General features: G+C 39.4%; 4 protein-coding genes across 4 annotated transcripts in view; 2 read left to right on the top strand and 2 right to left on the bottom strand.

Moving 5' to 3' along the window:
* Positions 1–1,840: 1,840 nt before the first annotated feature.
* On the top strand, positions 1,841–20,009 carry LOC137904235 (corticotropin-releasing factor receptor 2). Its single transcript, XM_068748386.1, has 12 exons — positions 1,841–1,967; positions 2,081–2,200; positions 12,751–12,836; positions 13,333–13,439; positions 14,349–14,466; positions 14,556–14,709; positions 16,920–16,980; positions 17,065–17,137; positions 17,551–17,636; positions 19,023–19,158; positions 19,508–19,549; positions 19,869–20,009. The coding sequence occupies exons 1-12, from the start codon at positions 1,847–1,849 to the stop codon at positions 20,007–20,009; spliced, it is 1,245 nt and encodes a 414-aa protein (XP_068604487.1). The 5' UTR covers positions 1,841–1,846.
* Positions 20,010–23,752: 3,743 nt separating this feature from the next.
* Positions 23,753–26,608, bottom strand: myl13 (myosin, light chain 13). Its single transcript, XM_068749244.1, has 5 exons — positions 26,501–26,608; positions 25,366–25,393; positions 24,666–24,815; positions 24,390–24,563; positions 23,753–24,292 (listed from the first exon to the last, which is right to left on the bottom strand). Exons 1-5 carry the CDS (start codon positions 26,606–26,608, stop codon positions 24,186–24,188), a joined length of 567 nt encoding a protein of 188 aa, XP_068605345.1. The 3' UTR covers positions 23,753–24,185.
* A 17,608-nt stretch (positions 26,609–44,216) lies between these two features.
* Positions 44,217–55,894, top strand: pth1r (parathyroid hormone 1 receptor). Its single transcript, XM_068748877.1, has 13 exons — positions 44,217–44,243; positions 44,337–44,439; positions 49,925–50,035; positions 50,239–50,360; positions 50,590–50,684; positions 51,281–51,467; positions 53,089–53,242; positions 53,621–53,681; positions 54,343–54,409; positions 54,556–54,650; positions 55,059–55,200; positions 55,385–55,426; positions 55,511–55,894. Exons 1-13 carry the CDS (start codon positions 44,217–44,219, stop codon positions 55,871–55,873), a joined length of 1,569 nt encoding a protein of 522 aa, XP_068604978.1. The 3' UTR covers positions 55,874–55,894.
* A 2,243-nt stretch (positions 55,895–58,137) lies between these two features.
* Positions 58,138–60,948, bottom strand: part of LOC137905034 (transmembrane inner ear expressed protein-like) — a 5,417-nt gene continuing 2,606 nt past the window's right edge. Inside the window, exon 4 of the mRNA XM_068749254.1 lies at positions 58,138–58,439. Coding sequence (XP_068605355.1) covers positions 58,186–58,439 — 254 coding nt within the window. The 3' untranslated portion in view covers positions 58,138–58,185. The remainder of the gene's footprint in view (positions 58,440–60,948) is intronic.

The raw sequence follows: 60,948 nt of genomic DNA, 5'->3' as shown, positions 1-60,948 counted from the left end.
AAGCCCTCTGAGGCCAATCTCCATGCAATGGGACAACAACAAGTGTTTCAAATTGATCAAGAGAGACCAAAAGACCTGCACAAACAACTGGCAAGGAAATCAGACTAGATGACAAGGATGAGCATTTGCATCCTACAGATCATATTCTTGCTTCTTATGGTGTTTAAAAAGTATATATTCTTTGTGCTATCCATCCAATGAGGTCTTTCCCTTTTGATGCACATTCACCTTCATACTGATCAGTTCCGTAGTTGTTATCTCGGCAGAATCAGCCTAACTTGGCCTTTTTCTACAGCTCTTCTGTTGATATAAACTCAGCATCTACGTTTCTTTGCCAGCAGTGGGGTGTCTGTGCGAAATGACAATACACATTGCACACCAGGACTAAAATGACGTCGTGAATGGATCTGTTGCACCCCGCTTTAGAGATGGTAAGAGTGATAATGTTATATATAAGATGTAATTGTTGGTGATAGTTGATTTGTAGCTGCCACAGCAACACTCTCTCACCCTCCTCACCCACACAACTGCACACCTCTCATGTGGACAATAGTCTTTCATTTCAATGCAGTGTGTCATTCATGTAAATACTGCCAGACATGATCCTTATCATTTTGTGTATTGTTTAAAAGGTTTATCTCTTTGAACAAAACAAACCCAATGTCTCCAATGTCCACCACAGTTGTCTCATCCGTGATTCTAACACCAGCATGGACATAAAACAAGTGGAGATGCGTTTGTGGGAACGTGATGTTAAAACAGCCATTATATCACTGTATATTTAATTTCCTATTGCTAATGCTATTCAAATAAGCAGCTAATCTTGTTGGAGATAAATTTAAATGATACTAAAAAAACATTTTAGTATTAAGCAGGATTTTTATGGTTTGTTGTGTTTTAGTTGCCATATTTGAAGTACCGTTGATGTGTTCTGTGACTATGCATGTGGGCACAGCGTTGTGCTGATGCTAAATCTAAACATTGTGCAGCTCTAAAGTTAATCCTCTCAGATTGGGGTTGATGCTTGATGTAATTGCCAATTCAAGGGAAAAAAGAATCGGTGCCGAGCATGCAGATGGAGGGAAAACACACACAAAACAGGCAGAGTGAAAAAATGACCTGTGTAATTTACCACCACTCTAGAACTGACCGTTTACAATTTAAAGCTATTGCTCTGTCAACTTTCATCGCAATAATGATACCACCCCCCCCCCCACCCCCCACCCCACCCCGGAATCTTCTCCTTCTCTCTAGTGACAAGCTGTGCAAACTATTGTTCATTTATGATAAATCCCCCTTTACTGGGAGCTAAGTGGGGGTATTGATTCTGTTTCTTTATTCCCTGCTGTGACACTTCAAAATATCTCCTGTGCAGCCAGGCAATAGACCCACATGCTACTTTGGAGCACAAGATTTTTTTTTAATCAAAATATATAAGGATATCTTAAAGTATACTTTTCTGTTGTTCTTTCGCCCTTGAGATGTCGCATCAGGATAGTGTTGTTGCCTGTCTATATATAGACATATAGACAGGCATCAACAGGTATGGACTGTGAACATCCTCTGTTTAGTTGCTTTACATGTTGCAGAGTATTTCACCTCCCGGTGGGGAATATTGGAGCGACGGTGACGCGCTTGACGTCTTTTACCAGGGTGCTGAAGCACGTGAATGGATGCTCTGGTGCGCGGCTCTGATTGGCCAGACACGCGACTCCCCCACCAGGAGTGCAGTTTTGTTCTCCCACTCGTTATTCCACCGATTCACAATCCCATGAAGACCGCTGTGCTCAGTGGGCTCAGTGCGCTCCAGGAGTTGGGATTAATCTCCTTATTAAACTCTCGCAGCATGGAAGCCACCATTTACCAGATCCTCTTTGAGGAGCTCGGAGACTTAAACTGCAGTTTGATAGATGTGTTCCAAGACACTTTATTGGAAAACGCTTCATTGTCATTGATGAGCATTGATGGTGAGATGAAATTGCCCCCCTTTTTATGCTTGATTCTGAGAAGTGTTGCCTAGTGGATGTCGGTTATTATAAAGCGCATGTATTTTCATTCTAATACTTTCTTTTTCTTATAGGTTTATATTGCAATGCCACAACCGATGAGATTGGAACTTGCTGGCCGCGGACCGGCACCGGGAGGATTGTAGAGAGACCCTGCCCCGACTACATCAACGGGGTGAAGTACAACACAACAAGTAAGTTCTTTATCAGGCATCTATTTGGGATGAATGGTTTATTATCACTTATGAAAAGATCAGCTTGCAGCTTCAAAGATAGACTAACCTAACCCTAACCCTGATTTTATAGTAAAAATATAGGGCTCGTATTCGACCAACAAATCAAACTAACTTTGTGTCACATTGCTGTGTACAGTTCTATGATTATTGATTTCTAATTGTTTATTGTTTGAGGCCCGTTGAAGGTCCTTAGTCTGCACTGACGTAAAACGGCAACGACTGTAAATCTCAGCCGTCTTTCGCGCGCCTTGCAACTGGAACAGCTGCGTCAAAATGATCGCGTTCCGTTCGCGGACCGTTTAAAGGACCAGTCTACTCAAATTACTTGAATATCATTCATGTGCTTGTCATTCTTGGTCGGTTCTATTGCTTAATTTTTTTTATTGCTCACTTTATCAAAGAAAAGGTAAGTCTAAATAAAAAATGGATAAACAATGAGAAATGGATTTTGCTGTATTTATCAAAGATCTCTACATTTGTCATATTAAAAAGAAAGAATAAAAGCTTCAGTCTCCTATTCAGTATAGCATAGAGGACTCTAACGCTAAATGTATGCCCCCCGGCATCACCTTCCAATATGTGACCTGAAATGGTAATGGCCCAGTCTTTACTCCCAATAGGAGCTGCTCAGCTAGATTCCAATTTCAATTTGAAATAAACTGAGGGAAAGAGTGAATCATCCATTATCTTCATCTTCCAAACCGCTTTGTTCGTTACCGGTTCGCGGGTCATGCTGGAGCCTATCCCAGCAGTCTAAGGGGCAAGAGGCAGGGTACACCCTGGACAAGCCGCCAGTTCATCACAGACAATCATTCACACCTCACACCTATACGGGCAATTTAGTGTAACCAATTCACCTAAATTGAATATTTTTGGTGTTGTGTGGAAGCCGGAGAACCCGTAGAAAACCCACACATGCAGGGAGAATATGCAAACTCCTCACAGAAAGGATTTGAACCTGCAACCTTCTTGCTCTGAAGCTAGAGCGCTACCCACTGCACCACCGTGCTACCAGAGTGAATCGTATAAACCCAAATTTAGAGCTGACAGCAATATATCACAGCTCTCTACCACAACACCTCCATCACGTTATGTAACGTCTCTGTTAATCATGAGACAGACAAAGTTGTTGTTGGCTCACTGGTAATTGCAGAATTCATTTAGCTAACGAAAGCGTAGAAAATAGCTCCTGGGATGCATAAGGGGGTTCAGGGTTACACTGAGAAGGTGTCAGTCTGGATATTTCATTTAGCACATCAGTAGCTTTCCTCTGTTATAGGCTCAGGTACAATGTCAAATACTACTAAACCCCCTAATAACCGTGCACCGTATTTAAACATCCTGTTCTCATCAGCCACCTCTTGCTGCATTCCTTTGCTCTTTGCTCTGCTGGTGTCCCAGTCTTAGTGTGACACGTTTGGTGATTTGATCTACTCAGTAAAAAGAGTAGCCACCCTCCCTGAAAGTGCATCTTCATTTAGTGACACCCTTGTGGATCGATATAATATTTGTGACAGGGTAAGGGATGTGATAATGCAGGGAGATTTCAGTGAGTTAATATCTCTGCAATATTGATCTCCCAATCAAACTCGAGCCCTTTCAAATGCACGGGGTGCATAGGCGTTAAGAGCTTCTCAAGGTGATTGTGCAGCTATTGCCTGCTGTTTTAACCAATTGAACAAATTGCATCCAAGATAATGAGTGTGACGAGAATAAAAAAGGAAAACGAACTCCTTCATGACAGTTAAGTGACGTCAGTTCGATAGAGGTCGGTTCTGAGCTGGAAGCTGACAAATTCTTTCTTTCCCTCAAAATCCTTCTCAAGTGTCAGTTTACTTCTATCACAGACTTGACTGTTATAATTAGCGTCACATAACCGACATCTATTTTTGACCCTGCATGAGCACAAACCCTTTTAGAGGATTTAGCTCGTTTTTTTTTTTTTTTTTACATAATGCAGTTTCAGGTTGGGGGCAAAATAAGACAGATTTACCATTTGTTCACTTCACAGTCGTTTGTTTAATAAACAACATTTTATAGCTTGCTTCACACGCTGACTACAGAGTCTTGAGACCTTCAGCTGTTTCCTATTGCAGGTCCCCCATTAGTGGAATATAATAGACTTTTGAATCATTGCCTTATGGATTGGACTCACAGGATCAGATTTGGTTTAGCTCTGTGTCATCAGTTGACATGTATGGAAAAAAAAAACATACCGGCAGTTGGAATTTTAATGAGAATTTGTTGAGCACGATGCTTCCACTTAGGCAAAGCATCAGCCTGTCAGGAATCAAAAAGAGGTTTGATGAAATAAAAATATGCAGGCTGTCGGTGCATCTCTCCATACAGACACTAGGTGCTGTTTCACTTCGCATTCTTCTCCACTCTACATTCAGAAAGGACATTTTTCTTCTTAGCATTTGTTTGTTATGGACAAAACATAAGTGAATGGATTTCGAGGGCATAAAATTACTCTAGAAAGGTGGATGTTTGAGTTCTAGTATGGCTGTTTATTAAACATGATCAGTTAAATATGACTTAATAAAAAGTCTTATCGAATGCACTATGGTTTCACAGCATTTGTGATGGGGGTCCTGAGACCGAGGAGAAAATATGAGCTTCATAGTGCCTTGCTGTGCAGCCTGAAGTGATGGAGAATTAGAGCATTATTTTGACGTGAAGCTACAACACACAGATACAAACCAAAGCCTAACCATATAGCCAGCTTCTCCCTCTCAGTCTGAACCTTTCCCATCTCATCTGACCTATGGAACTAACAATAAATGTCCTCTGTCTGACGTCCTGTAAAGTGGCAGAGCGAAATATTTAATGCTAAGCTGAATATTAGAAGAGCGTGACCTAGAAGGGGGTAGGGTTTTACTTTAAGAACGTGGCCCTGTTTTTCCAATCACTGGAGGATACCGGATGAGGTGTTTTTTGTGTAACCTTGCAAGTTATTTTGAAGTTCTTTAACAATGAATGAGTAAGTTTAATGATAGCAAAAATGTTGCACTTTTGTTAAAAAAAAAGGTTAAAATGTCCATTCAGGTAAGGGGCTAGACATTCTTTTTTATTTCTTTAAGAATGTATAAATATTAATGTCTCTGCAGAGTGGTTGAGGAGGTTTATGCATTTTTAATCTTTCTGTCCTGTTTTTCTTTTTGTAGGTTTATGCACATCATCACAGTTGGGACAGTTATTGCACATGATTTGAAGTCTTTTAATGTCACTGGCTTTTGATAGGCTTTCTGTTAAGCTTCAGGCATGAAAAGCTGATTACAGTAGCAGAAATAAATTATAAAAACAGAGCATGCCAATTAAGAGGATTCTTTTAAGGAAGCCCAGGTGGAGTGGACAGTGGTTATCTGGATCAGAGAGAAAGGGGAACTAGATATGTATATGTCATGCCTCCAAAATTAAAAATGGTTGACTAGTTTGTGCTGCAGAGGAAATCATTTAAATGCTGCATGAATTTTTATTTTAAACAAGAAAGCACCAAACACCAGAGTTAGACGGCTTTCTGTTTCCCTGAGGAGAAATGGAAGTTACCGTCATTTTGATGCTTCATTCTCCGGATCAGTCTTGTATATAAACTGTTCAAGATTCACCAATGGCATCGGAGGACAGAGCTATAATTTAGCATCACTAATGTATCACCAGTGTTTATTGGTGAAGTTTGATGACAGTCTAAACGAGCCCAATGGTAGTTTAATCTTCCGTTATGCTTCCATAATTCCCAGTGTGGAGGAGTGATATGAAACCCATATTTCTGAATCTGAAATGCACTCGGAGAGTTCCACATTGAAATGTATTCATGTGAAATATCCAGGCAACGGCTTATTCCAGACACCCCGACCAACTAATTGTGTGGTGATTTTGGGATGGCGAGATGACTGGATCAGCGAATCTCTGAGACTGTAGCTTTTGTTGAGTGTTCCTGATCTACAGTGGTCAATACCTACCAAAAGTTGTCCGAGGAAGGGAAAATGGTGATTTGGTAATGGGCGGCCAAGCAAAAGCACCCACCCTGGTCTTGTGAGTATCAGAAATGGACCATGGAGCAATGTGTCAGTTCCCTGAGGATCACATGACACCAGGGTGCATTAAGGGAAGAAGGCAATCCGCCAGAGGACGTTTGATGAAGGGATGTTCTGCTGGGAAACCTTGGGTCCTGCCATCCATATGGATGCTACTTTGACACGTACCACCTACCTCGGCATTGCTGCAGACCATGTACACCCTTTTATGGAAATGGTATTCCCTGATGGAGGTGTCCACTTCCAGCCGGATAAGGTACCACCACGCAAACATAGTTCAGGAACAGTTTGAGTAATGCAACATCAATTTTGAGGTGTTGACTTAATTGGCCTCCAAATTCCCCAGTGCTCAGTCCAATTGAGCTTCTGTGGGATGTGCTGAACAAACGAGTCCAATCCTTGGAGGCCCCACCTCGCAATTAAGGGATCTGTTGCTTTTTTTTTTGGTGCCAGATACCACAGGACACCTTCAGAGGTCTCGTCAAGTCCATGCCTCAATGGGTCAGGGCTGTTTCGGCAGCATAAGCGAGACCTGATATGATGCAGGTGGTCCTGATGTTATGGCTGATCGGTGTACACTAGTAATATCTGCTTATGTCTACTTTCCTTTGTTGACTTTGGTACCGTAACACTGGCTCTTTATTTGTACCTTGGATATGGTACTACTCGTTTAGTGATACTGCTGTTATGGCTCTAAAAGCAGGCAGGAAGAGGTTACGCGAAACAGAACAGAACACTGATTGAACAGCTATTTTTCTTTTTTTGTGATTACTGTATGAGGAGGAGGTGCAGACGATGTTCCTCATCCTGTCTTTGATGGCTGATGAGAATATCATGAGAGGTGAGGGAGAGGTGGAACATGTATTCTTCTTGAAACAGTTGAAGATGAAGGTGATGATATATTTGAACAAAACACTAAATATGCAAATCTTTGCATGCAAAATCGTATTTTTCAGTCAAAGCAGTATCACAAATATATTTTGTTATTTAAATAGCAGCACCTAGATCAGATGTCTCATTCTCCCACCCTCGCAAAAAAAATGAGAACACACTTGACTACACTTCATAATCAGTCACTGATTATTAGGTTGTTCTTTAAAACATGTACCTATAATTTTACACATTCTGTTCTACATGCATATTTTCTAATTCCTCATCAATCTTGGAAATGTGATGGTCTGTCTCATTTTGAAAGTGTCTCTAAATGACAGAATGGCTTTTAAAAGTTACTTTCTTTGCATCAGTGTCTTGGGAGTTGTTCTCAAATAACTTACCAAACTGGCCTTTTCCATCATAAAATCTCTGAAGATGGACCAGTTGTTTGTTAAATACCCCTAAATTCTCCTCCACCATCAGCAGAGGAAGCAGTGGTGTCACTGGAATTAAAAAAAATCCCAACACATCATCTTACCAATCTTATCACCTTCTGACTCTAAGTCTGTTGTGAAACAAACAATGTTTTCCTGCAAAAAAACACGTTAGCTGGCTGTGAATCCACGCAATGAGGAATTTCAATGGAAAGCTTAAGAAACACAGCTGTGAGTTATAGATTACTCAGATACTGTTCCTCAGGGTCTTCTAGCTTTTCTGCTTCAGTGCTCATCACTCAAGCACGGTGCCTTAAAGTCAGACCCAAACTCCAATTCTTTGTTTGTGACGTTCATATAAGATGTGCAGCGAAGCTGCTGTCATACTTTACGGAGACGGGATGGAACTTCAATTATGAAGACACTGGATGAAATCAATGGATTAATCAACAGAAAACAATCAACCAACAATGATGTGTAGAATCATTGGCATGGGTTGGATCTATTGGTTGTCATTTTTTATACATATATTGTTGTCTAGAGACTCTAATATCAAATAGTGGTGCCCAGAGTTGATGATCTTGGAGCTTTGGTAGTTGCACCACCATGAAATGATTTATATTGTTTATTTATAAATCTCTCTCTCGCTCTCTAAAAAAAAGAGGAAAACTGTTTTAGCACCCTTTTTTCCTTTGGGACACTGTCTCCATAGAAACCATGCCTGTGTCATTTTGTTACAGAGGGAGGAGGCAAGGAATCCGGTGTATTTTGTACATGAATGCATTTTATTTATAAGCTTTTAAACCTTTCAGGGGTTCTATTTATTATTTATTTTTACAGGCACAGATTTTCTAATTTCTAAGTCAAAGGGTTCTCATCTTGTGCGGAGCAAATTTTGTACATGCTAGCTTAATCAAACTTTATACATATATTAACCATTTTATTTGTTACATACATTTTTTTTAGTGGGTATTCATGTTTTTTTATTTGTGTGCAGAGCCTCATAATGGTGGGTGATATTTTTTCAAAATTTCCGTATTGATAATTCAATGTTTCTGCATGCATGCACCAAGGACTAGACATTTATGCTTGGGTTTATGTAGAGATTAATTTAAATGTTTTCAGAGGACACCAAGAGCAGAATTATTGAAATTCAAAATCTGCCTCTTTTGAATAGAAGACTTTATGAGTTAAGAGGCATCTCTTCTTGGCATGTTTAAGCTGTAGTGCTTATTATTGGACAGACGTCAACAGTTTAATGCATATATGTATCGGAAAATATGCACCACCGTTATCGGGAACCGGCGCAGGTGCTTAACGGAACAGGCTTCGTTTCTTCTGATTCTGTTTTGTTTGGGCAGGTGTGAACGCTGCTGCGGATTAAACAAGTGGACTCTGGGCCACCTGAAAACGTGGGTCTCGGTTCGCTTGCAAGTGAACCCTGGTTTGGTTCGTATGCAGTGTGAAAGCTCACTGGACCAAACACAGGATCAAATGTACATAGTAACGCTATACGCAGCGCATCGCGGGTAGAGTAAGGTAGAGAAGCGAACACTCCAAACCAAAACAAACATGGGAGAGGGAGGGATTTCCCCTCCTACTTTGTACAATCGACGAGCGCCCCTTTCAAACCGCGTGATGTTGCTCAGAAAGCTTGATGCGCTTCACGAATCACAGTGTGAAAGCAGAAGCGAAAGAAATGATAAATACAATGTTGTGATTTTCAGCTCCCCAATCGAACAGAGTCCAGAGACTTGGTCAGGTGTGAAAACGATTTTAGACACAATCTATCAGCAACATACAATGCAGTATTGACCTCTGACCAAAATCCACAACAATCTGCCACACCTTGATGCAGCTCAACAAACAGCTCACCTGAGGGTGGGGGGACAACGACTCGTCACCTTATGGACGCTAAAGAAAGACTCCTGAAGATTCATTAGTCAGGTGTTAATGACTCCCGGGGATCATTATCATTCATAAGGAGAATGCTAATACTCCTGCAGTCTTATTGCCTTGGTGGTTTTGGTCCTTTCTTTGGCTTCTCCTCCAAAGGAAGTACAGTATCTGGAGTGGACCCTCGACCAATCTTTTAGAACTGAAGAAGCCTCTTGGATGAGAGGCGAAACGTCATCAGTCAAAGGTGAACAAGTCCAGTTGATGCTTTGTTTTTTTGCTCTCCGTGATTTACCATGACCTGCATGATTGAGAACCTACACAGACATTGGACATTAAAGCATGGCTAAATATGACAGCAGTAGCAGACAGTATTCACATGTATTTTTTTCTGATTTCCTGATCCAGTTTTCCTGATATTTTGGACGTCATCCTGCCTTCAAGTCCTTACCTGCTCTTTTTGCTGCTCTATACTTCATGCTGAACCCTAAAATTGTAATTGGCTGAAATGTTCCATGCTGTAACGGTATGCCACAGTTCACGCTGTTCACAGTTAGCGAAATTACATTTCAAATGGCTTGAAGGACAAGCTGCCACAGCGGGTTCAGGTGTGCTTTCATCTCTGTCTGTTTTTCATCTTTACTGTGATTTTAAATGCATCCAAAGGGAAACCACAGCCTCACTGACCATTTTACAGCAGCACAAACAATTGTGCAGTTAGGGCTTCTTCCAGTTTTGTTAACACTTAATATAAAATGTGAAGAACATTTCTGTCCCGTGTAACACACAGATGGATCCTCAGAAATGTGTTCTCGCTGCACCAGTGTCTTGAATTAGTCCTGCCTCAGCACTGCAGCTTGCTCTGATAGAATTCACAACCTGCTCCTATTCCTCTTTCTGCACCATCACAGCTTGTTTCTGAGATTCAATGTGATGTTTGCCTGATGATGCCAGAGACTGTAGCTGAAGCACTTTGTGCAGCAGTAATAGGGATGCTATAAAAAGTGAGTTTGATTGGGTTTGTTTGTAGATTTGGCTCAGGATATTTGTTTAGGAGGAAAAAAAGTTTTTTTTTGAAGAGATCGCTGACAAAAATAAGGCATTAGACTGGCTGCAGTGAAACTTTGGTTGCTGCACACTTAATAGACCAGAGGGACCTTATCTGACAATGACTTGACAGGATTTCATGACCTTTTTCCACGTTAATGCAGTTCCCAAACACTTCTATGAAATATCCGCGCCAGTCTTTGGTCAAAATAGTAAACAGATGCTGCAGGACAGCGTCCGTCATTTCTGTCTCAAACCGCTCTGCCAGAAACGCTCTAAACCCGGAAGCAAAAGTACGTTCATGGTGAGCACGCGCGCATGCACGCTACCATGGTAACCCGTGAGGGACGTTTTTGGCACACACAAAAACATTGTTGACAATTTTTGCTGGAAGATGACCACAAAAAATTAACTTTATCCATTCTGCTCTTCTACTTCAACTCATGCAGGAGACAGAGGGAGAGCTAGACGTGCGGAGCACGCACGCACGCACACACACACACACACACACGGCGCGATGACAGCAATAATCTCAGGGCATAATAAAAAATATTTAGAATCATGATGGCTTTATTTTACACTTCTCCCTCATCTACTTGTCACACCAAACATCTTACGGATCTGAACTAATAGTGTGTGTGGTTTCAGCTCGATCTGCCGAGCTGGCAATAAACCCACCCGCGAATAAACTCAGGACGGAATAAAAATGCTTTGAATCATCCATCCATCTTCAAACTGCTTATCCATCCGTTTATCCGTTTATGTCCACCCAGGAGACGAAGGCTATCAGATCACGGTTGCTAGTGTTATATTGTATTTCAAGTGACAGTTTCAGCACATTTCAGGGGATTCTCCTTCTAGTCATTAAAATGGCTTCAATATTTAACCAACTTTGATTCAAGTAGCTCTTGTTCAAATATCTGAGAAGGGTGATTTCCCTCCAGCAACAACACAAAGCATTGTCTTGTCCTAATACAGTGACCAGACTGAATTACATTACAAAAAGGCAGCTCTCTGCTAAGGTACCCCAACCTTTCTTTTACGTTGTTGTTTCCATTTGCCACAAGCTGTTTCCCCCTCTGTTCTCAAAATGCTAAATGTCACATTACATAACATAAAGTCCAACACGAGGGGCTTTGTCTGTATCACAAGTTGCTACAGGGACTTCCTAGGTGGGTGGTTTTCTCACTTTATGCCATATTTTTAGGTCACTGAATGAATATGAACATTTACAGTCTAGAAGTGTGGCATTTGTTTGAATTGTGACTGTGAGAGGGGACTGATGTCATGCTGAGTCATAAGTGAACTGAATAACAGAATAGATAGCTTTTGTTTTGGGGGGGGGGGGGTAGCTTTTCTTTGCTTTTTTTCACATTTTACAATATATGGCTGTAAGTTTAGCTTTTGTACTTGTGTTTTTTGTGACGAGTGGGTTAATTAATGTTTAAATCATGTCGCTCACCTGCGCAGCAACTACAGATGGAAGTTAGCAAGTATATGTGGCGCAGGGCAGCTTTTATCTAAAGTCCATTTATGCCTGGAGGTGTGGAGCAGTGGGTTGTTAGAGGAAGGGGTCAGGGATGTCTGTTTGTGCAGCAGCAGAGTTTATAACCTGACCTGAGCTCATGCACAGAATTCAAGGAAAGAAAGGTTCTAACCTGCTGCCCAACATCTGCACATTTGATCCCAGAGAGACAGAGAGGAAAGAAGTGAAGTAAAGAAAAGAAAATCTTTGTACAGCTCTGTTCCTCTCCTATTCCCAGGCGTTGACCTGTGGTTAAAGATAAAAGAGCCCTTGAATTTGTGGTGAGGCGCTGGAAAATGAAAAATCCACCTCAAATTGGGTTTTAATGCAGATGTATGCAAAAAAAATTGTCAGTCAGAGGCTTTGCATTCCTCTGCAATGAATAAAAAATGTGTGTTGCTGAATCGGTATTCTGCATGAGATTAAGATAGCAATGTGCACGTTTCACCTCCAAAGGAATTGCATAGGATTTGACTCGACTTCCTCGAAACACCAGACTGTAACCTTGCCATAGCAAAGTGTCAGCCTGCACAGCACCGCCTGGCAACTTCAGCGATGGACGGCGAATGGAGATGAGAGGCTGGAGCAGATGAACAGATTGAGCCCAGCAAATATTTACAAATGTGACAGCTGTTTGCAGCAATATGCTACAATTTCATCGTTTTCTCAACTGAGCCCCCGACTCGTGTCTTGCAGGGAGTGCTTACAGGGAATGCATGGATAATGGGACATGGGCGTTGAAGAGCAATTACTCAAATTGCGAACCCATTTTGGAGGAGAAGGTCAGTGTGGCATTGGAGGAGCAATCTTGCTTGTCTTTCATTCTGCAAGCACACCTATTTTACATAAATGCTCATCACAGCTTCTCATCATGAGACTAATGGCACAGGGCGAAAATCAAATGATAATAGGAAAGGGAATGTGTCATTCAGCAGCTTATTGAACCCCCCCCCCACCTTTCTAATTTCTATATAATGGAGTTAAACAATTGTTTCCGGTCGATATAACATGTAAAAACCAGTACGCTTTTATCAGTGACATAAAGCCCCGTATAAACTGATTGTTGTCGTGCTGTAAGAGGTTTTGGCTTCATTACTCTGATCTTCATTTTTCCAGATACATTTAAGCATGCTATCTGAAGTGTTTTGAAGGCTTTTTCTTTCTCTTACTGAAGTGAAACATCAAAACAGCCAACATGGAAAAATAAATGGACACACCCTGGTTCTGTACATGCATTTTTGTATCCTTCACCTCTTCACTTTGTTTTTCCTTTTGCAGAGAAAATATCTGATGCATTACAAAGTAGCGCTGATCATCAACTACCTCGGCCACTGCATCTCTGTGGGAGCGCTGGTCGTGGCCTTCATCCTCTTCTTGTGCTTAAGGCAAGTGCAGGAATATTTCCCAACTGATTATGTCTTGCATAAGACCTCACAGAGCATGATCAGAGCAATCCATGCATTGTCTTCAGAGAGATTATCATTAACTCGCTTATGTCAAATGGATAGAAACTCGGCTTAGATGTAACAATCAGGCTAAGCAAGACATGAGCTCATGCACACACATGCACACACACACACACATTTTTTCTATGACAAAACAGGGAACGTACTAAACACCCTCAGCTGGGTTGTTCTATAGTTTGATCGATGTGGCCTTCCGTGTGTTAAAAGGCTGCCAGATCAAATTGTTTATCACCACGAAGCTCAAAGATGACCTGGTGACCTTTTCTACAGCAGTCTTGAAAATACTCTTTATGAAAAGAATTTCACTTTTGACTCTCAGAATCTTAACGACATCAGATTTGATACAGGTAGAATTAAATTTAAGCCTAGTGAGGGCTCTATGATTTATGTTGAAATTCCCTCTATTCTTCATGTTCTTAAAAGCACAGTGTTCTTTTCTTTCATGAAAGACACAATTAATAATGTTTTTGGGAAGATCTGACACAAATCAGGAGAGTTTTCAATACATTTTCATTCCACTGTACGTAAATACAATTTCCCTTTGTATTGCATGTAAAGTGATATCATGACGCAGATGCAGTGCAAACAGGAACTTCTGGTTGCTTATTTAATTTAAAACTCCTTTAAAATAAATACGTTGAAATGGAAAAAAAAATGTTACCTTTTCTTCACTAACATGACTGGACAGACACACAGGATTTTAAAAGGTCAACAAGGTCTTACCCTGCCATGAATGGCTGTACTCATCTGTAAGCTGAGAATATCACTTTAAACCCATTTCTTCTGTCAGACAATAAAAATGTGTCTTTCTTTCATGTTGTGGCTCAGGAGCATACGCTGTCTTCGGAACATCATCCACTGGAATCTGATCACCACCTTCATACTGAGGAATGTTATGTGGTTTTTGCTTCAGTTGATTGACCACAATATCCACGAGAGCAATGAGGTGACAGCCTACAGAATGCTCAATCGTGCTACTATTTATATTATCATTTATAATTCACCTAACTGTGAGGGTTTTTCTTACTTTTTCAGCCTTGGTGTCGATTTATTACAACAATATACAACTACTTTGTGGTAACAAACTTCTTCTGGATGTTTGTTGAAGGATGTTACCTTCACACGGCCATTGTAATGACGTACTCAACTGATAAGCTCCGAAAGTGGGTCTTCCTGTTCATTGGCTGGTGTGAGTATGTTCATGCTGATGGTGCAATAGTGAATACTTCATTAAATTGCTTTACTCACAAATGTTTCCCTTCCTAGACAAAAGACTCACGTGAATGTTAAACTTTATAAGTTAAAATGCTGAAAGGTCTACAAGACAGGAGTGAGACCAGCCATTATGTATGGCTGAGGAAAAGACAGGAGGCGGAGCTAGAAGTGATGGAGATGAAGATGCTGAGGTTCTCCTTGGGAGTGACCAGGTTGGACAGGATTAGAAATGAGACAATAAGAGGGACAGTGAAGGTTAGACATTTTGGAGATAAAGTCAGAGAGACCAGACTTTGATGGTTTGGACATGTTCAGAGGAGAGACGGGGGCTATATCAGTAGAAGGATGCTGAGAATAGAACTGCCAGGGAACAGGGCTAAAGGACGACCCAGGACAAGATACAGTAGTACAAATTAAAATGCAATGCAAAATGCAAGTTGAAGAAAAAAAAATTACAAGAAAAGAATTGTGGATCTACCTATTTATTTGGATCTTTTCCAATAAATAAAAAGCGTAATATGAAAAAGCAGAACCACATAATTGACATTTCTCCCAAATAAATAGTAAATAGACCAAACTGAAAAACTGCACTGAAGTCTGGCAGCAAGGGAAATGAGGGGGAACCTTTAGTACTCCTGGCTCAAGGCTACATACATTCATGTGATAAGTAAAGCACTGCAGTGAAGTGTGAAAATGTTCTCTTTCTTGCGCTTGAATTCCAGTGATGAAATGGGTTTTGAACATGTAGCAGATGCCCCGCAATGACCTCATGAATTAACTATGTTCACCTTAGCTTACTTGTAGAGAAAGCAAGGAAATGCATGGTGTCAAAATGTTCCCTCTTGAGCCAGAAAACTGCTCTTGATTATTCGCTCGCACAGCAAGCTGCTTTGAGTCAGTCACTTCATTTCGTCTCATTATGTTTTTCTGTTCTTGTATGAAGAAAACTGTGCCTACCTTACTGCACCTATTAAACATCAAAGCTTTAACCAAAGAATGAAAAATAATAAATGCAATTTGCAGAATAACGGATTACTTATGACTTGTTGTGACATGGATGACATAGAAGTGAAGGCTTTTAAAATAGAACTGAAGTCAGACGTCAGTGGAGTTTTAATGATCTGATGTGATTCGTTTGCTGATTAGTGAGGTAATTCCTCTGATTATTACTTCAAATTCATCAAATGCTCCTGCAGGCGTAGATTCAATTTAGCTTCAATTCATTTAATCTGTGCAAGACAAACTCCATTGGGTGTATTTTCATTCATTATAATATCTTGAAAATGTACATTTTTATATATATATATTTTAGGCCAGTCATTTCTGATGATTCTGAATCATTTGCATATTTTACAGCAGTAATCTTACTTAAATGGAGTGGTAGCTGGAGTCGACGGAATGGATTGGCATCCAGTTTAAATTGTATAATTCCCCAAACTGGTTTCATTCTTTCTCTGGTGAATTGTGGAAACTGCGAATCAATTTGGAGTTAAGAGAGCTTGAATTGTGGCACTGATATAAATATTGAGAGATTGATAATTAGAAGATGGAGGAGGAGTGAGAAATGATAACTGTATTCCATGAGAGGAAGATATCTTTTCTTTCAGCTCCATTATGCATTGTGGGTAATTTGATGATTGCCTAAATGAATGTGATTGTCTGGCTGATATCTTGACCTTATCTTTACCAGCACATATTATTTCATCCCCCTCTAGAGTCTTTTTTTTTTAGCAAGGTTATGAACTAAGCTGCCTTAGACCTTCCTTGAACTGAAGTATTAACTGATTTGGGATAACGGTCCAAGGGATTATATCTTTTAATTCCATCTTGAAAAAATCATCAAAATGGTCCTGATCCAACAAAGGCTTAAAGCGATGTATAATAAGCAGAAGATTCATTAACATGAAAACAAGTCAAGGATTTTGAGTTAAAATGAGAAAAAGGATGTTTTGGGTGAAAGGGTGCCAGATTTATTCTTGTTATATGATCATTTTTAAATCACAAATGATTCATTCTCTATGAGCAACAAATTAACAATATTTTTATGTGGCACCTTCCCTGTCCTGCACATCTGAGTCATGCATGGATACGTGCGATACGTAACTTACTTTATTGAAAAAACTGAGATGATAGTTATTGCACTGAATTGTCCTGCTGTAAATGTGTTATCTTTGTTTATTCCAGGTATTCCATGCCCTATAATAGTGGCCTGGGCCATTGGAAAGCTGTACTATGAAAATGAACAGTAAGAGTCCCAAAGAAATTGCTGGTCATGTTTCTTATGTTTCCGTTAATTAAACAATAATAATTTATTTGCTTGTGACAACAGATGCTGGTTTGGTAAAGAACCTGGGAAATATATGGACTATATTTACCAGGGACCAGTTATTCTTGTACTCCTGGTGAGCAGCAATACAGAAACCCATTCCATTTTTACATTGCTTATCCAATCATTCTACACTGAGATGAGACCATATTGGTGTAAAGTGATGAGAAACACTTCCCCTGTAATGAAATTGTTTTATAACGACCCATTCTCACCCTGTATCTAACTTGTTGGTGAAATTATTCTTCCTAATGGTTCAAGGTGTTTCCATTCAAATGAATACTAAAAATATAAAACAATAATTTCACATGTGCAGCCAATCAGTAGGGTCGAGGTGACCTTTCTTAATTGTCTTGGTGAGGAAAAAAAAGATTGCTTTGAATTGTCTAATTAGCTATTTAACCTGTAATGAGCATGTTATCTCCAGTATTTCAGACATTGGCACAAGGTTTAAAACTAAATAATATATTGTGTTTTTTCTTTTCCTAGATAAACTTTGTTTTCCTTTTCAACATAGTCAGGATCCTCATGACAAAACTACGAGCGTCAACCACTTCTGAAACAATACAGTACAGGTGAGTTGATGCTGTGAATGATTACCGTGTGAAGGCTGTGAAGGAAGAGCTGCTGAGCTAGAAAGTGAATTGAATCCAACCTTCATAATTACTGTCTACTTCCAAGTTCTGACTTCATTTATTGTTTTGTTTTTTTACAAATCTGTGAACATTACTGAAAAATGTCATTTTAGAGAGATCAGGTTTGTGCATTTGAAAATCTGTCACTTTTCAATATTGGGTGTTACATGCAGTAGTACTGCAATTAAATACATATGGGCTTTTTGGAACCTCAAGGGTATTTACTGTAATTAAAATCATTGATGGGAAATTAGTCACTGAAATGATCAGACTTAAGGTGAAATTTGCCAGATTTTTTTCTGATTACAGTTGTTAAATATTTGTTTCCTTAGAGATGTGACACGTTTCCTTCACCTCTAATATTTAATGTTACAAGCTTTAATTTGAACATTTATTTATTTATTTAATTTGGAACATGTTGTTCCACTGATCTGAAATTAAATATGAGACCTGGTACACACTATTTCATTTTGTCCCATCGGTAATCTCTAGAGGTGGAAAACCTCTCATGTTTCTCAGAAGACCTGATGAAACAGTCAATGCAAATATTTGACGTGTGCTTGACAGATGGGAACTGTGTGGAATCCTACTTCATGTTGTTGTTTTCTGTTTTTTGCATCTAACGACTAAAGTGTGAAAGTGTTTTCTCACCTTTCATGTTAAGAGTGTTTTCCTCCTTCAGTGCACAATTGTGCTGTCACACCTTAGACAACTGCAAGACAAGCTTTTCAGGCTCGAGTTGGATTTACGGCTGTTGTGCGGCAGATATGCTGACATGAGCTATCCAGATTTAAGTGAGTGCAAGACAGGCGTGTCGAAAAAAATGTAATGAGCAGTACAAACAGCAAGGAAAGACAGGGATTTCTTTGATCTGTCAATAGCTCGCTCGTCACAAGTTCAGGATTATCAATAGAATACATATAATAAAAGAAGGTGGTGGTGTATTTTTATTTTAAGCTATCCTTTAAGTTAATTTGAAGGATTTGAAATCCAAGTTGCTCCCTTGGTCAGGCCAGCACCCTGCGCATTGGGATGTGAGAGAGTATGAATGGATGTGTGCTGTAAAAAAAACCCCGAAAGTGTTTGGATACCAGCCCCAGGATTGATGTATTAATGCTACCATTTAAATGGCACTTTCACAGCGCTCCTTAACAGAGTGACTCAACTTATGGAAACACGAGGCTCCATCTCTTGCAATTTCTTAGTATCTTGTGTGCATCTTGTTTATTTTCTGCCACTGACTCGTCTTTCCCCAGAAATTAATTGGGTGGCATCCAAGTTTCTATTGAAGTAATTTTCTGAATCAGGCAGCTGATGTTCCCACAGAAAAGCTGTGAAAGCAACGCTGGTCTTGCTGCCGCTGTTGGGCATCACATACATGCTCTTCTTTGTGAATCCGGGGGAGGACGACATCTCGCAAATCGTTTTCATCTACTTCAACTCCTTTCTTCAATCTTTTCAGGTGGGAATAAGCGAAATGATGCAGCGTGACACTGCCGCAGCCCCCACACACACACACTCGGATACAAAGTGGATCATGCTGTTCCTAATGTATCAACATGGCAGACCTGTAACACCTCTTTCAGGATTACTTTTGAAGTTGCAGGCCCTCGTCTTGGAAAATAATTTTAAATAGCATAATGGCTCTGCTTACAATTTGGGCTTTCTGCCTCAGTGCTCTCTTTTGACGGGATTATCAGCGCCATGTTAGAACGAGAAACACAGAATAAACTCAAATTAAGAATAAGAAAAAAACATATCCATGACAACTTCCCATGAAAGTAATGTGTCCTCTTCCACGTCTTCTGCAGGGTTTCTTCGTCTCTGTGTTTTACTGCTTTCTAAATGGAGAGGTAAGTTTCTATTTAGAGGCAAATGAATTAAAGGATGAATTATGTCTTCCCCTGCTGAGAAGTCGATGTTTTGCCAGTGTTTGTTAGATGTTTGTCTGTCAGAAGAATTACGCAAAACCTCCTTTAATTATATATCTGGGCAGGTATGATATGGACAATTGTATTTTTCTTTCTTCTAACTTCCTGCGTGTTTACACTCTCTCTATCACCAGCCTTTAATGTATGCATGCGCACGCACAAACACGCACACACACACACACGCCTAACACCTCTTGTCAAGGCAAGTTGCCAGTTGGCGTAACATCATGTTCATCTTCAGGTGCGTTCGGCAGTGAGGAAAAGGTGGCACCGGTGGCAGGACAACCACTCCCTCCGAGTTCGAGTGGCCAGAGCCATGTCCATCCCCACATCGCCCACTCGAATCAGCTTCCACAGCATCAAGCAGACCACGGCTGTGTGAGACCGAGAGACCATGCAAGCACAGAATCTCCAGAACATCAGCATCAGAATGTTTCCAGTTTGAACAGTTCATTTCTGTTGTGACACTTAGAGCACCAATGCAAACTAAATGTGAAGCACGTTGGACAAATAAGATCCAGCTCATTGTAAAATAAAATAAAAAATACAGCACACTTTACACGAGGAGCAGGTTTCGACAGACAGAAGCATGCCACCATTAAATGGTCTGAAGTCTTTGCGTTTGACGCTGCACTGATCTCCGTTCTGTCGCTTTTACTGGCGGGCTGTTTGACTGGAGTCAGGACAACAGCAGGACTCTTCAATAGGTCACACACTTTACTCCATTATTGCTTAGTGGGAGGGCGACATGTCATTCTTTTAATTAGTCGAACATGAGTCACTAAAAATGTTGCCAGTACACACACACATACACACACACAAAAAAACGTATTTCTATTTAATGTAATTAAGAACAACATGGAAATACCTTTAGTCACGGCACCTTGGTATCAACAGCTGCTTTGGGCAGTTTGGAAAGAGACATCTCTCTATATGTCCATCACTGTTTTTTTTCTGTTTTCCCATTGTGTGCGAGAAGGAAGGTGTGAACAACGTGCGAGCGATTATTTGAACCGCCAGAGGCTCCAAAATGAACGCTCCCCTCTCTCTTTCTCTGTCTTAAGTCATGGATGTGATGCATTAATATGCCTCCACTCTGCCATGCACGGAATCACGTTGGCACAATAGAAGCAGATTAAGTTCCTTCAGCCTTATGAACCCCGTGTGGCTTTCTAATAACAAACATCGCCCTCAAGCTGTTGGTTCAGCAGAGGAGAACTGCTATTTTAGGCTGCACACAAGATAATGAGAGCCAACCATGGGCAAAGTCAAACTCCAAAAATACTTGTTATGGACAGGATAAAGAGGGAAGCCAAAGGATTACAAAGAAGTCAAAAATGTCATGCAGATGATACTTTGGTGTAAAGCTTTACTATCTAACACTGTCTGAGGGAAAATATGATTGTTCATTATGACGCTGAAGCCAGCAGCTTCACTTAGCTTAGCATAAGGGAAGCATCGTGGGTAAATGGTGATTGGTGGTTGTCCGTCTACGGCTACGCCATTAGGGAAGGCAGCGTACAAAGAAATAGTTCCTTATTTTCCATTGATTAATTACATTAATGTTTTTGGTGTGGATTATTAAAATACATTAATGAATGAGGGGACTGTGCAGAACTTCTTTAATTTCAGGTTCAAACATTTCAGTCTTGATGCCAAGCTAACACTGCTGTCTTTTCATATTTGAACTGGCATTACAGAGTTCATGATCAATTCATCTAACTCTCAGCAGCACACCAAATTATTCATGTTTACAAAAATGTGCATATATTTATTTATCAGGATGTAAATCCAGTGTATTTGCAGTGGCACAGAATATAAAAACACATAAAGTATTTCTGACCAAATGTGATGTACAGATAATAATATTTATCAATAATTGTTCAGAGATATTTACAGTTTTCTGTCATTTATTTATTTTTGGTCCCAGAACTTATGTGCAGCTCAACAGGACGGAGATCTAAATGTTTTATTGTAGTGGTTGTTCATAATCATATTTGTTTCCAGCATTTCAGAGCATGATATATAAAAAGGAACTAAACATTACCCAATAGTTGTATATTAAAATTCCTATTCTCATATGTAAAAAATAATAATTATAATTTATTCAAACCCACCAAAGAGATAAACTGTGTTTTCCAGCACTGAACATTTGTAATGTGTACATTTATCTTTTATTTTTTCCCCCCACTGCACTTTGTAGACCAGAACCTTGATTTTACTCTCAACATCATTATGTACTTGATGAAATGTGATGAATGCAGTGTGATGTCAGATTTGTCAACTTATTGCAGTATTATTATTACAATTATGTATTAAAACATTTGGTGTACTGATTTTATAGAAACCACCCACGTTGCCTTACAAACAAAAAGAAATGCATTTTATGTGGAAAGGAAATAAATGTCTCTGTAATTTAGTTATCATTGTGGTATACATTCGCACATTTGAAGGGAGGCATGGATTTTAATAAAAAAATATACTCTACATATTTTTGACTTTTTATGTTAAAAGGTCACATATTTTAAAGGTTTGCTATAAACAACAGTGATCCGTGTCGACAGGTTTTGTGATGCATTAACTGAAGATGCAGATGGCACTAATGGGGCATGTTCTGTTGTTTCATTTGCTTTTTTCCTCTCCACTTTAAACCGCTGCGTGATACAAATTCAACAGTCTTTCAATGACAACCTAAAAATTATGATAATTATGGAAGACTATGCTGCCTCACTGCCACCGTGACATGCGACTGTCTTATAAATGCAGTCTTCAGGGATGGAAGTGCAGATGTCCGGTGAGTGTGGCTGACAGGTTATGTAACACAGATGTGGGTTCATATATTTCAGGCTCGGCTGAAATGAAGTGGAGCAGAAAATGTCTTTGCCCAGTACCCCCCAGGATTCAATGAGTTATTAATCTCCAGATAATTAGAAGAGACTCAGATGCTGCTCAATGGAGGCTTGTAATGCTTATAATAATTTGCAACAACAGTATTCAAGACAGTGAGTTGATGTTATGTGGGTTCTCTGCCCGGAGCTACTATTAAATTACAATTATCAGGATTTATTACTGAGGTAAAAAGGACTGCACGACAGCCTCAGGCTGATGGCACAGTCTCCACACTGTTTGTTCACTTTCAGTGACATGGTGAGGTGTTTCCCTACCGTGTACAAATTTCAAAACAGAAAAGCTATATTGGGATTGAAAAACTTTTATTCACTTTAGCAAATATTGTTTTTAGAAAAACATCATCTTTGCCAGGACCTTTAGATGCTTTCGGTTTGTTGCCACTGGCAGGAATCTGTAACGCTGTAATCTTTCGTTTAAGATTTCCTTCAAGTGTCAAACTCCAATTGTGTCCCTCGGTTACACCAATACAATAAGGATCAATAAACAGCAAATATTTTATGGATTTGCTTATTTTGTCTAAAAAGACAATGTATATTGTTTGATGTTAGTTAATGATGAAAATGTAAAAAAACAGTAAGTTTTACTTAATTAGATGTTTTTAGTTTTCAACATTCACTCAATGTCGATTGAAAACATTATTTGTACTACAGCTCCCCTTTTTGGCCACGGAGTGGTTCTACAAGATACAGTCTACAATATCTGATTGACTTTGACGTCTTTATTATTATATCCTATTACATTGAATGTTTCTACATGAACCAAATGTATATTATATCCCTTTTTAAAAAAAAGAAAAAAACATATATTTTTGTCCTTAGTACTGTATTAATTCCAAAAATGTTTGTCCAAAAGATGGTGGCATTCAATATTTGGAATGCATGAGGTTGAAACGCTGAACCATTACTTACAAGTTATTTTGGGTAAAAATACTTTAAACTCATTTTCTTATCTTAATAAAATAGTATAGAACAAAGAAATTAAATAATATATACATACATATATATATCTAGTACACCTAGATAACACTCCAAATGTGTTTTAGGATTATATATATATGTACTGTCACTGGTTTATGCTTCTGTCTGACAGAATGTTTGTGTGAATTTCCATCATTCTTGTTTCTCCATGGACTTACCTTTAATTTTCTCTCTGCTTGTAATGTGCATATGAAACAGATGTGGACAGTCAGGTGAGAAAACCAATTCATGTACTCCGACTTAACATTCTTTTTATTTATTTTTTTACATTGATTTGTCACAGTTAATGAAGCACCCCATTCATCAATGAACTCAATTCCCTCATTATCTCGACCATCAACTTCTTCAAGTAAAATAAAAGATTTTTAATTCTTTTTTAGATGAGGTGTGGTACTGATCAACGAGTTATATTGGGATACAGACAATAAGCCAGGCCTACCATTTTGAGAAAGAGAATAGACTAAAAAAATGATATATTTAGGCACCATATTGAAAAATGTGCAATTTGTGCACATCAGTAACAAGTGGCTCCTAGAAAAACAAGGTGAAATATTCATGAGTTATTGCACAGGAAGGTCTTGGCTTTCTAGTGATAGGGAACTCATTACTGGCTGACATTGATCTGGTGTTGCAGAGAGCTGCAGCACAAGAATGACAGTGAGGTATCATCTTTAAGATGACATAATGTATTTAACAAAAGCTTCATAGTTTATGGAACCATTTGCATCCTCTTGGTTTTGCATTAGCTGCTCCACCTCTTCCTCCTTCAACCTTTCCCCTACGGTGCATAAAAAGAGAAAGAACTGTCACAGATCAGATTTTGGCAAAAGACACTGCTGTAGAATAGAGTGTTGGGGATAGACTGTTCAACTCACCCAGTGTAGCCAGAACATGCCTGAGCTCAGCCCCCATGACTGTGCCGTTCCCCTCCTTGTCAAATACCCTCAGACCCTCCACAAAGTCCTCATATGTCCCACGGTCTTTGCCCTTACAAATGTGTTGATGTATAGGCAGAAACTGTTCAAAGTCAAGCAGCTTGTTCTGCATGTCTGTATGAAATAATCAAAGGGAAGACTGTAAATCATCAAAGAATATTAAGACCAAATGACTGCATGCAGAGACGACCGAGTAATCGCTCACAGACAACCCACCTTCAGCGCTGGGCTTTCCAAGGACATGCATGATCTCTGCCTGCGTCGGATTCTGGCCCAGTGCCCTTATCAGGTCTCCACATTGGGCATAAGTTATTTTCATCTCATTAGCTGGTGTCCTGTCAAATAGCTGGAAAGCATCTTTAAAGTCTGTGATCAGAAAAAAAAAAAGATAATTCCTTATCATTTATTTTCATTTCACTGCAGTCCCGGAAAAGGCCTCCAGGACAAAGTAAAATAATGATGTATTGTAATTATATATATAAGTAATTAAAGGCTCTATATCCTTAAAGGTAGGATTATACAGAAAAACAAAACTGCATACAAAGCCTATCCCTGACAATCACCTATAGCTCCATGTATCATAATAATGTTTTGGGGATGTTTTCTGGAGAAGCGCTTCATTTGCCAACCTGGGAATGAGACTGAACAATCAGCTATCTGTCTTTTTAAGCGCACCTTTGAGCTGCGTGCCTGCAAATGACAAATGTTATAGTTTTGAGGTGCTCCATCCTGACTGACATTATCTCCTCTGTCAGGCACAGACACTTTAAAAATAATAGGCTATCCTCTGAATCACTTTATCATCAGCTGCCGCTGAACACGTCATCCAAACTAATTGAACGCTTTCCCATGCATTCCCTCTATAAATAGTTGGCAGGTCATGGAACACAGTTGACAGCTGTATTGATGACCTTACCCTCGAGTTGCTCAGGGGTGAATTCCAGCTGCAAAGGGACAAAGTGAATTAGGCGGTCAGAAGCTGCTGAGTGAACAGGATTTAGTAAATTTAATAAAACAAGTGTTTATGCTGAAAACAAAACAAATTCATCCGTGTGACCTTTGACTTTGCCCCCACCCTTACACACTGCCATCAGTGACCTTGCCCAACAGACACACAGGTGTTTGCCAATACTCCATAAAGAGTAGGAAAGAGGAACTGCTTGAGGACGTTATTTTTGTGCTAAGTCCAATCATTTGCCACACGACTTAATCAGACGCCCGCCGGGTGAGACGTGACGGCTCAGACTCAGACTGCTGAGAGCATTTTTTTACTTTGCGGTATGAAATAGGCTTTACAAGTAAAATACATTAACATACTCCTCAGCTACTATAATTGAGAGAAGCAAATTTTAAACCCACAATCTTACATCTTGAAGTGTTATTCTGACTCTAAATTTAAATCATGGTTGGATTTGACTTTTTCTAGATCAGACAGTGCGACTCGGCTTTTGTCTGATGTCTGAAACCCCAGATCCTCTATGGAGCTTTGTGGAAATATTATCCAAACACTTATCTAAGCATGTTTAAAGCTGGATGGCGATGGATATAATTATCTGTATTTTTCTTCCTCCCTTTTGCCCTCAGAGGAATGGTGTGGGTGGTCCGCACTCTCACATAATGAATGTCATATTTTGTGGTTTTTACCCATGCTCTACAGTAATATGGCGGCTCACTCAAACAGGAAAAAAGTGTATCCTTGGAAAAGGTGCCAAGTCAGAAGATCTTTCCATGATGTCTGGTAGCTGGTTAGCCTCTGAACTTTCTACATTTGTGACACAATTTTGCTTTGCATCCTTGAAATGTAAGAAAGCGCTGACAGGAGCTTAAATATTATACAAGTTGCTGGGAGACCCAGAACCCATTTGATTGGCTGTACAGTCCTGGTTGCTGCTGACTCTTTTTAAATAATAACTTGATTAGTAATCTGGATGTACATGTGATGCTACAGCAAAACAATCCAATAAACAAATGACATAATTATTAGTTGTAAAAAGTTGTTAAACACTCTAATGCATCCTGATGATCTTTCTAAGTCTGTCGTTTTATTTTACCGTTACTGTTGAAGGGTTGAACGCCGGGGTCTTCGGCTGCTCTGGCACTGGGGGGGTGGGGGGTGCAGCGGCTGCAGGTTTCGCCTCTTCTTTCTTCTTTGGGGCCATTGCTAGAAGCTTTCAGGAGATAATAAGCGTGAGAAATGACACTTTGGCGGGAAGCAGCTTACTGTGGGTAGAGCGGACCAATTAGAGGCTAGGTCCTTTTATCCACTGTCCACAGGTGTCACCTCCTCCCTTGAGACAGTGCCCAATCATGCTGCCAACAATTTGGCGCAGACTAAAAAAGGATATGTCTTTGTGGTTCTATTTAAGACAAAGGTTGTTGTTGTGTGCACATCATCAGGATGTAAAACTGTGTTGGCTGAAATCCCGGGCCTGGAAGCTTCTGTCGACTGAGTTATTTCCATCAGTGCAAGTGAGACCTTGTGTAATCTCCTCTTATCTTAGACTGCTGACCTTGTTCGGTGAAGTGTGATTGTTGGAAATGATGGTTGCTGTGCTCAGGCGTGTGGCGGGTACACACACGGTGGAGCTGTTTAAATGACATGTCCTATGATGAACTGCAATTCCCAGCAAATATCCTTCATTTTTTATTATAGTTGCAACACTGAAACACACTAAATGATGTGCCCGGATAAAACTCCATAATGACCGCTTATCTGATATGATCAGAGGGATTCGCAGAGATTTGGTCTCTGATCCTTCCAGAAATAGCCTACACAGAATGTTTTTTTTTTTATGTCTCGGATTATTCTGTGTGTGAACAATCTGCAAGAACATAAGGCAATTTCTTGTTTCATAATGTGTTATCTGTGCTGTGAATATGAGACTCATGCAGAAATAATGTCAGGGACTGCAGACAGATTAGTTTTTGTTGTTGTTTGTATTGTTATAAAATGTGCAAATATAAAATTTTTTGGGCAAATTAATAAAGCATGGAGCAGCTTCCTAATGCTGGCGGCTCACAGTTCGGGGATGTGTGAAGTAGGTACAATAAGGATTGTGACTGATATTCTGATTTCGTTTCTGATTTCATTTCTGGATTTTAGCCTTCAAAGTAATGATTTAGGCTTGCAAAGCTATGCATTCATCCTGTGCCTTCCTTTGCATTTAAAGTCTTATGTTTTGCAATATGTTTTGAGGTTTCCTGCTCAAAATGAAAACATTTGCGAGTGATGGAAAGGTTTTGTCAGATAATAATTTAAATGAAATTAAAAATAACATTTGTTCATGTCACTGAATCCTAAATCTTTATGAACTATCTGGATTACGTCCCCATTCTTGTGCATTTCAGATACAATAGATGACAGCTCATACCAACATGACACATTTTAAAAAGGAACTCAATACCTGTTCTGTGAAGTTTGGACACTTTTTGATGGTGCATATGTAGATGTACATTGTTCATTGATGCAGACAATGACAAAGATCAATGGAGACCTGCATCTCTCATTCTTGCTCCTTGCTCCTTGCTCCTGCTTTCGGCTTGCCTGGTGTGGAGGTGATAAAACACTGGAGGATGAAATAATCCCCAGATTAAGGCAGTCAGTGCTGCGGTTTGCGCCTCATTATTTGCAAATATCATGACTGAAGTAATCAGTGTTTGATCAGAGCCACAAAGAACTGCAGACGGAAACTTTGTATATGGAAACGAGTATAAATGGTGCCAGCCACCTTTCAGATCCCACCAGGTGTTTGCATTGACAGACTACATAAACTATTTTGCAACATGAGTAACTGCATACAGTCAAGCTTTCAAAACATCTAAGACCTGTGCAGTTTGCTATTTTGGAGATAGTCTGTTGTCTGGCTGTTATGTTCACTGGAAACGCTCCAAGCTGCCCTCAATGCCAATTGTACTTGGACACAACAGATGACCTTCAGTGCAGCTGTAGCCTTTGGTATACAGTTCATTAACAGCCTGTTTATAAGCAGCATTATAAAGCCATGCTGTTCAGACATAAAGGGGAAAACTATGCCCAAGGGACACAGCAAGTGTGTTTTAAAAATATCGGCAAGGTTTCCAAAGGGTCTCTCAAATTGGACAAACATATCTCACACTGCTCTATATGATTTAAAAGGGGGCCAGGTGGGAAATCCTGGGCAGAGGAGCCAATTTCAAGAAGGAAGAGGAAGGCGATGAAAGGAAGATCACGTTCAACGAACCTGAATGTGATGGCCCACAAAGAGGAAGAACCTGCAACAGAAAATGTCTAAGTCAACTCTCGATGTGCATAGTTTGATTGAACAGTAATGCTTGAATTATTTACATGAAAATTATATAAAAAAAGAATTATTGCAGCATGTTTGTAAAAATTGTGTCAGACTTAGAAAAATAAAGATTTTATAAACGAAAGTGATTACCGGTAGGTACTTTTACTTTCATATAAAAACTTCAGACTGGCTCATTCTCATCATTGACTGTAACTGATCATAGATGTAAACTTATTTCAACTGTCAATTTTATTACGATTAATCTGTTGTGATGTGATCAACACATATAAAACAAAGTCAAGCTGTTAACAGCACCAGAAAAGCCTGACATCACATTTATTGTAATTCAATGTTCACAACAATAGGAACTACCAATCATTTAAAAAAAAATGGAACTACCAATCATTTGGGTGTTGTAGTAGGATAGTTTGGGTGCTCAGATTTACATTTGCTTACAAATCCAGTATTAAGCATTTCACTCCATAACTGTTCTAACAGACGCTGCCCTATGGCGGCCGGCGCTGTGGCGACATTGCTGCGCTGGGATCCGCCACCACCACTTGAGATATAGTGTGTCCGTGCCAGTGCTGATTCAAATGAGGTGGTTAATGCACCAGCTGGATTCCTGGTACATGTGACGTGTTCATTAACAAATCCACAAGGCAGTCAGTGAAGCATATAAGCATGTAATTATACTGTCCCTGTCCAGCTGGGGCCTCGAGTGGTATCCAGTTTAGTGTGTGAAGTGGTGAATGTTCCAGTCTGTACAGGCCTTCTTCCAAAACAGACCGCTGCCATGTTGTTTGGCAGAAATTTTTATTTAGCAAAGATCATATAAACACAGTTTTTTTAGGGGGGGGGGGGGGGGGGGGGTCACAGCAGGATTTCATCTTGGAACATTTTTATTTCTCCCATTTGAGCCTTAATAAACAACATTTATTATGCAGTTCAGTTCAGTGTGCATTTGTGTGAGAGTTCGTGTCACAAGAAGACATCATGCAATTTAGTGAAAGTTTTTAAATTTGCCCACGAATTCTTTCAAACTCATTTTAAATTTTCGAATGTCACATGTGGAAAAGTTGAAGCGTCAGAGATTGTTCGGAGAAAGCTTTACATATTCAGTGGTCGGTCATCAGTCCGCAGGCCTAAATATAAACGCACGCATCTGTGCTCTCAGGACAAAATCGCAGCTGAGTCACACCGCCCTCTCTTGGACTCAGATGTGAATGAACAGTAGCGCTAAAAAGAGAAAGGTCTTTCAAATCTTCTTTTGAAATTTGACACTTTACATCTATAAGTTTTGAATATGCTTTTGTCAGCTCAAGCACTGCTCTCTAATGTCAAGATTCTTATGTCGCTTACATCACTCCTTGTGGAGATAATCAGTGTCTGAATTTGACTCAGTTCATTAATAATTTTGGGTGATTCATGGAGGTGAAATAATTTAATGACAATCTTATAATGTCTGTTTTTATTACATTTCAAACTGGTACTGTATTGTTTTCAATAATTAAATTTCGCCTATTAAATTATTTGAATTGAATTAAATTGAACTAAATAATTACAATCATACCATAAAAAAATGAATTTGGTTTGAACTTCTTCATTGATCATATTACAATTCTTAAAGGAAACTTTTGATGGAAATTCCCTTTAACTTTAAATCTAATCCATGGCTGGATTAAGAATCCCCAATTTCCTTGCCTTTCTGAACATTTTAGCAATAATTTTATTTTGAAAAGTACCCAAAATATAAACCTTCAAACTATGGTAGTTGCAAACACGCTGTATACATTTAATTGAATTAATTTAAGTGAAGCTGGAGAGACTATATCTCTCGGCCGGCCTGGGAATACCTCGGGATCCCCTGCGGAAGAGTTGGAAGAAGTGGCCGGGGAGAGGGAAGTCTTGGCTTCCCTGCTTAGGCTGCTGCTGCCCCCCCCCCCCCCCCCCCGACCCGGCCCCAGATAAGTGGTGGAAAATGGATGGATGGATAAGTGGAGCTGAATGTGGGACTTTGGGAACTTTGTCAGGGACCCATCCCACACAACCTCACAGTGAAAGCAAGCTTGTTAAAATGCGATCAGGTGTCATGTGGACAGATGTCATCCTAATGGGGCTGCTTTTAGCAGCATCACATCACGGTGACGGATGCTGAAACTGAACCATCACTTTGTCTCTGATGGAAAATGTGTAGGTTATTTAATCCTGCAATGGTACTACATCACCAAGAGAGTTGAAAGAGTTGAAAGTTTTCACGCTGAAGTCATCTTTGTGTTTGTTTGCTGCTCGGTGCTGGATTACAAGCAGTGCAACCGGAGTGAGGCAATCACTGAATTACACGATTATTCCACAATCTGGCTCTGGCCCTGCACGGTTTAATAGATGGAACATTTTGTGAAAAATGAGCAACCACATGCTCTATATTTGTTATTGGTGTGACTATTGCAAAGTAATGAGAACCTTTACTTTAGTAACAGTATCTCTATGTTAATAAATTCAGTTAAAAAATAATAAATTCTACGGTCAATCTTATACCATACTGGAAAATGAACGATCACAACAACAGCAACAACAGATTTCAACAATAGTGCAATTACTGGCTCTGCAGAAAGTTTGCATTTGGACCGAATTATATTGTGAGTCTTGTTGTATGTGGCTTATAATTTCAGATTATATGTGAGTTCCCTCATTAATGTGGCTCCTCAAAATGGTCATAATCATTGGGAAAGTAAAAAAGTAGAAAATTCAAACGTCTGATATATGATTAATTTTATCTACGGTAATCTTGACTGTTGTTGCGAAACAATGCTATTTGACCTCACTGGGCCTCAAACCATCCACCAAATACAATTTGATAGGAAATATTTAACCCCTCCACAGTTTAGTCTCTCAGATCTGGGTCCAGTTTGGTGCAACATAATCAGTTGTCCATGTCATGGTCGTTTATTTTTCTCACTTTGATTTGGTTTATCACATCTAACGTTTAATGCATTTGGCAACATACTTAACAGTCCACTGTTTGTTTGTTTTTTAGACGTCTTGCAAACAGATAAACAAAGAAACGTGTGTGATCACATGACTCGTTACAACCCCCATTGAGCGGAGTCTTAAAAGAAAAAAAGATTTGCTTTAACAGCTGTGAGAGAATTCATGCATTTAACGCTGCAAGAAGAAGAAGAAATAAAAATAATAATAATAATAAAAACACGCAGTTTCATTTTCAAACGCGGATGAGAGAAAGTTCTTGAAACTCGTGTAAAAGTGTCTGAGATGGAAACGCGCGTCTTCTGCACGATGTCTTGGTAATCCGATCCTACGAGATGCAACTTTTGAGAAACTGCAGGGAGAAAAAGCGGTTTGGCAAAGACCCGCAGATCTGTTGAATGTAGAGTTTGTTTGAGGGGTGAGAAAAATATGTCATTTCGGAGTCGTGGTTTATTCCAACGTAAGTGAGCGCGCACCAATGAGAGGCTGTTACGCGCCACCCTACCTGCCTCCTTTCCGAAGGCCCCCCCCTTTTCCATCCACATATACTCATTACCGGACACGACCTTGCCGCTCGCCACATCTGGAGACACTTCCCAACACGAGAAACTTCAACTTTTGCATTGTCACCGCGCAGAAACACTCGGGCGTGCGCGTTGCGCTAACTGTCTGCGCGTCAGGGCGAGCGGACTCCCTCCATAGTAAGTAGATTCTTGGAGTGAAAGTTGGCGTCTGTCCTTCCTCTGCGCTTTTTTTTTTTTTTTTTTTTTGGACATCACCGTTGGTAAACAGAGCGCGTTTGGGGGTTTCATACATTCAATTGGTGTAGAGCTGCCACGCTCGTTTTTAATTTAGACTTTTTTATTATATTTTATTTTTTTGACACCGTTAAACCCGCTGCGTGGAAACGTTTCGTCTCTATTTATAAGAGACCATTGAGTTGATTCACCCACATCAAGTAAACATATAGGAAAAGTTTTATTTTACACTGCCATAAGATTATTTTATTTATTGTACGCTATAATAAGTAAACCCTTTGTGAGGGGAGATCCGATTGTGAAATTGAACAGCGACTGGAGTGATGGAGTGACACAATTTGGCTTCATTTGATCCCCACACTGATCGAGCGTGTGGAAGAAAAGATTGGAATAGACCAGAAGGCGAACAGCTCCATGCTGAAGCGTTTAAGTTAGTCTGAGGGGAAATTTAAAAGACCTAAAAATACAACATTGGTTTCTCCTCTACAAAGAATCATTTGAACTTCCCACCGCAGACCGAGAGCGACATAAATAGTTCTGACATGTGGATGTAATTTCAGAGGAGTAAAAAAAAAAAAAAAGACAGATGCAGAGAAATAAGACGAGTGGGCTGAGCCAGAGCATAGAGTAGATTATAGGAAATTAAATCTCGGACTGAGCGAGGCGATTACAGAGTTATGATTTCAGAAGCCGTCATAAGCACCGAGAGGCCAGATGGAGTAAAACGACACTTCTCGCTCCACTTTGAGCAAAGTTAGGTATCTTAAATAATCTGAGCATCCTCAGCATCTGTTTGAGCCCCCCCCCCCCCCCGCCCACCTCCAAGGACTCTTCAAGGTAGAGTTCCCACAGGTCAGGGATGGGATCCCCTCTGCGGCTCTGCAATATGGACTTCCTCCTTATCGCACTCATCAGCAGTCTATGCTTGGTAAGTCAGCTCTCACAGTCACTCATATCTGTTTGTCACCATGTGTTATTGTAATGTTTGAGGAATGAACCTTTCACAGGAGAGCGTGGCTCTCCTGTCCAAAGATCACTGACAGTATGTCAGAGCACATGAGCAGCTATTGTCGCTGCTGGTTAGGCTGGTTTTCTCACTGGGAAATGTTGAAAATGAAATGAATAAATTATAGCATCATCAAACAGTTAATACAAGGGGTTAAAAGGGGGTGTCAAATCGGTGCCTGTTTGTATTGTTCCACAGCTGTAGAACAGGCTCAGCTGCCTGAAATAAAACGATTCTTGCAGACAGAAGGGGAGTTAATATTTCATTCATGACAGCACCTGGGTGGATTCTACTTCTCAGCATCGCAGCGTTGATGATTTAGTTTTTCTGCAACATTGTAATTTAGAATTCCACTTTCAAATACTGTTATAACTGTATTCAGTATAGGCCTGCTGCTCGCACGCACACGCACACACACACACACACACACACACACACACACGCACACTGTGCAAGCAAACCAACACACCAAGTTGGTTCTATGTGTTTTGGCTGAGGCGGTTGTGCATTCAACAGGCAATCCGCCCAGGCTTTGAGGAATAGTGCGTTTTCCCAGTGATGTGGTCCATCGCCGTGCCGCAGTGGACCTCGAGGCTCATTGGTTTAGATGGCAGAGGAAAACAATTATAACATAGCTGTGTATTTATAGCTGATTCAACATTCAGTCGTTAAAAAGGCTCTGTCTGTGAATAATGTTTACCCGTATTTAAATTTGATGTTTGCTTAGTCTTCTTCTCCACAAAAAGGTAATTTGTTTCCAAACTGTGACCAAATGGTGCGCAGAAATACGCTAAAAAACCAAAGTTAAGAGTGGAAAGTCTGTGTCCAATTCTGAAGGGAGCGTATGAAACGTTTTAAATTGAGTCATACAGTTGTGCAACCACAGGGCTGTGCAGCCTTTTACAGGCGCAGCTTATGACAGATGATATCCTGGTATCATAAATATTCATCAGTGCAGCTCAAGGACCTGGTTGGGTCCCGTGTTGTCCGACAATTTTATCTGAGGGAAACCCTTTTACTGGAACAGACCAGGAATCTCTCCATCGCGTTTTGCATTTCGGCAGGCGTGCTGCAGCAACAGCTTGCAGACAGACGCTCACATAGTCTCCGTTCACAGTGACTGGCTGCATCACTTACTCAGTTATTACATTTATTAAGTGGAAGCAGCACTTTTAGGAGCTTCATTGACCATTTAATTTCTTACCGTATGACTGTGCTTTCCTCCGTGACGGCTAGCATGTGCTCTCAATTGAGGGACTAGTGCCATAATCGTTCTGTTGTAATTTAGCATGGACCTAAAATTTTGACTGAGAAAACTGTCATGTTGTGTTAAATGCGATGATAAATGTTTTTGGAAGACTTTGTTTTGAGGGCAAAGTGATCATGCGGTGAGGAGCTTTTGAAACTTTGAAGTAAAATTGAAGCATTTTGAGGTTACCTGAGATAAAAAAAAATTTTTAATTGACCTCTTGCTGAATAATAAGCTAGAACGGCTTCACAGCACAGCATCCGAAGGTCTGCCATAATTTATAACCTTCCTTGGAAAACAAAAGCGTACCTCAGTGGATGCGCAGACCATGTTTTCCTTGTATCTTACATGAAGTCAAAAAATTCACGTTGATTCTGCAAGTCTTTGGCATCAAGACATCCGTGCCATGGATCAGCCTAGCATTAGGGCTTCCATCAGTGCTTTCGATGGATGGCTGGTCTTGAGGAGCTGCTGACAGTCTATTTTGTCATTATTTGTATTGTTTTGGAGTAATTGAAATATTCTGAAATATTTATTTTCATTGTGTAGAAACCCCCATTATTACCCTCATTAACCCTCAAGTATTTTAGACAAAGAAATATACTGTACTAAACTTCCAAAATAGTATTCTGACAGCTATATCGCTCGCTGACAAATTATTATTATATGTGGGTTAATCTAATTTAAATCTGTCTATGGAAATTAGGGGCAGACAATTCATTTCAATCAATCAATTTGAAAAGAGCAGTCACCTGCCACTGAGAACCTTTAACCGATGCTTCATGCCATTTACTCGGGGAGTTTTGACAGGGCCTCGATGTTAATTGCCTGCTTCATTAGGAGACATGCAGTAGGATAATAAAAGCTCGGCCATCAACAATTTGCTGACCTAAGTTTAGATGACTGGCAAGCAGACAGCCTTCCTTATTTCTGTCATTAACCTCCCGAGACTCTATCGCCTTTGCTTCCTAGCCTTTAATGCATAGTAAGCGCTAATTAGTGGGACTTAGTTAAAATACCAAACATTCTACTTAAACAGTAATTGTTTTTAAAGATGTCTATTATGGGGGGAAAATGGTTTAATTTACTATATAATACAATACAATTGCAACTGTGTAATTAACAAGAAAAGTATTTATTCCTTCTTTTTAGGATTTATACTGCAGCCAGTGAACAGTGACAACAATGAAGAATGCAAATTGTAGTAACTTGTTACACACTCAGACTTTGGCATGTAATATCTTTGTGACATGAATTTGAATGTTCGTAAGCAAACAAGTTGTGATGGATTATTCCCCTAGATGAAAAAGACAGAAGGCTACAAAACATTGAACAAATGTTGCGTCTTCCGCAGTATGCGCTGGAAAAAGCCGTGAAGACTAATTTGTGCCACATGCAAGAATGTATTTATACTCTTGTAAACTGTTGGTTTCTTTCCAAATCGGCTTTAGTTCATGACTCATTACTTTTACACTTTCACTTCGTGTGGCTGATAATAGTCTTGAAGGTCCTCAAAGGAGTGCTTCTGAATTAGCGACACCATAACTAAAAGGTTTCTTCAGCATAATCATAATTTGATATGGAAAAAAACAAAAACAAAAAAAACAAAATCAAGTAGAGAAGAGCCGGTACCATGTAGTGGAAACGTGGCTTTAGTTAGGGTGAGGAAAACATCATGTTATGCCTTAAAATACCTGGTTTGGTTGCCGCAAACACGACTGGAATCTTTCCTGTCGTCTTTTCTAAACTATCCGCTTTCGATGGCACAAAAGCAGCTGGAAACTGTGAACATGAAGATGCCTATAAATGATCCAAACTGTGATTGTTGGCGGGTTAGTAGCCATCACGCCAAACGGTCCTCCTCGACTTAAGTCGGTCTGTTCACTCACATATGACGTGATGAGACATGTATTTCAAAATATGTTAAAATGACATGTAGCCAATATCTGTGGGTTGAACAAATATAAAGGGCTGCAATTGTGACGACTGGGCTACCAAACTGTACGATTTATTTTATGATGAAGGATTTGTGCTGGTGTGTGGCATGTGTGGGATTGTCATCCTTATCCTGTGACATTTACTGCTCTTATTGGAGAAAAGAAGCAGTATAGGTCTGTCGCTATTGTTGAAATAACAATTTAGGTTTCAAGATACAAAATCTGTCCTTTTTCTGTTTTTATTTTCTGCACATATGAGCATATTTTAGTAGCAGTAAAAGTGACTTAAATTCTGTCCTTTAATTTGCATTTACATTTTTTACACGATGGACATACCGGTAGGTAATTTCTTATCAGGGTTTCTGCTAGTCGGAGGCCACTACTCTCAAAAGCAGTTCCCTGTGTGGGACCTCCGACGCAGCAGATAAAGAAACAGACTCGTTGATAATCCGACAGGTGGGATCCCAGTCAAAGTCGTTGGGGAGAGCAAAAAAAGACACCTTTTAAATATGGGACTGCTGAAGGTGAGGGTAGGAACGAAGATCGACCAGTAAATCGAGAGCTTTTCTTTCGGCTCAGCTTCCTCGTCACCATGTTGGTGAAGAGAGCGCAGACACACGCACGCATGTGCACGCACATCTTGTGCACGTTCCCCCTCATTTCAGTAGGTGATTACAGACCTACGCAAAATACGGAGGATTGACTGGATGGTTTGTTTAGCTGTTTTTGGGTTGATTACCATCATAGTAGTGTAGAATCATGGGGCAAGTGAGTTTTTCATAATATGGGACCCTTAATTTAGCTGCGCAATCCACCTTGAACTGGTGTTAATGTTGTGTCAGCACAATATGCTGTCGCACTTGCACTAACCTATACATTCAAGTTCACCATAATTGACTGGTACCTTCTTGTTTTTCAATAATATTTGCTTTTAATTTTGGTCTTAGTCTCCAAATCGCTAAATACAGTTGGACGGATTCACAATAGAACGCTTTTAAAGTTGTGGATATATTGATTTAAAGTACTGCAAACCTGCATCTCTAGGAAGACCAGCAAACACTGCACTCACTTATTGAGTAGCGTATCCCAACATCTGGAGACTGACACAAATACCAGATTTTACACTCAGCATTGACATGCTTTCTAATCGCGTGGGAATGGAAATTGGAATGTGTATTCCAGTTCACAGATTGAGTTCATTCCCACAGACAAGATACTTTATACATTGTTGTTGTTTGTAATGTTTTACAGCACATGGTGTGGAGGTAAGCAGTGCACGCATGTGCAGCTGCTGCACATGGCTCGTTGCTGTGCAGACTGTGAGCAGCTTGCTGTCGTCACCGGTCAGTTGACATGCTTGCGTGAATTTCTCTGGGATCAGCATGGAACTCAGCTCAAAGGGGCAACTTGTAGTAGGAAAATACCCTTCACACACATGCTCTGTGTTTGACAGCAGTTCTGAAATGGCTGAGAGGATTCCTGAGAGAACTCTCCAATAATGATTTCTTTAACTCTCCCTCAGAAGTATGAACTATGCCATAGCGAGCTCTCCTTTGTATTGACTCACCTGTTTCTCCGTTTTTAGAGGGCCTGTGAGTCAGACTCATAACATGCGTGTTAATAGGAGAGTCTTCAGTTTCACCGGCATGGTAAGGTTATACCATGTCTGTGTTTGACTCAGGAAAGGGCTTGTTTTCTTGACTTCCCATGACCTCTGCTTTTTTCCCCCCTTAACTTTTCCACTCAAAGAATATTTGCGTATGTGCAACCCAATGCCACAAAAAGATACACACCTCTAAATGAGGTGAATCTGCCATGAAGGGTTTGCATTGGTGGTAAAATTGCTTTTACCCTTTTAATGTCTTTTTTTTTCTAATAAATCCTGATGACTTAATTATGCATTTTGACAACTACTGATAAGTTCTTTAACAGATCAGTGGAGATAGTATCTAACTAAATGGTACTTGGCAAGAGTATGACCTCTGCTTTTTGTATAAAAGTTATATAACATATACATCATAAACCTGATGATAGATCTGACAAATGAACTGCTCCTCTTCAGAGAAAGTCCAGACGTGGACTCTGAAAGTGTCACTCATATAAGCCGTGCTTCAGACTATTCATTTTCCTCTTTGTTGGCACAAATGGAATGACTTTATTCTGCAGACAGAGGAGTTCAGCTGAATGCCCTTCCTGCATGTGATGATGGTTATCTCAGAGATGTTACAGCTGCAGGAAGTTGGTCAAACATTTGACACATTTCATAATGACAAGCTGCCCTCCCTCTGTCATCCATTGTTAAGATTGCACTCAGAAATTGATGGATCCACTGGTTTCATCGGTTCCATCTAAATTCCATTTGGTCGTCTTTTCATGACTTGGTAATTTCTTAACTTCGCTTAGCTTTTTAACAACATCACTGAGAACAATTTATTATTATTATTATTATTAAGGACGGTTAATTGTTTTTTTAAATTAAAGACACACGAGCTGACTGCTGTTGTATTGCAAATGAAATGCAAATGAAAAGTATCACAAAACAGTTTTGTGAGAGTATAATTTAATCAAACTCCTCATAAAGTCAGCAGAGCATTGATTTAATTCCAATTCTATGTTGAATTTGTAGTGACCTGCTGTATCAATATTATGCTGGAAGACCTTCTTGCACATAATATGCTTGGAATCCCAGAGTACCTCAGTTGAGTTGACATGTGAAAATTCCCAGCTCTTTGGATACCTTTGCCACTGACCGACAGTTCTTCCCAGCCTAGTGTGCAAATGAATAATCTATTCAGTTTGGAGGTCGCTCATACTGTCACTAGTATTCAAGTAGTCCCAACAAACTGTAAGAATGTTAATATGAGTACTGATATATTACAGCATTTTATCCTAAATTGCTGTGAATGTGAGGCTATCATATGTCACTACTGCTTCAGCATAGTAGCGGTAAAACTACACCATCTGAAAAAAGATCTTATGGATTATAAATACTCTTCACGATCTATAATTTTAACCTATAATTCTCATAATCTGTGCACAGAAAATGACTTGTAACCCACTGTCCTTGTCATCCTTGAAGACTGCCTCACGTCATGAGCTGTCGCTTTATGGCATGCCTTAAAATATCATGAATTGTCTGGTGCATTTGAGTATTGCTGAGCCATTTGTAGACTGCAGTCTTTTGATTAACATTTAATTGCAGCATTTGAATTGCTTTGTTGGAGGACTGGCTCATACTACGTTTATTAAATAAGTGACATAAAGTAAAAATGGTCCTTTTTAATTTTAGAGAACAACGTAATCACAGCCATCCCCTGCATGCGATGTGAACTGCCTCTTCAGAGTACACACACACACACACACACGCACACACACACACACACACACACGCATACACACACAATGTTTCCATCAAGGACAAAAGTGCTGTTCTTCGGGCTTACAACCAGAGCAGGGTATAATTAGGAACTAAACGCTGCTTTAAGTCAGAATGTGGTTTGCGAGCATTTCCAAAGGACAACCAGTCTTGTGGTTTGTGGTTTTTATCATCAAATGCAAATTGCGAAGTTGAAGAGGAGTGGCATTGACTCATATAGTTTATAATATCCAGGAACCCCATCCGCTGAAACGTTCACGCTGTGCAATATGTCAAAAGTAACATATTAATGTTTTTTTTCCAGATAGTGGACGGGCCATTAAAAACAAGATTCAGTTTTATTCAGAGATATCATTTTTCTAGACTCCTTTCCATTTTGTGGTGAGTCAAAAAAGACATACAGGAATGTCCAAAAACCCTTGGGATGAAATTTTGAATACATGCCAACAACAAGGAAGTGAATGTTAGCCTACAGTGTAAAGAATGGCAAAAGACCAAAACAAGTAAATAAAACAAACATTCAGCTGCATTCCCATAATAGAGGCGCTTTACAGAGACCAAAGTAAATATTATCTGTGTATTATTTATCATCCAGGTGATGAAGTGTGATCTGCAGAGGAAAGTCTCTTTTTCTACAACCTTTTATCTAAAAAAAACCCCTCATTCTCACTGATGGAATAGAAATAAGCCTTATTTGATAACTATTATTCTTATTATTGTTAGTTTAATTATTAATATGCTGCTGTTATGATGGGTTTTGAGATTAACCTGCAATAAAAAAATAAAAAATGAAAAACATTTTCAAACACGTTCAGGAGGAGACATATAATTTCTCAAAAGATAAAAATGTGTCATTGCACTGAAACAAATGAAATGCAATTTCATTTTTATTACTGCTGAATGAGGACTGCATTGTTTTCACTGGGTTAGTGCTTCAGGTGTTTTGTGTTTATCCTAATTTGTATACATGTGTTTCAATGGAGAAGGAGAGTTAAACTAAATCCCAACTGTTCCAATGGTTATCAGCCAACAATTGCTCAACTGTGGGATTCGTTCTGTCTTCTAACGCCTCCGTAAACCTTCACTCTCGCTGTCAATTAAATGTCTCATATATTATAGATCTCACCGTTCAAACAGGCTTCAGTTGGAAGTAAATATTTCCTTTCAGTGACCACATCTTTTTCTGTTTGTGCTGCAGATTTTCCGCTACTTAAAAACTTCTATCTCCAACTTTATTGTGTTTTTAATAATTAAAAAAAACTTAAATCAAAGCATTCAATTGTTGATCTTTATTGACCAAAGATTATTGTACATCGATGACAATGACCAATCACTTCTTTCTTTATGAAGGTGCATTTTCTCTACACAAGTCTGCACTCATCTGGTGCTATGATGTGGAACAGCTGTGATTCTCTAGATTGCTCCACAGTCATTAACTTCTTTATTGAGCATTTTAAGATACTATTGCTGAGATCACTGGGATTTCCTGGAACTTCTAATTTGCTGTTGGAACGTTACAGATAGTTACACTCCATTGAACTCATTGGTCTTTTTGTGGTTCATTCTTTTTGGATACTTGCGCTTTTTGTTTTGGACTTTCTAATGAAAGCCTGCCTCCCAAGATCCAGCATTCAACTCTCTTATTCACTGCAGGGATTTCAGGAAATGACTTTGGTCAACCACAACTTTCCTGAGAAAAAAAAAAGAAAAGAGAAAAAGCATACGCCTGTCCATAATCAAGACTCTTGGTAATGTCCCGGAAACCCAGTGTCTCCACGCAATGTATGCATGGCGTCTATCCACACAAATCACATTTGATGTGAGATTATATGTATTTATTTTTACCCTTTTGCAACAAAATATTCTGAAATCAACAAATGAACACTGCAGTTATTCATCAGTGGTTGCAGAAAGGATAAAATATCATAACCAAATATAACTCATCATTAGGTTACTAAAATAATTTAGCAACCAACTACTGGAATTAGAAAAGCCGACGGGGTAAAGAATGGCAAATGACCAAAACAAGTACGTAAAACAAACATTCAGCTGCATTCCCATAATAGAGGCGCTTTGCAGAGACCAGAGTAAATATTATCTGTTTTTTATTTATCATCCATGTGATGAAGTGCGGTCTGGAGAGGAAAATTTCACTTTCTATGACCATTTATCTTAAAAAAAATAACAATAATAATAATTGATAATTGAAGTTTTATTTCCTCATTTCTGTTTGATTTTTTAAGTGTATTTTGAGGCATTTACAAAAAACATTACTGTAACTTGAATGAAGTGAAGTAAATAAAAAGAATGTTAATGTTTCTCCCTGTTAGGTTTTTTTTTTTTTACTTTGGGGGTTAGGAAATTGAATTGATTTAGAAATAATCATGGTGCATACTTATTACGTAGGATTCTCTACTTAAATCCCTGGAAGACATCTACACATGAAGGAGACCTTTTCCTGATGAAAATGCACAGTTAACAAATAACAATTGATACTAATGGCAGCGCAGTTACAATCCAGATCTGCTGTGTCTTGTTTCCAGTGTCAGTAGTTTTAGAAACAGCAGCCAGTTGCGATGAAAACATTCTCGAAGCATTCAGTGGAATAGTCTATATTGGCAGAGTAAGTCGAGTAAACAGGTAGTATCTATCCTTGTTTGTCTGTGGCTAAATGTTGTTCCATCTGTGGTTGTTTGCTGTAAAAAGCTATAAACATCTTCATTCTGTAGCTGTATTCAGCTCTCAGACTGGACATCCTTATTTCATGACTGAAAGCAGTGAAAATATTGATGGGGTGGGATATATATATATATATATATATATATAGTGTATCATTTGCAGCAAATCAGACTACTGCTACAGACTTCTATGACTACTGCCACTAATCCTACTTCTTTGTCTCCATTTTGAATGATATATCTGATTTGTGAAAATGGAGCAAATTAATCAAGCTTGTCAAATGAAATCGCATATAAAGGATGACATTTTGAAATGAAAACACATTTTCTTTATGAAGCATCGTGTTGTGTTTGATGTATCAGAATGCAAAAAAGGGGAATTACTATTACTACTACTACTACTATTACTACTGCTCCCATTTGAATTTGTGTGATTGTAATTGTCACTCCTTCTATGCTCCATGCATGCTCAATAGATCATTTTCTTGTTTCCCACTGACTTTTCTTTGTATGGACAGAATTTGGTGAATTTACATCCAGAAATGTAATTTGTGTCTGAAACTGAGACATCTGACTGCATTTACGGATTCAGATACTCTGCACCACCAATGCAGCTGTAGTTAGCTGTACTTCCAGCTAAGGTATAGCATACATACTGGTTTGTGTTTCGTTGTGCGAATATGTTCAGTGTGACTTAAAGAACCATAAAGAAAAAAATGAGGCTTGGGTGCCTCAGGTGAAGTACTGGACTTGAATTTCAATGTTTTCATTTCCACTTCTCATGTCACGCTTTCTTTTTAAAATTGATGTGGTCATATTCAAAACTGTCACATTTGTCATTGCCCAAAAAGTGATCCACGAACAAATAGAAAGCCAGTCACTGTGACCTATTAAAATGGAAAATGTTTCCTTGAGTGGAAAACTCACAGCTGATGCACCACCCCACTGGTTTCGTTCATACACCATTTTAGAAAATGTCAGTGGACTGTTTGAAGGATTATTCCACAGAAGGAGTCTTTTTTTGTTCTTTTTTAGCAGTGGTTGTGAAGCAGCTGTGTGCCTGCCGATAGCAAATATAGTTATTTCAAGATTAACTTTATGGTCAAAAGGGTGGGGCGTCATTAAGGATGAAACAGCTGCATTTAATTATCCTTAAAATCACCCAATATCTAGTTCCAGACTGAGGAAGAAATATTTTGGAGGGGGTTGTGGTATATTATATACCACATAATTTATATACACTACCGTTCAAAAGTTTGGGGTCACTTGGAAATGTCCTTATTTTTGAAAGAAAAATAAGGACATCAAGAGTTAAGATCAAAATATTGTAATGTAAAAATGCTGAGTATGCAATAAACAAAAAGAAAAATTGTAGACAGGCAGGTGTCTCAAAAAGTTGAATACCAAACAAAAAATCGGGTGTGCCTCGTTCGGTCAATCAATGCTTCTGCGGCTGTGCAGGAGCAAAAATCAAAAGTGACCAGCCTCACACTATTGTATTTTACAAATGGCGCTTACAGATGGAGCTCCAGATGTATAGCATACATAAGATACAGTACCTTTATATGACTTCTAAAAATATAGTATTGATATTTCACTATATTTTCTCATTATTCTACCTTTGCAGGTTTGCGCAGATGATGTGCTCACAAAAGAGGAACAGATTGGCCTTCTGTTTAGAGCCAAGCGGAAGTGTGAGGGGAACATCAAGTCAAAGCACAACATTGTTGGTAAGCAGACAACCGCTGTTAGCAATGCTGTTAGGGCTCGCGGTGCTTCAAACTGCAGATTTTTCTTTATTCCTTACATGCATAACATGAAGCACTCTTTTATGGAACTGAAAGCATATGCATTGTGTGCATTGCTTTATCTTGAGTTGTGTATCATAGGAAAATAAAGACACTCCCCAGCATTTCCGCATGGTGACATTGTCGGCACTGATTGGATGAGGCTTTCTGTTCTCCTTGAGTGAAATCACGAAAACCACAAAGAGCAAAAACGAAGAATCAACTTGTTTAAGTTTGGTTGAAGACGTTTCACCTCTCATCCAAGAGGCTTCTCCAGTTCTAAATAACAAATGGAAACCCGTTGTCATCCCTTTCTGGTGTTTTCTGAAAAATTCAAGAGAATTTTCGGTAAACACAATATTCCCATACACTCCAAACCTGGCGACACCCTGAGACAGACGCTGGTCCACCCGAAAGACCCAGACAGAAATAGAGCAATGTAGTGTTCGCCGTCCAGTGCAGTAAAGAATGCAGCAACTTGCACATTGGGGAGACCAAACAACCGCTCCACAAGGAGAGACTGAGTCCTCCTCAGGACAGGACTCAGCAGGACACTCCTCTGAGGACAGTAATGTCCAGGTTTTTGCCAGGGAAGACGGATGGTTTGAGAGAGGAGTTAAAGAAGCCATTTTTGTCAAACTGGAGAAACCATCCGAGAACAGAGGAGGAGGATTAAGATGCCATCTATCAGCAACATACAATGCAGTATTGACCTCTTCAATCAAACTGGAACAAGTCCCGTTGATTCTTTGTTTTTTCTTGTCTAGATTTACCTCGACCTGGATGACTGTGAACATACACAGCCATCTCCTTGAGTGGCAACTACGAACAACACATGGCAAAAGTGTGAATAGTGTAGGGAATTTCCGTATTAAATGGGATTCCACAACGTGATTACACGCCGACACCACTAGGAATGCACAACATTTAATTTGGTATAGGTTTGACCGATTTTCATGAACGTCTCATTTGGTGACGTCACACACAACGCAGATAAACATGGGCTTTGATTGGCTGGGGCAAATGCCGGCCTTGAGGGGACGGGCTGACTTGGGGACGAAGCAGGAAGCATCTTCATTCCAATGAAGCGCGGGCACGAGAGCTGTGTTGGAATCCAGCGCTGATGTCTGAACCAGCTTGTACTGGTCTGTTAATTATATAAATGTCTTAATCTTAACCCAACTTCTCCTCATTGAATACGTGCCCACGAAGGGGAACAAAGAACCGGAAGAGGGTTTGGTAAAACCCTACAATAGATTAACTTCAAACTTGATTATTCAAGTTTTCAGTTAGCATGTGCTGGCTAACTGAAGCCAAAGTGTATCAGAGGCTAATGTTGGAGCAAAATAGTTTTATCAGTATGCAGTATGTCGAATTTGTTTCCAGTATTAGCATACAGGATGCAGTAAATTATGAGAATATGGAGTTTCAGTGTGCTTATTTGTGTATTTAAGTTACTTTTATGAATACACTGCCTAACTCCTAAAGTATCTGGTGTCAGTTTCTGTTAGTTATTGGTTTTAATAATTTTTGCATTGATTGCTGACAGTGATTGATCTGGCTAATCATCTGCTGATTGTACTTGGCAGTATGCAGCACTTGCGTTGGCCCAGACAGAAATAGACATATGCTTAAAAGTTTAGAATAACAACTTTGGACACAGACTCGGATCGTATGCTTGTAAGGGTACATTATACATAAATTAAATTCACTTGAGGTACAGTGAGGTCACTAAAGCAAAACATGGTTTTGATTTTAAATGTGCCCAGATTAGTTATGTAGCATTGCCATTCATCCTGACAAAGTATGACATATATATGTAAACCTGACATATTTTATAGGTTATAGGGAAAAAAAGTGACTTTATTGGTCTTGATCTAAAGCAAGACATTGCAGTAGACAGTCCTTTTCTGCCATACCTCATGTTGCCTGTAACTAATCTGGTACCTATAGGCAGCCATGAATGAGTCGCAATGTGAGACCATTTTTTTTAGGTAATGTAATTTAGGTAATGTAATTGTTAGAATTGAGCGTGAAGCAGATCCCTGGGCAGATTTGTGTATTTATGGATGTTTCAACTGCCCTATTTTCGAGCTGACCCCAGCATCTAATGTATCCTATTGTGGTTTCATTTTCCCGTTGAATGTCTGGAGGAGAATTTTAAATTTGCCAGCCAAAACAATTGGATTATTTTCTCTTAAACCCCCAGTGCACTGTGGTCACATTGAATTCCTCGACCCTGCAAACATAACCCTCTTTCAAATGAAACACATAATTAAAAATGTTTACCTTAAGTCTAAGAACAAAACAGTGGCCGCTGGTTTTGGTGCCCTCTGTCAGATTTTCCAACTTTTCATGTTTTTTAATAAAGTGCACAACTCTCGGAATATATTTTAGAAAACATAACAGAATTGCTACCGTTGAAAACTGTTGTGTAACATGTCAAGGGTCGTGCTTTTTTCTCAGAACACATTAATGCTGATGTAGGACGGCCAGTTAAACATCGAAACTTTCTCAGATAAGAGTGAGCTTGATCAATGTGGACATTTTGTAGTTACTGACAAGGCTGTCAGAAAAACTGCTGGATGGATCTTAATGAAAAAAAATATCTGAAAATATTGAGGGTGATCCGGATGCCCGTCTGGATACAAAATAAATCTGGATTTTCCCATTTACTTATAATGGAGGCTTTTTTGAAAAGAAAATAATATCTTAATTTTAAAATTGAAAACCCATTTACAGAGGGAACAATTAGTTAAAAATAGACTGTAGGATTGATTGTTAACATGAACATGAAGTACAGCTGTGCATCTATATGTGCATATCTTTGCTGGCCATGCCTCTCGTTGCACTTCAGTCGATACTTAAACTGGACAATAACAAGCCCCCCCTTGTCCCACTACGCCTCTGTGAAATGCTGGAATCCATGTTTTGACAGTGGATGAGTCTGTGAGAGCTGACTGTATAGCTAATGATACCGCCACGCACCTGATGCTGCATGTGGTGGCTGCTGGCCCCGATGCGGTTTTACATGATGTTTCAGTGAGTACGCATGTGCTCATTTAGCACATTTGATTTGACACGTTTTTGTTTTGTATTTTATAAATAATGGTACATGATTCGCTTGCAATTTCTGATTATCTATGAGCATGTTTTCCTTGGAATATGTTTTAGGATTTGGACAGAATTAATCTATTATTATTTTTTACATGTTGTGTTATTTTTGTGTGTGTGTATTGTGATGTGACATTGAGTCTGTGGGTTGAGGTAAACTCATAAAATAGCAGCTCGTCTGCATTTTCTGGATTTTTGCTTTACGTCTGTGTTTGTCTTGCCTGGGCCCTGCCTTGACCACCCCAGAGTCTTTTTCTGGCGCTGGAAATTCATGGTTTTCTCAACTCAAAGGAGATGTGGAGTGATGGTTATTTTAACACACTGGTGTGAAATGTGGGCTTTGTTCTGAGTAATGAACTGATGCAATTGTTGCAGGAAGTGATTTGAGCCACTATGAGAGACAAAAAAAAACTTGTTTTTTTATATTTCAGCCTTTTATCTATTTGTTTCTGGGTCTCATTTGTGCTTTAAATACACAAGAGTTTCCATTTCGTTACCAGGACAAGGTTTTCATTTAGGGAAACACTGAGGTTTGCCTGGAGAGTATAGTGGAGGGATGTGGGTTCAGTGCCCCAGACCTTGCAGTGTGAAAATAGCTCAGCCCTCAAGCTTGTGGTCTGGATGTAGAATAACATCAGGAATAATTATAAAAGGTTGTGTGTATCGTGAGAAATGCAATGTGTTTTGACATCTGCATGTCAGAACAAAAAAAGGAGGGGTGGGGGGGGGGGCTTATTAAAAACCTCAATGACATCACAAATCCCAACGTCCCCTCATGCTCTGGTTTATATTTAAATTGTGGTTAAGAAATGCAGAGTAAATTATATGTATATTTGTGTGTGTGTGTACGCATGTGTGTATGTGTTTTGTGTTAGAGCTGGTTAGTAGGTGGTCCTATATCAATAAAATCTATGGGAAAATTGAACAGCCTTTTTGCTTTTATTCCCAGGATGTGTGGTCAGTGTGACTTTCAGAACTAAACTCTGTTCTTCTCTCACCATAGATCAGTAGGGATTAGCTCCACTATAGTCTGCTCTTTAATTTTGTGCCCTGAGTGACGGGCAAATAACAAGCATGCCGTCATCATTCAGATGTTTCTTTCTCAGTTTGATTACAGGAATGGGAAAATAATGGATCGACAGCAAAGAGAGGATCGCTTTAGTTTTATCCATAGCTACTTATTAGTGGTCAAAGTGGGACAGATGTTTTCAATAATACAACATAAATGCCAAGCTGTAAGGGAGGCTGATGCCAGGAGTCGGAGGGAAATGGGACTTCGTGCCCTTTGCTCTATGCTGATATATGTTTCAAAATTTGTATTGAATCTACAGTTCTTTGCTTAAACTAAGTGCACGTGTAATCAAAGTTAAAAGAAAATGAAGTTGAAGGGTGAATCTGATAGTTGATCAGTTGTTAGCTAACGAACACATTTTCAGTTTTGATGATTGATAAAAGGCTGCAGTTGTATTATGTGCTATATTTCATAAAACTGAAACCAAAACAAATGTGAACATGATTTCTGAAGGTGATTTTAACAAACAGCATTTGTATTTGAGTTGAACTTGATGCATGTCAAAATCTTTACATGTATACAGTTATCGTAACATCACCATCTGCTTTTAAATTGGTTTCCTAAACCTTGCTTTATGTGTGCATGATCCAGTCAGACAGGCAGCTTTGTATCCATGTCCTCATTTTACACAAAGGAATGAATAAAAAAAAACATTTTGCCCTGTGCGGTTGATTTTTACTACGCTAAGGAAACCAGAAAACAGTGAGACAGTGGGACAGCCAATAATACCACCTTAGGTGTTGAAATATCTTCTGTTTCCTGTGCCATAACAGTTTTTACAGCGCTGCAGTGTTGCAGGAAATATTGAAAAGCAGAGCTAATGCTGAAATCAATTCCATACAAAATAAAAATGGTACCATATTATGACTTTGGAACTCTGCTGCAGCTAACAAACACATTGGATTCGACGGACAACTTGTTTTCAGCATGCTCGAAATTCCATGACTGCGAGTCTTAATTTCATTACAATAGATGGGGAGTTCCTTCATTGGGTGAACCATGTTTTCCTTATATAAAAACAAAAGGAGGTTTGAGTTAGTCATACTTGCTGCAAATTACAAGGTTGCTCTGTGGGGCTAATTTGCATCCTTGGTAGAGTTTATGTATCTGGCCTACTTTTTTAAAAGGACGGCTGAATCCTTGAAAACATACCGCTGTGTAAATGCCTATGGCCATGTAAATGCTGGAACAGCGCTCCGTGGCTTTATTTCTGAAAGTCAGCTCTGCTTTTTGTTGCTCCAGATGGTTTCTGCTCTCCAGAATGGGACGGGATTGTTTGTTGGCCCGAAGGGCCTCCGGGAAAGCTCGTATCCACTTCTTGTCCAGAGTATATATATGACTTCAACCATAAAGGTAAGACTGACCCTGGATAAAGTAAGCATTTCAAACCATGAAGCAACATTTCAGTGTTTGAAGGAGCACAGTAGATTTGTAACTTGCGCTCCATCTGTTTTCTCTTTTGCATATTGCACAAATATATAGGATTAATTAGGAAACGCGCTGATGATGACTGAGGATGATATTAATTTGAATGCCTTTTTTTATGTGGCGTTCAGGACTAGCATACCGTCGATGTGACAAGAATGGAACGTGGGAGCAGGTCACGACCAACAGGACGTGGGCCAACTATAACGAATGTGCAAAATTCCTCTACCATTACAACCATAGCCATGAAAAGGTCAGCACTTTTTTTATATCTACATTTACATATTTTTTGAAACATTTACAGTAACTTTCTGCACAATAGTTTTATTAATATCAGAATGCATTTGCCAGAGTAAATTGTCTTTCTTCATACTAAAGCCACAATTGTACACTTTTCCCTGGAATTCCTGTTCTGTTTTGCAAAAAACCTTTAATTGTGTGACATAATTTAACGTCTTCCTCTTTGTATCCTCTTTCAACAGGAAGTCTTTCACCGACTGTATCTCATCTACACAGTGGGTTACTCCATTTCTCTGGGATCACTGATTGTGGCTGTGCTCATCCTGGGATATTTCCGGTGTGTTGATGCCATCCATAGAATTTTTCTTATCAATCACAGATGTTCCCAAGTGAGGCATTTAGATACAGGGTCAGAAATGAAGGTTATGGCATTTTCAGACGGGACCTAAAGAGGGAGCCTAAATGTTTAATAACGACAGCAATTAATTCCCCATTTCATTTTATCTGTCAGAATTAGCGTGTGACACGTTTGGCGGTTAGCCGCATGATGACTAAATTGTAAAAAGATCCTTTATTATTAAATCATTCAATTATCCATAGATTTATAGATGAATTGATAGCATTGGCACGCAGCATGCAAACTCTGTCGAGCATCACCTTTGACTTTTATCATGACACGGCTTCCTTTGAGGGAGCGTCTGCCTCTAAGCATGCTCTGTTCTATAACGTTCAGTTTTATGTATTTAGGTATATATACCACGTTATATATATATATATTGTTATAATTAGGATGAGCAGCACTCATATGTTGTGTGGAAAAGCTTCTGACAGGGTGTGCCGGATTGCGGTCACAAAAACACACATTATTCAACAGTTCTACCGTTTAACCATTTAACTACCATTTAACGTTGCCGCTCTTGTCTCCCTGCACAGGCGATTGCATTGCACCAGAAACTACATCCACATGCATCTGTTCGTGTCCTACATGCTAAGAGCTATAAGCATTTTTGTGAAGGATGTGGTGCTCTACTCTGGATCGGCCTTGGAGAACATGGAAAGAGTAACAGTGGAAGATCTCAAGTCCATCACTGAAGCTCCACCAGCCAATAAAACACAGTTTGTAAGTAAACATCTATAGACTGTACACATTAAGCACTCCGTCTTTGAGGATGTAGAGGATCACTCTCAAAGTTTAATGGGATCTAAGTTAGACCAAGGTCCGTCCAGCAGTGTTTTCGTAATCCTGCTGACAGACAAACAAACACTGTCAAAAACATAACCTCCTTGGTGGATGTAAAAGTTATGTATTTATATGCTAGGATATAACAATGTGTAATTTAAATTAACAATGAGCAAGACATGTCAATCGGTCCATGTTTAACATTTTGCCAACCTGCCAATGGTTTTTTTTCGAACGATTTGAGGAATCAACCTTGCTTGATTGCACAGCACGCAATAATTGGATTTGTAGCGTAAAGAGTTAAACGTTTACGCCTCTGAGGAGGAAGTGTTCTCTCACCTGCTTTTACGGTGCTTAAGCAAATTGTGCATTTTGTCGTCATGCCAACATGTTTCTTGGCCAGTATTTGGCTTTTCGTTTCAGTCAGGTTTATAAAAAACGCAGTAGTCTTCATTCAGGTTTTAATTAAAAACAAAAAGTGTAATTTATTAAACAGACAGTTTTATCGTGACACCAGACAGATTTCTACACATCCATGTTTTATGTGTTGGTGTTTTAGTTTTACACATGGTCTTCTTCTGACTTTTTATTTCACACAATGATTGCACAGAATTCTAATTTTAAAAACACCCAAAGAAAAGGCCCCTGCTGTTGCAATACTTGCTTGTTGGAAAATAAAATGAAAAAAAGACAAAGGTGAAAATCTCAAGGCTGTTAATCAGTAGAGCGAGAATTGAGTTCTGACAGCATGGCAACACAACCTGAATAAAATCAATGGCTTAAAAAATCAATGTGGCCTCCTGGGGTTTATGGATATGTCCACATAACAGGACATCATAGCAAGTGGATCATTCCTAACCATTGTCCAAAGAAAAATCATTCTAATAATGTAAATGGAAATTTAAATATTGTATCTTGGGAGGAGTTTTATGTTACTCATATTGAACCTGGTGGTTGTGAGTAAATTGACCTCCTGGTCGGATCATGAATGTCTGTCCTTAAAACAGACTTGAGATATTTCACCCTTAAAAGGCATTGGACCGAAACAGCAACATACTGACATTGCTATCCCGTGGGTTAGAATCACTGAACCCAGTCAACTAGCTTGGCAGAATATGCATCATCCATCCATCCATCACATCAGAGCCAAAGAAATATTACTGTAAATAAATATCATGCTATGACTCAATGGTGTCAACTTGAACTGTGACAAACAGAACACGTCAGAGCAGCTTTCAAGTGCGCTACGTTGTCTTTTTTGGGGCTGACTTCCATGTCAGCCAAAGATCGGTTTGCCATAAATGACGGAATACGCTGCAAGGAATTAGGATTGCAGCAGAGCCTATGGCATCATGAGTACATCAACAGGGTTTGTGTTTTGCTTGGCTCCAAAGCACGACTGTTATTGGTTCAAATACCACATGTAACTGAAATCAAAGTGCAATCGCCACTTTAGCCGTGTTTTTAAAAGCATTATATTAGAGGAGGATGACACATGTATAAAATGCCAAGTAGATTAAATCATGTATTGTGTTGTCCTTGTTTGTTTGTTTGTTTGCAGATTGGCTGCAAGGTGGTAGTGACCTTGTTTATGTACTTTTTGGCAACGAATTACTACTGGATTCTTGTCGAGGGCCTTTACCTCCACAGCCTCATCTTTATGACTTTCTTCTCAGACAGGAAGTACCTGTGGGGATTTACTCTGATTGGATGGGGTGAGTTATGCATTTAAAGCCTGCTCCCTTTCACACAATTACAATATATTCAGTAGCATTAATAAACAAGCATATTTAAGTTTCAAATATATGTTTTGATGTTTGGAAGACATTCTGGGGGTGGGGCAAAAATCCATTGCTGAAGTTTAATAATTTATTTGCAAAAACACGGCATGAATATGGGCTTTACAGTCCCTGCATTGTACACACTGTGCGTCTAAGTTATGTAAGCACAGCGCATACAATGTGGATGCTGTGTTACCCAGGCTCGACCCAACTGTAAATATGAGACTTCTAATAGAATCATGTAATGGATCATCAGTATTTTGTAATCATGATGGTTCTATTATTCATTATATTATTATTTATGTTATGCAGGAGTACCTGCCATGTTTGTGACCGTTTGGGCAACAGTGAGAGCCATTTTTGCAGACACAGAGTAAGTGTGCACAAATAACTAATAATATTCTTCATTCCTTGGTCATCTCAGATAAAGGAAATTACAATGAAAGAAAAACAAAGAAAGCAGAGGCAGTTGGAGTCAACAATTGAGTGCATTTTGAATCTGGATGTTTATTTGACGTGCTTTAACAGGAAGCAGGAAACCAAATGCATGGCTCATCACTCGTTATCGGTACAAAATCATGGTCTTTACTGAAGTCAGTTTTGGCACCCAAATCAATGAATCTTGTCACCAAATGCTATTGAAGAAAAAAAAGAAAAAATAGAATCAATATGACTTCAGTCATTGTTTACTATGGACACATTCGTTGAAATGTGACAGTGTTGGCTAATACTGTTCAATACCAGTTAAAAAGTTAAAGATATGTTGATGCACATTGAGAAATTCAGAAGTGTAAAAGCCTATGAACATGAAGGGGACTTTATGTGAAGCCTCAGACAAGTGAACCCATTGATGAGTATTAAAAGCAGGAAACGGCATAAGATTATTTTTTGGACAAATTTAATTCATTTCTAATTGGAGATCAGGAAGAGACGCGACAGTTGCACCCAGGGATCACGGATCTGCACATGCACAAGTGGGCCTATACGCTGTTTATTTCATGCCCACCGGTTTTGTTGATGTGCTTCTTCTGCAGGTGTTGGGACTTAAGTGCCGGCAATTTGAAATGGATATATCAAGTGCCCATTTTGGCAGCTGTAGTGGTGAGTGTCTGCCAACTGCTCGTAGCGTTTTCCCTGCTGGGCTGCAAAGGAAAGTGTGTCAGTGTGCCCGAGGCACTGCAGCCCTTAAATAATACACCTTATGTGGGCAATTATGTTTAATATTATCATTGTGCTTCTTTTTTTAGGTTAATTTTATACTATTTCTCAACATAATCAGAGTCTTGGCAACTAAGCTGCGGGAAACAAATGCTGGAAGGTGTGACACGAGACAGCAGTACAGGTACTGAGTTCCACAGCGGTCAAACTAACGACACCGACTATTCCGACTATTCCTCTTGATTCATGTGACATATTTGTAATCTGCTTCACGGCCATCTTGATAAAACCATGTGTTGATTTGCTGTTTGCGTTTGCATCATTGGCCCAACTCTAAAGTGGAGATTATAAATGGGTGCTTGTTTCCTCCAAGTCAAATTCTTAGAGACTCAATTTGAATATATTCAAAGAGAGGAAAACTATCCTGTCCTGATATTTAATGAGCTGGAAGCAGAATTTCGAATTTTATTTATATAAATGTCTCATTTTGGTTGTTTCTGTCAATGTTTTTTTCTATTTAGTCTGCTGAAGGTTTAGCAAACTAATGCATTATATATATTTTTTTCAATTTTACGGTTTTGATATGTTACAGGAAACTGTTAAAGTCCACGTTGGTGCTGATGCCTCTTTTTGGTGTCCACTACATCATATTCAATGCTATGCCATACACAGAGGTGTCTGGAATTCCCTGGCTCATCCAAATGCACTATGAGATGCTGTTCAACTCCTTCCAGGTAAAGCTGATCAATATTAATCCACTCTTTCAAATGGAACAGATTTGTCATGGTTACCTTTGCATTTATTACTCAAAACACAGCCAGAAAAGTACTAAGCCGGATCAGTGAGCTCATTTACTATCCGATTATTGTTGAGATATTTAATTGTGGTCGTTCATTCTTTTTCTTTACTCTTTTTCAGGGTTTCTTAGTGGCGATTATTTACTGTTTTTGCAATGGAGAGGTAAGAACTCACAAAGTTTTGCATTTCACGCTTGCATGAGATTGTAAGTTCTCATGTAGCTAAATAACTTCTTCTGTACTTAAGGTGCAAGCAGAGATCAAGAAGTCATGGAGCAGGAGGACACTGGCCCTGGATTTCAAAAGGAAAGCTCGGAGTGGCAGTAACACTTACAGCTACGGACCTATGGTGTCACACACCAGTGTCACCAATGTCCCTGCCAGAGGACCCCTGTCTATCAATCTCAACACCAGGCTTGGACCGGTGCCCGTGAATGGACACCGGAGCCTCCCTGGGTACGTGAAAAATGGTTCCGTCTCCGAGAACTCCATGCCTTCGTCGGGACAAGAGCGTCATATCCCCGATGAGGAGCAATCGGCTCACATGCGGCCCTGCGGAGAGGAAAAACCCTCACCTGTGGTGGAGGAGGAGCGGGAGACTGTCATGTGACTCCCAGGGACTGTGCTTATAGGGATGAACATTGGGGAGGGGAAAAACATGAACGTTTCAGGATGGTCTGAAGGGAATGGCATCCACACTGCCAGTGCTTATTCTCCTGTGAATTGCCACAGAGCATCGCTGACTCATGAGGCTCAGAGCGGAAGCAGCATATCTCATATGTGAGCTCGGCCACCTTTTCCTGGGGGGGGGGGGGGCATCCGAATTACTTTAATCTCTTTCACCAACCACCTGCTGCAGTGAATGTGCATAAGGATACAAACAGACTTCACCTTGTTATTTCTTTTCCACTGCCATAAGTGTTGCTATTTTGTTCTACTCTTTTTAGCAAATGTTGCGTGCTCAGCTGTAGCACACGAATCAACCTGGGGTCAGTTACACCAGTTTCAGAACCAGCCTTAACGAAGTGATGTAAAACCAGGCAGACAACATGTAGGCTTGGCTTAAAAAACAAACTTCTGTTCACGCTTTCCAGCGCGGTATCTCATTTCTTCTGCATTGGCGTCAGTGTCAAAGGGAAGGTACTCAGGTAAATGAAGTCTTCTGTTGTCGCACACCGAGAGTGGTGTTTTATCCTGATCAACATTGTTCTGAGGATGTTGCAATGTTATATAAGTCTGCATGTTTTCGTTAAACTCATTATGCAGCATTCTTACTAAAAACAACAGCTGAAGATCAAATGAATGTTTCATGATCACATTTTCATCAGAACAATATCACGATCAGACACACACACACACAGAAAGCATTTGGCCAATGTAGTAATGGTTCTTTGAGGATGGTTGATGTATTTTGAGGTGAAATAGAAATCTGGCAAAATGGTATTGTCGGTTTTCATACATTTTTCTAAGAAACCCCATTTAAAAACAGGGGGAAAGAAATTATCGTCTTTCTTAAGGGTGGAATCATTAGAAAATCACAAATTTCACTGGAAATCCAGGAGTGGCATTTGTGGTGAATATGAAGGAAACCCCAGAAAAGAAAATAAGATTCAAGATTGTCCAGTATTGTGCTGCTTTTTGATGTATATACAAGTCATAATGTTTACAAAGATCAGAAATATATTCTGATTGTGAGCTAAATGTGTATGTATGTGTATGGATATGTTATAAAGCTATGTTTCAATGTTGATTTTTTTTTAAAATAAGTGTGTGTTTATGAAATGTTTGCAATGTTTGATTATGTATATATATTCCAAAACAGAACTGGTACATTATTTAGCGCCGTCAGAGGGCATTCAAATGACATTTAATGGCCTTGTAGGGTGAATCACATCAAGCTGCATTTCTACACACTACACAGTGAAAAGTATACAAATTATTATACAAAACGTGTAATAAATTTGAAACTATACAAATATAAGACAAATTATGAAACAATTGAGGCTGTTCAATTTTAATGATTTGAGGTTGTTTTATAGGTGTTTTAGAAGGAACTGGAACATCAGCTGGCAAAAAAACAGAATCAATAATACATATTCTTAGATATTTTGACACCATGCATTTTTAACAATTAGAAGTGGAACTCTTTTTGCATTGAAATTTCACCCAGGTTCTACACCGCCAAAGGCAACTTTGAGATGCAATATCTTAATTGTCATGTGAATAACTGGTCTTCACCAGTTTTTTGAAATTATTGCCATTCTCACCTCTCTCTGGCATTTTAAGTGTTGCTGATTGTTTGTATTCTGATATTCAGGCTTTTCCCTCATTGCCACTGTGCAGGTCAACATTGTTACTGTTGTATAATCCATTACGTCAAGATTAAAGTTTTTATATCATATAAAAAAATTATATTTGAGCACTTTAATATGCTATCATACAATATTGTTTTCTGATTTTAACATGTAAAATGATTGTGTTATGGAATCAAGGGAACATCAATGTCAATAATCATAGCGCTAATGTTGAATTTCATTGTCAAATACCTCTCAAATTGAAGTATAACATGTATTTCATTGTCTTTTATTTATCTTGTGCCGAAATGTTCATCGTTGGGGCAACGTTGCTTTTCATGCTTTTAGAGCAGTATTACAGGCATTCCCGTCTCATCAGTCTGTAATGATGGAGGCATGTTGTAGCTTTCAGTGTAAACTTGGAATAAAATAGAACGATGTGTTCTGGTCTTTAATGTCTGTCAGTACATTTTGAATATTATTCTACCTGTTGTCCGAGATTCTTTAAAAAAAAAAAAACACCTTAAATAAATAGTGAGTTTTGTTTATTTCAAATGCATTACAAATATAATTTTAGAAAAAAAATGCAACATCCAATTATTTGCAGCATGTTTGTGGAAAGCAGAGGTCACTTTTGAGCTTTTCTTGTTCCACCTTTAGCCCCTCCTTTGCCTCCTTTGTCTCCAGCTTCTTTCTTAGTTCCTTCCCTTTCACTCTTTTCACCCCTCTTCTTTGTTGTTGCTTCCTTTTCATTTCCTTTTCCTTCTTTGGCACCTCTTTCTTTGCCCTCTTTCTTTCCCTCCTTGGTCTTCTTCTCTCCTTTATCAGCGTCCACTTTCCCAGAAACTGTTGTCACCTCCTCAGTTTCTTCAGGTTTTGCAGCTGCAGGAAAAAAAGAAAGAAAGAAAGTGTCAAAATGAGGGAACGGCTTGAAGACATTTCACCTCTCACCCTCGTGCCTTTTTCAATTCTGAACAGCTGGTGGGCAGTTCTTTAACCTAGTGGGAGTCATCAAGGTCCTTAAATCCTAATGACATATAGTCATATAGGCTCCCACCCACAGGAAGGTTGCAAACACTTTTTGATGATTTTTTTGTCCTTTGCTCCCCGTAGTCAAGCAAATGAGATTTGAGTTTCCTGAAGAGGGAGCCCAAAACTGCATTGTGTCTTTTTTCTTTTTTTTACGAAACCATGTATAGAAGAGGAATTATTAAAGGTTAACACTGCCTTATATTAAAAGTTCTGACCTGGAGATTACAGTGATGCCTGTGCAGCTCTGTGTTACACTACTGCTGTTGCAAGATGTCAGTGTAATGTTTTTATACTCAGGTATAAAACACACAAATATGCAGTTACAATAATAAGCCTATATTCTCCAAAATAGGTTTGCCTACACATCATAGCAAACACTGATGTGTATTAAGAGCATAGAACAGGCTCGTACAATAAACAACATTATACAACATGTGCTTGTTGTCTTCGGTCCCTGTGGCCAGCCTCCCTCATGCTGGCTCTCGGTCCTCCTCCTCTCCCACATCCCCCTCCTCATCCTCATCCTCTTACTCTCACTCCTCTGCCTCTCTGATCGCCTCTCTCTTCAATGTTGCCATCAATTGCTCTCCAAACCAGGTGCCCATCTCTGCCCATCTTATTGCTGAAGCTCTGATAACAAATTGTACTGCAGGCTTGGAAATAGGAGTTTTGCCATTTGAGTGGCCGTGTGTTCCATGTGGACACAAAGAGGGTTTATTCATGAAGATTGTGCAAAGTAGAGAGAATTGTGTGGAGTGATCTGAAAAATGTGTGGTGTGCGAGAGAATTGAGTGGAAAGCAGGAATTGTGATTGTGTTTCGGCAGAATTGTTTTATGGAGTTGGTACATGAGCCAGAGGTTTCAGTGATTGTGTTTCAGGTTCGGATTTGTGTGTGTAGGCAACATTGAGAAACTGTAATAGCTGCAGTCAGTGCACAGTCCCTGCAGCCCCTCTCTGAACCGCATTATTTATTAGTCATACCACCAGGGAAGGGGATTCACTCTCTGTGAAGACACTGGAGACTAAAGAGATAAGGAAGCTCTCACCAGAGTAGGTTTACCAGATGATCTTATTGGACACATTTATTGTGCAATAAAAACAGATTGACATCTAAATGCTGTTTTCTATAATTAATTACACAACTACAATTGAATGCATGCACGCGGCTGCGTTATATAGCGAGAAAAGGAATCAGAGACGATCAGATGTCAGTTCCTGTTTGTCATATTTCATAAGCTGAAAAAGCAAAGCTATTTCAGCTAAGAAAGCTTTGATAAACATAAGACACCACAGCAAAGATCGCAAGAGGGAAAATGAGTAAGCATAGTAAAAGAATATGACATGCCCATATAAAAACTGAGGTTATACAGTATAACAGATTCTAGAGACAGTGTGATTGATTTGCTTTATTCGAAAATAACTTTGGGAAAGCAAAACCACTGCCCCGCTAAACATGCATTGATATTTCCTCTGCTAATAATAATAGCAATTTTCAGTCCCATAATATCTTTGCAATCTTATATGTTTTACATCGTCATTCAAATGTGCATAGTGCAAAATGTGTTTATGCATCTATTTTAGTGTGCCTCATACATAAACATATACCGGTACTAATATAGAAGTTTGGCTGTCCTAAAGATCAAGAGCAGGACCAGTGAAATGGGTATAATGCACAATTACTGCAGCATGACAGTGCTACAAGTAAGAACTACTTGGAAGTTTTACTTTACAGCAATCTTATTTACCGGCTATAAAGCTTGAAATTGATGATTTGAGATGTATTACAGGTTTATTTTGGGGGGGGGGGCTTGGATTTTGAATTTGTAACATTTAAGCAAGACCACACAGACTGTCAAGCAGAAAGAAAAAAGTGATCCCGTCTCTGTTGGACTGATAGATCTCACTTCTCACTGACCTAATGTCAGGGGTTTTCATTAGCACTTTGACTTTGGACCTGTTCAGAGACTGTCTGGACTGCAGAAGCATCAGGCGCAGCTGGAAGGAGAGGAGAGGAGCGGAGGGGAGAGGAGAGGAGAGGAGAGGAGAGGAGAGAAATAAGTAACAGTAATTTTGCAGTGCAGTAGACATAGCAGAGGAACTGACGTGCAGCACACATTGAAGGACAGAATGTACAAAGAAATCTTGAGTAAAAAAAGATCCTCTTAGCCTCAGCTGAAGTGCAAAGTTCAGAACAATGAAGATTCTTGGAAGACCCTGCAGATTTTGAAAAAACAAACAAACAAACACAACTCTAGGATTACAGTAAATGCAGTCCCAGAAACACCACTTCAAAAAGTATTGTGCACTCAGACTCATGCAGTGAGTTGAGAGTTGACCCTAACCTTGTATTCACTGTAA

The sequence above is a fragment of the Brachionichthys hirsutus genome, chromosome 15 (genome assembly GCF_040956055.1).
Source record: "Brachionichthys hirsutus isolate HB-005 chromosome 15, CSIRO-AGI_Bhir_v1, whole genome shotgun sequence".
Taxonomy (NCBI): domain Eukaryota; kingdom Metazoa; phylum Chordata; class Actinopteri; order Lophiiformes; family Brachionichthyidae; genus Brachionichthys; species Brachionichthys hirsutus.
This window is presented reverse-complemented; position numbering and strand designations above follow the sequence as displayed.

Coding starts and splice junctions, on each gene's coding strand:
- LOC137904235 (XM_068748386.1), top strand. CDS start 1,847: ATGGAAGCCACCATTTACCAGATCCTCTTTGAGGAGCTCGGAGACTTA. Junction 17,138..17,550: donor CAGTTATTCTTGTACTCCTG/GTGAGCAGCAAT, acceptor TTCTTTTCCTAG/ATAAACTTTGTTTTCCTTTT. Junction 17,637..19,022: donor TCTGAAACAATACAGTACAG/GTGAGTTGATGC, acceptor ATGTTCCCACAG/AAAAGCTGTGAAAGCAACGC.
- myl13 (XM_068749244.1), bottom strand. CDS start 26,608: ATGGCCCCAAAGAAGAAAGAAGAGGCGAAACCTGCAGCCGCTGCACCC. Junction 25,394..26,500: donor TCAACCCTTCAACAGTAACG/GTAAAATAAAAC, acceptor GTCCCTTTGCAG/CTGGAATTCACCCCTGAGCA. Junction 24,293..24,389: donor GCATGTTCTGGCTACACTGG/GTGAGTTGAACA, acceptor TATGCACCGTAG/GGGAAAGGTTGAAGGAGGAA.
- pth1r (XM_068748877.1), top strand. CDS start 44,217: ATGGCGCTTACAGATGGAGCTCCAGAT. Junction 51,468..53,088: donor CAGCCAATAAAACACAGTTT/GTAAGTAAACAT, acceptor GTTTGTTTGCAG/ATTGGCTGCAAGGTGGTAGT. Junction 54,410..54,555: donor CCATTTTGGCAGCTGTAGTG/GTGAGTGTCTGC, acceptor TTCTTTTTTTAG/GTTAATTTTATACTATTTCT.